This window comes from Ambystoma mexicanum, chromosome 1p, assembly GCF_040938575.1.
Source record: "Ambystoma mexicanum isolate Mex_15411 chromosome 1p, UKY_AmexF1_1, whole genome shotgun sequence".
Lineage (NCBI taxonomy): Eukaryota > Metazoa > Chordata > Amphibia > Caudata > Ambystomatidae > Ambystoma > Ambystoma mexicanum.
In genome coordinates this window covers 689938292-690010380 of record NC_090921.1, presented here as the reverse complement: position 1 = coordinate 690010380, position 72089 = coordinate 689938292, and positions in this window count along the sequence as shown.

Sequence of the window (72089 nt, the reverse complement as noted above, 5' to 3'; positions counted from 1 at the left end):
TATGTTTTTACTGCCTTTGTTGCACAATCCCCCCACACACCTGCCAAATCATCTCTCCTTCTCAGGTGCTGTGGCGCCCAGGGACAGGGATGGTATTTTGATTGTGTGCATGGGTTAGGTGCTGTGAAGCCCAGGGGACAGGGATGATATGTTTTTCTGGGCATCTATCATAGATGTCCAGTAAAAATTAACACTCCCCAGTGCAAATTGCAAACTGTTTGTCTTTTTACCTATTTTTGCTGCTCCAAAATGCAACATTTTAACCCATTATTTTAAAAAATGTCCTTGGGGGACAACCCTCCCCCCGAGCCCTTTTTGATTGGCTCAGACTCCCTCACTACACTCGGATGCTGTGGCATCTCAGGGAGAAAAAATGATGCCCCTCCACTTAAAAAATTCACCAGCTGCCACTGACCCTGGGACTGTGCTGGGAGCAGGGTGGGGCGAACCCAAGGGACTGTGGTGAGGGCAGGATGGGGGAGTCATGTCGAAGTGTTGAGAACAGGGGGGAGAGCACTCGGCCATAAAAGAGATGACGTAATTCAAAAATTAGTATGAAAAATGCAATGTCGCTTAGGAGACATAATGATTCCAATGATGCTACGAGAACAAGCACATAACAAAGGAGACAACCAAAGTAGCACCCGCGGGGGGACAGTGACTGAACATTGTATGATGGAGAAATAAAGGGAAATGCATTTGCAAATGTGTTGTTGGTTGAAGAGCAGGTGTTCCGCCGCTTAACAGGCAATTAGTACCATCACTCAGAATCACGATGGCACGATTAGGAGAAATGCTGCTCGAACACAGCCATTATTGAAAGTATATGCCAAAGTGCAGAAGATATTAATGTTTTATGATCCAAATATATTGCCAAGTTTACAATGACAAATGATTAGAATGTGTTTCAAAATGGATTCAATTTAGTTCACACATTAAACTAATAGGTATATTTTCTTTTCTACTCTCTTCCTATTCTCTTTTCCCTTCAGGGGAAATTAATGTGTTCATCGTTAACATCCAGCCTAGTGTAGGTGCGAAACACGTGTCAGCTGAACTTCTACAACAACCGATGTGTTTTTCAAACACAATTTAAACATTTGACATGCATGATTGAGAAAAAAGCGTATTTTTAGAACACCCTTTATAATTACCCCGGGGGCATTTTCGATTGACTGGAATGCAACATCAAAGTGCAAATGCTCCCTTTATTTTGCACGCCATCTCATTTTTGTGCCCCTTCCAAAGCATAGGAGAGCTGCAGACTTTGCATCTCTGCTTTGCTTTTTATGTCCCATTTTACGGTTTTCGTCTGCACAAAGGATTCATGCAAGCATAATACCACCAGCTTCCTATGGAATACGCCATGCATTTACACCTGGTAAATAGCAGGTGGAGTCCATTGGAATCCATTATGAAGTGCAATTTGCAGGCAGCGTTTTATTTCTCACAAAGCTGAGAGTTAATGTGAAGAGTCAACAGACACACTAAAGTACAATTGTTGGTGGGCTCCTGTTTTTAAGTTGCCATACTCTTTAAAATGGCACCCTAAATATTGCCAAAGCACTGAGGTTAGGAGCAGTAGAAGACCTAAAAACTCCAGAGCCATACAATAAAGGAATGCATTGACTGAGACCATAAGGCATCACAATCTGGGTTCCATTATTTATTTATTTGTTTACTCATAATGCGCCGAAGCCAGTAGGCATCAGGGCGCAGAGAGGAAGAGGAAAGGACAGCAGAAATGAAGATTGGGCAAGAGCAAAGAGGACAGGGTGCGAAGTACTGACTATTCAAAGGTAATCGTTTTAAGCTGTTTTCTAAAGCTCAGCAAATGTCTTTTTCCACCCGCAGTTACACACGAGGGCGGTCGGTAGTACACAAGCTGCGAATCCACACGGACAGTTATCATAACTCAACATTGACGATCCAAGGGGTGTTGGACGCAGCCATGTACATCTGGGGGGTGCATAATGCCCAACCATCTTTTACTACAGACTCGGCACTGGGGGCGCTTGAAAGCGTTGGTAGGAGGCGTTCGTGTTCCTGTGTCTCTTACTTTTTTTTTACCACAAAACTGGTGACTGTGAGGTTGTCTCATTTCTAATTGGTGAAATCAAAGCCTCCAGCACAGCTGCCAGGTGAGGTTGAAGCGACCTGATGCACCTAACACCGTATTGCCACCCCCCCCCAGGAAGCAGAAAACATCAGGAGCACACCAAAAAGCAGCTCACAGGGTAGACCACAAAAATGCACGGGAATGCACAGGAACGAAGCGACTCCACACGCATAGCGCCCATCAATTTGGAAATGCAAACTAAAGCCCCCATCATGAGATGATGAGGATAATTAAATGGGCCTCATATATTTAATTCACATAAAGCAGCAGGGAACACACCGTGTCTTTCTGCATGAGGCTTTCTCATAGGCTGCTGTAGTTTCCGACTATGAATGGTACATACCAATATCTGATAGCCAGAGTGCCTGAGAGTTACCCAGAAGTGATCACGCAATGCCATCCCTCGTCACATGGTTGAGCAGCTATGGCTCTTGAATGATTCAGATCCCCCCTTCTTCCCCTTCTCGCGCTCGCTTTTGTTTTGGTCGCAGTCAACATGGCACGGCCAACTCTCGGGTCTGGCATTTCTATCAGGTAGCTTTGCACCCCCAGATTATCTTGCTGGTTTTTCGGGAGGGACGCTTAAAAAATGTGTCGTTTGAAGAAGCCTTCACACTTCGAGGGCACACTTGAGTACATCTCTAGTCCATCACACAACCATGCACTGACTAATCCTAATAACACGAAACTGCCCCAGTGGGACATTGCTCTGTACCTAGGTTGGGCCACTGCAATCAGCACCGACCCTTTCACCTCAATCCATTTGTCATTTTTAAAGTGGTTTGTTCATTTCTATCCCAATTTGTATTGTATCCCTCACCTTTTCTCTTTTGCTTTCCCACACAGATCCCAGTGTGTTTCATCCCATGCCACTCTCTGGACAAGCCACCGCTTTTTAAAACCCCTACAGTATAGTACAAAAGTGTGTTGACATACCATAACATATGGATGAACTTCTCCGTTGTAATGCAGTGATTTGAAGGAGCATTAATGATCCATACCCGATGTTACATTCTTTGAAAGCAGAATGATGAGTCCTAAAGGAGAAAGCTGCAAAGGTAGCTCAGCAGGTTGACCACTTGTTGCTGAGATGTTATAGGTTCGGAGCTGCTGGCTCTTTTCTGTTTGTTTTTTGGAAAATGAGCTGTAAAATGCATTGTTTGCGTCCGACTCACTTCATTTCCCTGGGGCGCCTGCTGCTGTTGAAGGCAGAAGTCGGGGAATGCGGGACTCCATAGTGAAAATCAAAAGTTGGCACCCATGATCAGTGCAGTTAATCTGGGGGAAGGGGCGTATGAAAAGGGCAGGAGGGTTTGTACAGCTGTTCATTCATTTGTCAGCGCATCAAAGACACTTCTCTCACTCACATGGCAATGTTACAGGGCACTGCTTCCTTATTATAATATAAAAAGATGGAGGGAACTCGCTTTCAAGTACATTCTTTCAGAAAGATGCTCCAGAGAGGTCCCAGCTGGGAGAGTCGGGGCGGGGATCATGAATACACATGAGTGATGCAGAGGCAGCGGCCAGATGTTTGCCCACGTTTATTCTCATTAGCAGAGTCAATAAGTCTGTGCTATTCTGTCCCCCGCCCCGCCTGGCGCCTTCTGAAGGGGGTGCATACGTGGGGGTGTGAGCAGATTAGCTCTCGCCAGCCTGCCAACATTAAAGCGAGGGCGTATTTCCTCTGCCTGTGCAGGCCGTCTTTTTATTAATCTTTCTTGTGTTACGTTCTGGAACTGCTGCTAGAAGCCCCTGTGCTTCCAAAAAATCGAACCGGTTTACCGATGTGAGTATTCGATATATAATTTGCCTTTCATTCTTTTAAAATAAATATTTATCACCTGGTGTTCTGATTATTGCCTTGAAGGGGTGCTCTCCTCTGTGTGCCTACTATGAATGACATCTGTCCAGGGGTGATTGCCTATCACACCTTATTGGGAGACAGGTGTAGGCGGGTACACAATAGACAACTTGACCCACCTCTTACCTGTCTCCAAACCCCGCTCTCCTGGGTTCAAGATCACCCTGGTGTACCTCTATAGGAAGGTGCTAAGGGTAGGGAAGATCAAGAGGTTAGGGCAGGCAAGTTCCCCCAAACCCCCAAGGAGAAAACACAAGGTTAGAGTAATTGGAGCACAAAAGGAAAGGTGGACAAAAAGAGTGATGGTGTACAGTTCTTTTTAGTTGGTAAAAGCTTACTTCTATACTTTGCTGGTACACCAGCAGGGTTTTGTGAGTTTTTGTATAAAAAGGCACAAACACAAGACGCTATATACAACTTAAGTTGCTCCTAATCAGCTGTATTACTAAAGGTAAAACACAAAAATATAAAACAGAGTCCCTCAAATATTAAAAACATAAAAAAGTCACAAATATATATAAGTCCATACAGTACACTGCATTTAAAACTATTTATAAAATACCTTACTTGCAGGACAACCTGTCCAGGGCTGTCTCAAGGTCTCTGGATGCTGCTCTCTTGATCTTCTTTCTTGCTGCACTCTTCTGTGATTGCTTTATGGCAGCAGCAACGGCAGCAAGGGGTGTATGGGGACCCCTAAAGTCTTTAAAGGGCTGACAGTAGGTGGTGCCAGGCAGCAGCGCCAACAGCAACAGTGCGTGGTGGGCCCCAAAATCTTTCATGGGCAAGGCTGCGTATGTCAGATGCAGCCCAGCACTCAGAAGCAACGTGGGGAGCGCCCACGCAACTCACTCCGTCTGGGCCACGTCTGCTAGGTGAGGCCCAGGGAGGTCCGATGGACCACCTGACAGGGGGTGGCCCTTAATTTAAATTTAGCCCTCTGGAGGGCTAAAAGCACATTGGGCATTCCCCTGCGAAGGGGAGCGCTGAAGTTCAGATGTTGCCTGCTGGTCAGGGAGGTGCCAGAATAAGGCCCCAGGCGGTGGCAGTGACAAGGTACAGCGCGGAGCGCCTGCAACCCCATTGAAGAGTTTCCCAACTGTCAAACTCCCAAGGGACAGATGAAAGCTGTCTTCTCAAGATCAACTGGATGCATCGGGATCTGGCAGTAGCCACTCTGCCAGTCCAGGACCAAAAACCCAGTCAGGCAGTCCAGTGCCTTGTCCACCCAGGGTGTGGTCTATTGGTCAAGAATAGTGCGGGTGTTCAATCGATGGAAGTGGACACACATCTGGACATCCCTGTTCTTCTTCCGGCTGACGACAATGGGAGAAGAAGGGAAGGGGCTCCTGGACTCCTGGATAATCCCTGCCTGCAGAAGAACATCCAGATGGCGGAGTACATCCTACAAGTCTCCTAGAGCCAGGCATCGCAAGTGCTCCCTGTAGGGAGTGTCATCAGACACTCAGATCTGATGTTCAACTCGATGGGCCTTGTCAATGTCCAGGGGGCTTGTGTAGAATGCCTCTGTATGCAGGGCGAGCTGCTTCCTCATGTGGTCTTTTTCCCTCCCTGAGATTGGGGAGTGTCCAAAGTCCAAGGTCTTCAGATCCAACACAGTCTCGGATGAGCTGGTGGTGACACCTGCTGGGGCTACAAATGCTGTCAAGTGGAACTGAGCAATTATGGTCAGGCCATGAATGGTCCTATTGGTCACATTAATTACCTGTACCTTGATTGTCTTCAGGTCCATTCCATCCATTGTCACCAGGGTCCGCTGTACCAGTAAATCCCCTGGGAGCTCTCCATGTTGTGGTGCCTCCATCACCAGACGTCTTGGTCACTGCTCCCTGCTGAGTCACACAGTGGTGTGTGCCGGGATTCTGATCTGCCGGAACTGAGTTCTGCAAACATCTCCAATGGGTCAATCAGGTGGAACTCTGGACCGGATCTTTCTCTACAAGTACGACTGTTGGTACATGGGGTGCATGGACAATGTGCTGGCATATCGTGATGCAGTCATCTCCCAACATAATGCTGCCAGTGCCTCGAACATCAAGGAATTGGTTCCAATCACCACCTGTGTCGTGGGATCTTCACTCGGACTGCTGCAGACCAGAGCCATGGTGTCAGTAGGTGTGCTGACTCCAGCTACATTGCATGGAAACTGCAGTCTGACCTGGATGTACCCCATACATTTGCAAGGGTTGTCCCCACACTGAGAAGATTCAGCCCACCCAAGAGCTCCAATGGGATATGCGCCAGGTGTTTTCTGTAGAACGGCTCATAGACGATGGTCACATATGAGCCGCTATCCAGAAGCGCTTGTGCCTGTTGACCAGCGATGGCTATTGTCATGGTGGCTGCTGGTCAGGCATTGCACATGATGTTTGGGTGCTGCGCTTGCTGATAGTTTGACTACAGGTGATCTCACTCTCGGGTGGACTAGCCTGTCTGGGTAACTGCTGGTTCCCAGATGACATGCCCACCTGTGGTGTCACTGCAACCCTAGGCCCGTCTGGTGGTGCAGACTTGTTGGTTGTCTCTACATGGTCGGTCCATAGTAGTATTGATGATTCTGGTGCTCTGCTTCCTAGTCTTCGTTGGCATTTCCCACCATCTCGTGTGTTGAAGTGTTCAAGGCCTGGAAACTTTCTGCAACTTGTGTGTAATCCGGTGGGTTTGTGCACATACGGAATGTGTGGCCTGCCTGTCCACACTTATAGCAGAACTGCCAGTGCCAAGGCTGGAGCAGTGCGCTACGCTGTTGGTTCACTTGGGGCTGCCACAGCTCCTGAGCATGCCAGAAGAGCTGATGTTCTCTCTCTCAGGATGGTGGTGTAGCACCTCTTCTGCGCTTTGGTTATCTGGATGTCATTACAGGCGATGGCTTGGCTGGCACCCTCTGCATCTGCACCACCTGGATGGTTTGGCGAAGGTCCTCCACTTGATGACTCAGATCATACTCTGGGGCAGCGTATAGAGCCACCAGTTGACTTGGTAAACTGTACAATGTGTCCTCCATCGCGCCCTCCTGAGTACGCACCTTTCTGACAAGTTCATCAAAGTGTGATGGATTCTGGGTCTGTTCTCGGAGTCGTAGATGCAGAAGTAACAGCAGTAACGATTTTGGTTCTGCGCATGACCTGTTGCAGCCTGACCAAGTTCAGGCTGTTCGGTTCAATCCCCTTCCGTTGCAACGCCAGCTGAAGAATCGGCTTGGTCATGGCCAGATATTCAGAGAAACGTTCACCCTGTTTGAGGCGGGTGGCTCAGTACTTCACCATCTGCTCTGCACTGGACTTGGTGGCTTCAAACACCCCATCCACCATGTACATTATGTCCTTCGATGTGGGGTCTGGGTGTGTGGCACGGAGCACCTGGATGACTCTCAAAGCAGGAACGCACAGACTCCCAATGACACAACGCCTCTTCTACCGGTCGGTAGATCTCCAGTCGTGTATCATCTGGTTGGTCTGCTCTGCCCACAGTTGGTATTCCTCTTCACCCCTCAGGGTTGGTTTTTCCCCTGAGAAGAGGATCAGGCGGACATAGGGGCCATGCTCAGATGGTGTCACAATGGCCTCGTGAAACACATCCTTGAAAGCATCGCCATGGAGCAAGTGATCAGTTTGATAACTCTATCCTCTGGAGTAGCACTGGCATGTGCTCTAAACCCTGGTAAGATAGGGGTGCTTATGGGCACAGCCATGATGGCATCTACACTGGGCACTGCAGAATGGCGGGGTGCAGCACTGGGCAAGACAGCATTTGGGCTAGGCATAGGTGGTGTGACTGGTTGACTAATCTGCAACACTGTCCATGTGTTCAATGCCTAGAAAGGATAGGACACTATTGGGTCACCCCCATGGATGGTAAGGGGCAATGGGCCTCATTACAAGTTTGGCGGTAGCCTTGCCAGTAAAACGGGCAGGCTGCCGCCAAACTTGCAAATTATTCCGGCACCCGTGAATGGGCAATTACCAGATCATTAAGGCCCCGCTGGACCTGGTAATTGCCCATTCGTGGGCACCGGAATAAAATGCTCCACAGCCTGTAGGGCTAAATGGGAATGGGGAGGTTGGATGCACCGGCACCATTCTGAATTGTGTCGGTGCATATGACATGCTCTGCTCGCGGGTGCTGGTCCACCCGGCAGGCAAGTCCTGGCTGGCGGGAAGGCCCCCACGAACTTGTAGTTTGCCAGTCTGTTAACAACGGTAATGGCAAGCTTACCGGTACCGTTGTTACCAGACCGGCAAACTTGTAATGATGTCCAATGTCTCCGGACCGACTTCCTTAGGCCCATAGCAGACCAGGATACTGGTTCCTACTAGGCCAGGGACTTTACCCAGGCATTTAACTTGGCCAGTGAGGGACTCTAGGGCTCTAGGGACTCTGTCAACCTGAGCACCTGGTGTAGAGGTTTGCTCCAAGGGGCGCCACCTATGACAAAGCAATGTTTGTGCTTAATCCCCTCACCCTCAGCCCAGCTGGCAACCTGAAGCCGATCCATGAGGATGGTGCCTGTCTGTCAGATAAGGTGGCCAATCTGGTAAAATCAAAACAGTGATTATAATGTTATATACAAATCCCTATACGAAAGTTGCACAAAACAACAAATTACAAAAAACGGAAACTTGCAATAGCAAACTCTACACTACCCCAGGACGAAAAAAAGGTTGGTATAAGGTAATTAGGTAGGGCAGGGAGGGTATAGGCACACCAAAGTGATCTCAGAAGTGCTTCAAAAAATGAAACAAGGTGATCGTCTATCACACCTTATGGGGAGACAGGTGTAGGCGGGTACACAATAAATAGCTTAACCCTTCACTTATAACTTGCCCTGCATCTTACCTGTCTCCAAACCCCGCTCTCCTGGGTTCAAGATCACCCCGGTGTACCTCTATAGGAAGGTGCTAAGGGTAGGGAAGATCAAGAGGTTAGGGCAGGCAGGTTCCCCAAATACCCATAAGGAGAAAACACAAGGTTAGAGTAACTGGAGCACAGAAGGAAAGGCAATGCTGGTGTACAGTTCTGCTTAGTTGGTAAAAGCTTACTCATATACTTTTCTGGTACACCAGCAGGGTTTTGTGAGTTTTGAATAAAAGGGTCAAACACAAGACACTATATACAACTTAAGTTACTCCTAAGCAGCTGTGTTACTGAAAAGTAAAACATAAAGATATAAAAGAGTGTCCTTCAAATATTAAAAATATAAGAGTCTTTAAAAAGTATATGCAAGTCTATACAGTGCACTGTTTTAAAAACGATTTACAAAATACCTTACTTGCAAGACAACCTGGCCAGGGCTGTCTCAAGGTCTCTGGATGCTGCTCTGTTGCTCTTGGATGTTCCTGTGCTCTTCTGTGATGGCTTTAATGGCAGCAGCAGCAAGGGGTGAGTTGGGATCCCTAAAGTCTTTAAAGGGCTGACAGTAGGTGTTGGCAGGCAGCAGCGGCAACAGTGCGTGGGGGCCCCAAAAGTCTTTACATGGGCTGGGCTGCATATGTCAGATGCAGCCCAGCACTCAGAGGCAACGTGGGGAGCCCCCACACAACTCACTCCACCTGGGCCATGTCTGCTAGGTGTGGCCCAGGTAGTTCCTGTCGCCCACCTGACAGGAGGTGGCACTTAATTTAATTTCAGCTCCCAGGAGGGCTAAAAACACATTTGGCGCTCCCCTTTCTATGGTGCGCGCCAATACTGGGATGTGCCCTTATAGACCACGGGAGGTGGCAGTGATGTTTTGGGTACTTCCCTGCAGGTGGGGGAGTGCCAGATTAAGGCCGCAGGTGTTGGCTGTGGAAGGGTTTCCCAACTGTCTCCGGCGCTCCACTTGTGCCGGTGACAGTTTCTTTATTTTTCTTATAGAGTAATGGGACCCTCACGTGCCCAAGTGTGAGGGTCCCTTACTCTAACCCTTTTTCTTTTTTCCGGGTATCTGGCGCAACTCTCGTGCCAGGGATCCGATTCTCTTTTTTTTTTCCATGTCTGGGATACCTGGTACAGTTTAACGCGCCGGGGTTCCTTCCTTTCATTCCTCCGACTGAGGGTTACAGATCAATTTTATCTTTGAAGACATTAGTCATGGGGCTGGCATAAGATTCCACTTTTTCTCATGCCTTCTTTGCCTAGGAAAGCAGGCAGCTCATGGCCTAACTCATGGTGAAACACTGGCTGCTTTGCTGCCTTAACAATATTTTTTCACCTGGTTTTACGTCTGTTTGAGAGCAGAGACTACTCTGGCAAGAGAATCACTTCCACGTTCGGCAGCATATATGGAGGGTGGCAGCTCACCAGCCTGACCCTAACATAGGCCGGAGCAAAGTGAGGGTCTTTGCAAGTCTGGACGACCCTTACCAGTCCCGTACACCCACCGGTAATCGCTATTGATACCCAGTGCTTCCTCCAGGGGGCCAATACTGGGAAAGTATTTTTTTAATGGGAAATGGGCAGTGGAATCCGCTTCCACCTGATCCATGAAATCAGCATTATGGTTCCGCCACCACTGAAATTTCGCATGGCTTTGTGTGGTTTTCGCGTGGAGGGCAGTGTTTCGTTTCCATGTTTGTTTCGTGCAGCATGACAAGAAACTTCTCACAGGTCGATTAGTGACCAGTTTTGTGCATTGACACAAGAAACTTAATGTAGGTCTTTTATCAATCTGTGCTCGGTTTGCGACATGAGAATCTTTGTGCGGGTCTTTTTCAATTCGTACTAGTTTCATGCAGTGGCATGAGAAACTTTGGACGGGTCTTATTCAGACCGCGGTAGTTTCGTGCTGCGGCACGAGAAACTTTGCGTGTCTTTCCATAGTCTGTGCTAGTTTCGCGCAGCAACATGAGAAAACTTGCATGGGCTTATTACTATTTTGCGTGGCTCATTTCAGGTCATGAGACGGCAAAAGAAACTTCATGCTGCTCTATTTAATATGTAGGGGTGGCGGAACGGCGGATTCCGGCATTTAATCTTTCAGATTTCGCTTCCGCAGCTGGCTGAAAGGCGATTGAGCAGGTTCGCCCAGCCCTATCCACCTGCATAAAGCATCCTCACTTTCCCATAAACAAAGGAACAGATATGGCTGTCACCATGGAAACAGAAAAGAAAGGGAATGTCCATTGCACTGATGGCCAGGGAGCAGAGATGGAGGATGGGGCGCGAAGTGGAAACTGATAGTGATCATTAATTTATACACACATTCACAGCCTCCTGATTGGATGATACCTCTTTCCAGGTGCGACTGGACTGCTGCATAGTGTCCCTCATCTAAGAGAGTAGAGTTTTCCCCACACTGGCTAATCACTCAGTACATCCGACACAATTGCTGATTACGTGTTAGCAAATGTCACGTGGCCTAGGCTGGTGAAATCCAAGCACCGGCATAGCACCAGAGCCGGTGCCCGGTCCCAGTCTTCTGTGCAATGTCATGCAATGTGGAACCCTTTAATAAGAGCTGATTTGGAGTTTGAGTCTTCAATTAAGCAAAACTTCACTTGTGAAAGGTTGAGGGATTGTACATAAATTCATAAGTAAATACATTTGAATGCCATTCACCCCTTCCCCAATTCAGCAAACGAGGATTCTAATCCCAGATGGTGTCCAGTCATTTTTTCGAATACAAAAGTTTCGAAAGGCAAACTTTCGAATCTTTTTTTCGAAATACAAAAGTTTCGAATGAAAATGTATTTGAAAAAATGCGAAAGTTTGCCTTTCCAATCTTGGGTTAGGGTTAGGGTTGGGCTTGGGTTAGGGTTGGGAGTGGGAGGGTGGCGTGGGAGTTAGGGGGGCTCAGGGTGGAACCCCCCCAATATACACTAAAACCTTAAAATGTTAGATGGAGCTGTCCAGTGCTGAAATTACAGCTCTGGACAGCTCCATGTAACGTTTCAAAGTAAAAAAAAGGCATTTTAATGCCTATATGCACAAATAACTTTGAAATGTTACATGGAGCTGTCCAGTCCTGTAATTTCAACACTGGACAGCTCCATGTAACGTTTCAACGTTTACAAACAAAACAGCATTGAAATGCTACTTTTAATATGTAAAAGTGCATTTCAATTGAAACCAATCCATGACTATTGTCGACGGATTTGTTTCGAAAGAAATGCACTTTTGCATGTTAAAAATAGTATGTCGAGACTGTTGTTTTCGAAACTTTTGTTTCGAAACTTTTGTTTTTCGAATCTTTTGATTCGAAACTTTGACCATAAACCATCTAAGATGGTTTCCGGCCAGCATGACAGACGAATGGACACTGAAGGCACACATGCCTCCAATTGTCTTTCTCTGGGGCACAGGCTTGTAAACTCTCTGCATGTAGATGTCCTTGATAGACAAGGGGTGGTGTTTAGGTGAATCACTACAGCTCGGTGCCTCAGGCCAGACTGTTCCCAGTTCTATGTTGCTGATGCCTTATGGTTGTGACCTTTATTATGTACAGGACTTCCCCTCACGCATTTTCTGTGAGTGGTGAGACTATGTGCGCTGGATCTGTCGTCAAGGTTGGTGTAGGTATCTTCAGTCTGCGTCCCAGTGTACATGAGTGCGCCCCATCAGTTCCTGATTATCCTAAGGGGATAGTATGACAGAACGGGCTGAAGTCAGTTAGAGACTTACAGAAGAGTGGACCAAGTTGCCCATGAAACCGTAAACGTTTTATATAAACGACAATATGCATGCTAGCACAATATCAGCTCCGGCAACATCAAAAAAACCCACCAGCTCTGTATTACAGAAAGATTTGTAGCATAATTCTCTGAAAGAAAATCTGCACAGTGATGTGCAAAGGGCACATCCGGCAATGTGTGCGTGAGTGGTGGATGCAGGCTTCAGACCACGACTCATCTTTGCAGATGCTCTAGCTGAAAAGATGCCTGGTGCTGGCCCAGCGCACACACATCTTCTCTATTTTCAGTGCCTTCGCTGCAAATATCTCTGGTATACCACAAAGACACATGCTTTATTACTGTACCTAGTGGAAGAAAATACTGGGATAAACACGGATATACTATGTAAAATGTGACCCCAGTGCTGTGTTGTCACCCCAAAGAGCGTGCCGCTCCACATGGTTCAGTAGCTCCCACAGCCTGAGTGCATGCACGGTACATAAAATGGAAGACCTCGTTGGTAAGCACAGTGTTCATGTCAACAGCGACCCTCTTTTCGATGCAGGTCTGTGCTTACAGTAATTAGAAACCTAAAAACAGTGGGCCTCATTACGAGGTATGCCGGTAGCCATGCCGCTATTGGCGGCATGGCTGCCGGCAAAACCGCATCCGTGTCCGTGTCCTCGGAATGAGGATTTACCGGACCATTCCGAGTTCGGATGGCCCGGTAATTCCTCACTGGAGGATACGGACACGGTTCATCCCCATTCCCATTTCAGCACCCATATGGCTGAATGGGAATGGGAAAGAGAGTAAACAACGGGCCATTACGAGATGGCCCGTTGTTTGCTCCCTCTTCCCCTCGTGGGACCCGGTATGCATGCCTGGTCTTCCCAGGCGTGCTTAACGTGTCCCGCGAGGGGACCTCGTAATGTGGCGGAACGGGTTGAACGGCGCCGCAGCCTTTTACGGCGCCGTTTAACCCGTTCCGCCAGGGTCGTAATGAGGCCCAGTGTGTGGTCTAGCGGTCCGTGGTCAGGAATAATGGCACAAGAGGATGAGTGGTGTCACTAAAAATCAGTATTGTGGGGGGGCAAACTGCGGACACAAATACAAAAACGGGGTCGGGTGGTGGCACATCGAATAATGTCATCAGGCCAACTTGGTTTAAGTATACCTATATTTTACCAAGCTGATTAGAAAAATGTGGCATTAAGCATGTTCAGAGTAGATTTAAGACAACAAAGGTTTTGGGGGGAAACTAGGCAACTGCAAATGTCAGTCTAGCCACGTAACAACACTTATCATGCTTGCTTTATCAACCCCTCTCTGGCAACTACACAGATGACCTAAACACTAGGCTGGACTATTGCAATGTCCTATTTACAGGAACCTTATCTCAAAACATTCAAAAGCTTCAAATGATTCAAAATAACGCACTCTGAGCAGCTCTAAACATTACAGCGAACGGATAATCTTCAAGACCATGTCCATCACTCGTAAATGCCTGTCGAACACGGCACCCTGCCTATCTCTCTCAGAAAATCACCAAAGCACAATCATCAAGACCCACAAGGTCCATTTATGTAAATAGCCTCCTATAGCCTAAAGTAAGACGCGCTTAAGCAGGAGGCTCCAGCTTCCTGTCCATCGTAGCCAAACAATGGAACTCTCTTCCTCTCAGCCTGCGAGCTGAGCCTTCTTACTGGGATTTCCGGAAATCCCTTAAAACCTGGTTGTTTGCCTAACCCATTTCATCACACACAGCGCTGCTTTGCACTGCCTCACCTTATCAATTGTAGGTTTTTCTCTGTCTCACTTGCAAGTAACTGGTTCACTGTAACAGCGCCTTGATGCCTACGGGTTGCTGCAAGCTTTATAAATGAAATAAATAAATAAAGATGCCCAATACAAAATGGCATATTACAATAAGAAATGCATCGACTGGCTGCAACAAAATGGCAGTCTAGCCACGTAATAACACTTATCGTACTTCCTTCATCAAAGATGCCCAACACAAACTGTCATGCCACAGTAAGAAATGTATAGACTTACTGCATTAAAATGCCAGTCTAGCTACATTATAACATGTATAATGCATGCTTTATCATAGATGCCCTGTAAAAGAATGCCATGTCGTCCCTCTGCCACAACCCCCAGCCTCTCACATACACACAATGTGTGCATGCAAGGCACTGAGTGGGTGGGCAAGGAGCAGACATGGTGTTTTTACTAAGCATTTATTATAGATGGGCAGTAAACAAATGCCATGCCTGGACCTTGGGCACCCCAGCAATTCACACACAGAGCTTATTGTGTCCGGTGTGGAGTGGTGCTGTGCAACAACCTACCTCCTACCAAAATCAGTCCCATAGCCAATCACAAACACGTTTGCACACACATTCACACAACACTCACACGCAACATGAACTCGCTCATTCACACACGCACCCATCATCATACACTCACTCATTACAGACAACACAAGCATACATACAGATTTAAATTGACTTACCTTCTGCCGCTGTCCTTAAGTTTCCTCCCAGTGATCCAGCTCCTGCATAGCATGCATAGGAACCATGAAACAAAGAGCACTTCCTAGTTCCTGCACATTTCCGCAAGCGCCAGAGCACTCATGACAAAGTGCCCTGCTCTGTTTGCATGTGCGGGCAGGTGCAGGAGCGCCCCCTATCACATAGAAACATGCACTTCCCCAGCTAGCATCCTCAATGGGCCATGCAAGGTTGGGGAAGCACAACGCCCCCTGCTTTTCATGGCCCATTGAACATGCACGGCTGGGGAACAGAACTGTCAAATGGAAACCACATTTATTTTTAAAATTTAATTTGTATTAACTCATTACAAAACATTTGTAAAATTACCATCTCCTCCTGGTGACATGTGCATGAAAACAGAAAAAACAAGAGAAAAAAGAGAAAGGAGTGGGAGGGTGGGCACATCCCCTAAAGAGCCCACCGATTAATAGCGATATTCTGTCCAGGAGATGGAGTTGGCCCAGAGCTATTCCCACACCCACTATGACAATATCTCATTCATAAATGCTACTGCAGTTAGTACCACTGACACCTTTCCCCCACTCAAAAGAAAGGGCCACCATCCAATCAAGGTCAAAGTGGATGCATCTTTTAGATGCTGATTAAAATGTTTTGTTCTTTTTTCGGTTAGCCCTGTGCAAAACAACAGCAGATATTTAAGTGTTTCCGCACGACCCCTTTGCGAGCAAAAAAATGGCATTTGTTGTCTTTCGGGGCTTTAGCTGGCATCCTTGACCCAATTATTTCATTTGTCAGCAGCAGGTTAAATGTGAGCCACAGAAAGTGGTCCCTGTGATATCTGAATGGAAATGTAATCAGATATTTGGGTAATTCGCCCAATGCCCTTGCCTCGTGAGCCAAGTGAATTATAGGCAGAGGCCTCATTTCGGGTCACAATCAAGTCCTGTTCCGCAAGTTTAATTTCCAACTTAGATGGATTTGTTTTCATCTCTTCTTCAGTTGACCCAAGGTCCCTCAGTTTGGCCAGGTTTCCTTCGACTCATGCTTTCAGTGCCCCATTTGTCCCTTTTGCAATTTCTTTGCGAATACGTTCAATAATTGGTGTGTAAAAGCCCAGGAGACACTTCCTAAATAAGGCCAATATCTTCCATTCCACTGTGCCTTTAGAAATTGAGCAATCACCCAAAATACATAACAAACTCCCGATGAGAGTCAGTAACAGACACACCCCAGTAGAGAATGAGGCCATATCAAGTGCTGGTGAATTTATCTAGATAAGATAGGGCATGCAGGTAACTCTGCATACTCCGAGAGCGCCCTGCTAAATAATACACTTTCATTGCATTAAAAAGGGTTACAGCGTCATTGGTGACAAAATCATATATAGTACAAAGGTTACATTTCAATTGGTGGAGCCGCAGATCCAGTATATCTTCATACGGGCCACTTCCATGCGATTGGATGGCTGCTTGGCGGGAAGGTGGACATCACGTGCATCAGCTGGGCTGGTCAGTGCGAGGTGAAGGTCATGTGGTTCTGGATAAGGTGATTGATACTAACTCTGTAATCTAAACACTACTTCAAAGAGCACAATAAAAAGACAATCATTTGCATTCTGACAGGAGGGGAGAAAACCATATATTTCACATGTTGCTTTTATTTACATTTGTCCTGAATCACTGGTCAGGTGAAAGGTATGGGGGTCATCTCTGTCAGGGGGCATGGGGGTGAACGCTCCGTGAGGGCCCAGTGGAAGGATGAGAGGATACATTTGTTACACTGAGACATTGGTGAGAAATGGGCCTTTGGCAGCACTATCATGAGGAGGGAAAAAGGTGGGGGCATGTGTGCTCGCTGTGCGCGGCATTGCCGGGGAGGGAGAGAAGGCCCTGTGGCTGCTAAAGTGTGGCCTATTTCAAATAATTAAGTTAGACATATACAATAAATAGAGTTTGAGCAAGTTTTTCATGGCCTCTTCTGCAAAGGGCAGGGTAGGGCTTTTTGGTTATGACTTGGACCTATCTTCATATGTAGAGTACACAGGTGTAATAATATCCACTCTGCTACAGCCATGCTCTATTTATGTCGGTTCCGTGGCCACATATTTTACACCATGACACATAATTCTTCTAGCATCTAACATCTTTGCATGTGTATACATTACGTGAAGGCAATTGACCTATATCGTAAACCAAAAATACATGGGCCCAAATATCTTTTTTATTACATTCAGTTAGCTAACACATTCGTCAAACATCCTTTTAGATTTCATGGAAACAGTTTTTATTACACATGAGTACAGAGTACAGAGGAACATAAATTGTCAGAGGCGGGATTAGTATCATGGGTGAATTTAGTTGCACACACTTGTGGGGTGTGCATCTGGTACATCAAAAAAGTGGAAAGGGGTTGTGTAGGTTGTATGTCTTATGGGCAGGGTCTGTGACTATAGTACAGAGGAAAATATATTTTCAGAGGCAGGATTAGTATCATGGGTGAATCTAGGTGCACAGGGTCTTTGACTATAGAGGCAGGTTTGTGGAGATGAATGGTTTTTACCAGTACCAGGCACTAGCCTGGTCATTCACAGGGCAGTGATGTAAGGATGAAGGCGAGAGATACAGTGTTTAGTTTGTAGCCTTTCACGCCCAGTCTTCCGTGAGAACAGGACATTCGCAGGGACAACAGAGGGTTGGTGCTGGGGGGAGTAGTTAACAGTGCACGGCCCCAGTGGAGAGAGGTGCAGGCCTGCAGGCTTGGTATTTCTGTGAGGCATACTAGGGCAGATACAAAATGGAGTCGGTGCTCCTACAAAATGGAGTCAGTAATCAGACCTCTGACAGATGTTGCACCTGTATGTGTCATCCCGAGGCTGCCCGGCACCTTTGGCCAGAGGCAGATGAACAGCCGGGGAATGAGCATAGTGTGTGTGCAGGGATGGGAATGGATGGGAGGGGCCCAATGACCTTTCCTCCCACACATTCCCCCCTTTCGGTACTTAAGTAACGAATATTGTAATTCTCTGAACCTTTGGCGCTCATTTTCTTCCAGTATTGCTTTATCCCATGCAGGTGTTCCCTTTTGTGGCATCCAGGCCCTGCATACTGCCCTCAGGCTTCCCCCTGTCCTGGCATACTCATCAGGGGTGCAAGTCATGTAGATGCAACCCCCAACCCCCTCCAGGTCCACCCAAACTTCATCATACCATTGTAATTCACGGGGCTCCTTGATTGTTGTATGATACAATCTATCTACAATATACTCTGTGTTGTATATAGCTGTCATTCTGTATTTTGGCTCCCAGTCATCCCCCGTTTGTACTTGTGCCTCGTGTGTTATCTGTACCACCCCTTTTGCGCGGCCTATTATCACCATCCTCATCGCAATGTTAGGCACTGCATTTGCGCAACACCTAAGGCCTAATTGGCACACACAAAAAATGAAAAGGAGAAAAACGATGGTAGGTATCAATAGCTTGACAGTAATTCCGAGCCAGGACAGAACCCACGAAAACATGTTGTCGAACCAAGTGCTGGGATGCACCCCTCCTTCGTCTTTCATACGCTTGCCAAGGTTGTGCACGGCTGCTATAACATGAGATAATGTCCCATTGTCCGCATCTGCAGAAGGTACGAACGTGCAACATGTGCTCCCGATTTTTCGGCAAACACCTCCATCCATTGCTGTCAACAGGTCCAGGACATACCTGTTCTGCATCGTCATCAACCGCAGGGCCCTTAGCTCCACCTTTATCATGTTGAATTGCTCTTCTGTGTCGTTGGCCAGTTGGATCAGCTCCCAGCGCGTGATCTGGAGCCATTTTGAGTTGGCTCATGCTTGGATACTTGGGACGAGGCTCGAGAGGAACATCTCAGCGGATATGAACAGCCGAAATCGATCTGGAATGTGTGCCAATAGTTCAGAGGATGCCTTGGAAATTTAATTTGAGGATCTTCTTTTCTGCGAGATCGTGTTCTGCAACTGTTATTCAGAAAGTACATATGTGGAGGTTCTTCAGCTGTTGACAGGGGCTCAGGATATTTGGTTGTGGACAGCCCCCTCGTCCCTTGAATGTGACTTTCAGGTATCACCATTAGAGCGGAATGCAGCGTTGCCAAAGCGCATGTGCCCCTCCAAGACTGGGGGAGGTGCAAGTACGCATGTTTGCCGCAAACCCAGTAAGTGTCCATCAATGCAGCCGTGCCTTTTTTCATGTCTAGGATGATCAGAGTTTTGCTACAGTTCTTGTTTGTACCAAGATATGTTCTTCCTTCTCCATGGAAGCACAGCTCACATGATATCACCTTCTGCAGTTTGAATGGCTTTTCAAGAGCTGTCACCCACGTGAGCTTTGTGATATGTTGTGTCCATATCGGGGCTCACGTTCTCTGGATCCATTGTAGTTGCTCATCTGACAGTCCTCGCAGTGCTTCTGCTTTCCCTGCTAGTTGCTCTTCTTGCCACTTGTTCTCTGAATATAATGTTCCTTTAATTATGAGAAAAGGCTCATTCAGGCAGATCACTCCTTGTAGTTTGTTGTAGCATGTCTTCTCATTCTGCAGCATTTCAAACGAGACAGTGTGCGCTTGAAAAGTATTTTTTATTCTGCATAGTGCGAGATGAAGGAGACACTGTGCCTCTGCAATTGGCGACTCTTGTGGTAGCAGCACTTTAGGAGTACCTGAGGCGTGGGGTATTAAGGAGCATACATAGCAGCTCTCATTTGTGGTTTGTTTTGCCGTTGTACTCATGTCTGCATACCATTTGTTAGACTGGTGTGGGTGCTGTGGGTCTTCTATTGTATCCATCCCCAATCCATGATATTCATCATATTTCTTCCGTGCCGCCCCCCTTTTCCTTTTTTATTTACTCTCGGGCCTTCTAATGTTTTTCTTTCTCCCCCATATTGGATCGGAAATTTCCCACCTTCCCTCCCCTTTTCCCACTCATTATACATTTCAACATATTTTTCAACAATTCTTTCATTTGCCTTTTTTTCTATTCTTTGTGTTTGAGGTAGATTGCGCAGTTGTACAGAGTTTATCATTCAACCAGGGTAATTCGGAAGGGTCTGGGTTGTTCATGACATAAATACTGAACTCAGATTCATTATAGCTGGCCATGGGGTTTGTTGATACAGGAGTACTGGTTGTATTACTGTCATTATGCGCACCATTTTTATGGGTCCCGTGTGCCCAAATCAATTTAAATCTTTCCAATATAAGATGGGTTCCCCGTTTCACCAATTTTACCCCCCCCCCCCCAATGATATGGCCCAATATAACACAAGGCCAAACATCATTGAAAAGAAAATTATCACACAACAAAAAGTCCACATTCATATGAATAATTTCTTAAGCTAAATTCTCTATTTCTATCTGTCTCTATGCTATTACTGTTGACATTGGGGGCCCCCGTCGTTGCCATGGATGGTCCTACAGAATGAGACATAAAAGGGGGTTAAGCACACATTCCTATAAATATTATTTTCACCATTCTATTTTCACATATAACCCTTTATTTTTCTAGATACATTATACATATCTTATTTTATTTAATATCTTATTTTAATCGCACATAAAACTGTATTTTTCTGGCCTGTTGTTTTTCAATGAGACAGAGAGAGAGAGAGAGAAAGAGAGAGAGAGAGAGAGAGAGCGAGAGAGAGAGAGTATAGTGGAAGAGAAAGAAGGAAAGAGACATATTTAACCAATATCATTATCCTAATATGTCATTTTCTGCTTCTTGCTCATGTATCTATAGTGCATTGCTTACATGTCTTTTTTTCTTTACTCAAGGCATATTCACTTTTGATCATCTGTCATCTCCTCCTATTCTAACAGCTACATTTACCTGTATTTTACCTTTTTTGTATATTTTTATTACATCTGTGTTGCTTCTTCTGCTCTGTCATCTACTTCATTTTGACTTACGCTATCATATGCTTTGCACACGTCAGACAAATGAATCCAATACTTCATGCCCTTCACTTTTACTGCAGTAGGTGTGCAATACACTACCTCATATGGGCCATGAATTCTGGGTGCATTCCACTGACGTACAAAGCTTTGCACATATATCATCTCCCCTGGCATCAACCGGCAGCTATGGCTATCTCTGGCAGGTGGCATTGTGTCACTCGCATTTTCTTATGTGAAGGGGGAGCTAGTTGCCTTGCAATCATGAGTGCTGCTCTCGTCAGTTTTCTCAAATAGTCTTGGAATTCCTCCCCTAACATTGTTGCGCTTCTGTGTGCATCTGACTGTCTCCATAAAGGGGAAAGTGCTGTTTGCATGCATCTACCTGTCACTATTTCATGCAGGGACAAGTGGTGGTCTTTGCTAGGCTGGTTTCTCAATTCAAATAGTGCCAACGGCAAGCAATACATCCAATTTTTCTTTAGTGTGTGACACAATTTGGACAGTCTAGTTTCAAAAGTCAGTTTGTTTTTTCCACAATGCCATTCGACTGTGGGTGGTAAATCGTACACAACTTGTGGGTAATGCCCAACATTATTACCACTGCTTTGAACAGGTCATTGATGAAATGCGTTCCGTTGTCAGAGCGTATTAGATCACATATTCCCCAGCGGGAAAAAACCTCCATTAGCAGAAACTTTGCTGCGCATTTCGTGTCTGGGTGTGTGCAGGGACCTGTTTCCACCCTCCTTGAAAAGGGGCAGACCACCACTATTAGGAATCGTGATCCATTGCACCTCTCTTCCATGTCTCTATAATCAATACGCAGTTCACGGAATGGTCCAATGGGCATGGGCAGTGTTCCTCGCAATGTTCTTAGGGTCATTCCTGAATTATATGTCTGGCATGTGGTACATTCTATTACCATTTTTGATAACTGCTCTTGCAGCCCTGGCACAATCCAATGTTCCTGGATATCTGTGGCGATATTTTGTTTTGTGTTGTGGGCTGGAAAGTGGAGTTGCTGAAATGCTATCTCTAGAAATTTGGCTGGCATTACTACTTTACCTGTATTGTTCTGTCACCAGAGAATATCAGTGGATGATTGGCTACAACCTCTCTTTCCCCATAGTTTTTTTCCTCTTCTGGTGCGTCCTGCTGTAATTATAGTATCTGGGAAACTGGCATGGAATTATATCCCTCCCCCTGTTCTTCCTCCACATGTTTTTGTAATATGTACTCACATGTTACTTTTTTTGTTAGATAGGATGCTTCTTTCGCGGCAGCATCCGCTGCCACATTACCTAATGAGATGACGTCATTCTTATTTTATTTGTGTGGGTCTGGAATTTTACCAGTGCTACAACTGTTGGCTCTTTTAATGCCTCAATCAATTCTGCAAGTAGTTCAGCGTGCTGCACAGGGGACCTGTCCTCTCCTTCCCCCTCATGCTAGTCCCCCATGCACTGTGGTAGTTATGTATGCTGAGTCAGTGTATATTGTTACTGGGCTTCCCTTGGCTGTATGTAGGGCTTCAATTAATGCCACCAATTTGACTGCTTTTGCCATGAAGTGGGCAGGCAATCTCTTTTGTACAATCACTTCATACTCTCCCTCTTCCAATCGTACCACTGCTGCCCCTACATGTTTCTCTCCTGTTTCACAATGTATTGATGCGGATCCATCTAAAAAATATACCTCCCCTTCTGTTAGCGCATCTTCATTTGCTGTGGGTGTATTGTCATCTTCCCCCCTACATGTGGCACAATCGTGATTATGCATATACTCCAATGTGTATGCTTCTGTGAGGAACGTGGCTGGGTTCACTGTTTTGCATCACACTATGTGTATGTTGGCACTTGATAATAATATTTCATATGCTGTGGCTCTCTGGGTTGTCAATTTGCTCTTTGATCTTTCAAGTATAGCAAACAATGAGTGCTCCACATACAGATTTATGGAGCATCCCATCACAATCGTTGCATATTTTTCAATGGAGAATGCTGCGGTTGCGAGAGTTTGTTCGCAAGCGAAGTGTCCCTGAATTACTGCGTCTGGTGTACCACTGTAATACGCTAGCGGCTTATGCGCATTTACGTCTTTTGTGTCAGTACTGCTGTCATGAGTGTCCCATTACAGTGTGAGAATAAATAAGATTTGTGTTCTTAGTCTGGTGTCATATCTTTTAGTGTGTTGAAGGCTGTGTGCATTTCCTGTGTCCATTGTACTGCAGTGTTCTCCCTTTGTGCTTCCTTCAGTGCTTGCAGGAGGGGTTTGTTTAAGCTGCATAATCTAATATCCAGTCACGGCAATAATTGCACATGCCAAGAAATTTCTGCATTTCTTTCACTAATCTTGGCTCGCTGACTGCTCCCAACAGCGGCTGCCCTGTCTGGGATTATTTGTTTGCCATCTTTTGATATCAGTTGGCCCAAGTATAATACTTCTGTCAAACAGTATTGCAATTTCTGTTTGTCCACCTTATAGCCCTTGTGTGCTAGTAATGTCAATAGTGCTACTGAATCCTTTCTGCACTCTTCTTCATTTTCTCCACAGATCAATAGATCATCCACGTACTTCGTGTAATATTCTGTTAAAGATACTCAGACTTTTACAGTATCCTTGGAGCAGTCTGCAGTTTTAATACCTTTTCCCCACTAGGGTAAATGCTGACAAATATCAGGATTCGGGATTCAGTGGTACTGAGAAAAATGCATTTTTCAAGTACACCACTGTGAAACATGTTGCGTTTTTTGGGATGCTACATAAAATTGATGCATGGTTCGGGACAAGCGGGAATTCCTTTTGTATGATGTCATTGAGGGGGCATAAATCCTGTATCATCCTCCAAGCACCTCCCTTTGCTTTTTTGATTTGGTAGATATAATTATTGCATGGAGAATTTGAGGGTACTATGATCCCTTGCTTTAGTAAGGCATGTATTGTTTCTTTTATCCCTTCTTCCGCCTCTCGTGACAGGGGTACTGTTTTACCCATGGCAGCAATGCCCCTGGTTTGAGTTTTATTTTCATAGGTGTTAGCTCGTGCAACAGCCCCACGTCATGTTGACCAGTCGTCCACAATTCTGATGGTACGTGTCGCATATCTTCACTGAAAGATTCTGGTGGTGCACTTACCATTGCCATGAGGGGGAGCGGCACCTGTCAGTTCTGAATCATTATATCACAGGGAATCGCTATCCCCATTATTATTTCCGCATCAATGTCGGCATCCGTGAACAGATCTTTGTCAGACAGATTTCGTAATGTTGTGTTGGCATTTATGCACAGCACTGTTCGCTATTCACACCCATGTATGTCCAATCCAATCACTGCTATTCTTTGTGATGATACTTGCACCCCGTGTATGTCTAGAGACACAACTGATCCTGCTACTATCCCTGGAGGCGCTATGGGGCGAAACACAAACTCAGATGGTACTCGCCATTCTTGGCGCTTTAATTCGGGCACAACTCGTGCCAGAGCTTTTAATCCTTGGATGAACATGTCAGGGTCTACTGGTACTCCACACACTTGTTGTGCTGTGGCTTGTGTGTGTATAACTAGCATAGCGCGCATAGTGCATATTCCAGGCACTGAACACACTATCCCTCTGTCTGTGAATGAAATGGTCATGTTAAGCTTGCTAAGGAGATCCCTCCCTAGTAGATTTATGGGCGAGTCTTCATGATACAGTAGAGGTGCTCGCACTGTTTTTCCCCCCACCGTTACATCTAGCTCTTCTGTGTACGGAACCTCAACCACCGCCCCAGAAAACCCCTGTGTCTCCATTTTATGATTTGACAACGGAAACCTGCCTTCTCTTAGACACGATTTTTCTGCTCCCGAGTCTACCATAAAAATGAACTGTTTGTTGCCTATCACAGCCCCGACCAATGGCTCCTCGCTGCATTGAGGGTTGTTGATAGTGTTGGACACGTAAGTGCTCTCTGTGGGCTGTCCTATGGAGAATACCTTTGGTTCTCACCATTGTCAAAAACATTACCTCCTACCTCCTACCACTGCTGTTCCTCTGAAAGGTGCTGGTGCACCGTTTGCTGTGGTAACAAAGGGATTTCCGATGGGCCGGGGCATGTGTTCCCATGATTGTGGGTGGTGTTGTACGTTTTTTGCGTGTGCCCTGTGTTTGTCTGTGTACCTTGGATCAGGTTGCTCTTCTCTCCTATAACCACCCATAGGCAATCCATACGGGCTGCCTGGTTGGGCCATACTGCTGTTCATTCTTATAGGGGCCCATGGGACGGCTCTGACACTCTCTCGAAAAATGTTCCCACATCCCGCAGTTCCAGCATGTCCTTGTCCTCCTCCATACCTGTACCCTCCCCCTCAGGACCGTCTATACCCACCTCTTCCTCCACTGGTGCTCCTCCCCTGCCATTGTGGTCCTCCATATTGCTCCTCACTGTTCCACTGTTCCTGTCCATTTCCTGCCCAGTTCGCTGCCATCCTTGCCTGTATGGCTATTTGCCCTTCCTCCTCCTCCCTTTCTCTCTCTGTGGTGAGGGCAGCTACTGCAGCTGTGACCTTCACTCGTTTTGTCTGTATTAATTTAGCCTCATCTGCCAGTCTCCTTTGGGCTATCTCCTTTTCTCTTTCTTTGATCCTTTTACAATGGTGCACTATAATGCTCTGTATCTCTGCCCAGCCGTTGGCTTCTATCCCAGCTATTTTATCAAGAGTCTTCTGCACCTCCTCCGGGAGCCCCCTTTTAACTATAAAATAAAACTGGGAGGTGGATTGATCCCAGGCCGTGCCTGTCTCTGCTCTTCACATCTCTTGCACTCAAAGAATGTAAGCCATTGCATATTCCTCCTCCCCCATTGTGCATTGCATCACGGACTGTACTGTAAATCTGGTGTGTCTGGAAAAGTCTCTCTCAATGCATCCCATACTCTCACTCTAACTGTATTGAATGATGCCCCGTCATGGCGATCACAACCTAGTGTTATTCTAGGGAAGCCTGCCTTTGCCCACACCCTATTAGCTTGGTCACCCACCGCAGACACCAATAGGCTTTTGACATTGCCAATTTCTAGGGGAACCCCTGCAGTGTTTTTTTCGAATGCATATATCCATTTACTTGCTCCTCCAGAAAGCAGGGGTAACATTTTTAGGAGATTTGCTTTGTCCATTTTGGCCCAAGGAACGTAATTGGGCCTTCCGCCCCTCTGTGTATCAATGGTAGTTGTAATTTGCTCCTCGTACTCCCTGTACTTACCTTTGCTCCCTTTTTACCTAACACTGCCATCCTTCCGGTTCTATTCTTTAACCTTCCATGCCACTCTTCTTCCATCACCCTTTCCAAGGGGGACTGTTCTATTCCTGCTGACCCTCCACCCATTGCACTCCTCAGTCTCCTTTCTTCTTCTTCTTGCTCTTGTATGTCGCACCACTATTCTTCCTCCCTGTCTGATGCCATGTCCCACCTTCCACACCCATCTCACTAGCCACTTGGTCTATTTCTATTATTCTTGTGGGGGTGTCATTAATTTGGAACAGTATTTCCCCATTTTTTCAACCTTCCTTCATTGACCTATCAGGTGTTTGGAGCATTTGTGTCTGTTCTGCTGTGGTTGTGGGCGAGCAGCTTTGTTCACATATACCTCTTAATCGTGACAATTCTGTTTGGGCCATTGTTAATCTTGTGTCTAGGTCTTGAGTGAACTGCTCTATGTCCATAGCTGGGGTACTCACCTGCCAACCTGCTCCTCGAAGTTCATATGGGGACGGTGCTGGGGCTGTTGGGGCAGTTGGTAGGGGTGCAGGGGATGATATGGGCTTTGACACATACACTGGATCACAATATCCCTCAGCTGGCGCTGGCTTCGACAGGAGCGGGTACAGTCTTACTACCTCTGCCCCATTCTCCTGGTTTTCCCCTTCTCCTTCACCACTACTTGTTGCCAGGGGAGATGTGCCGTGTCCTTTATTTTTGTTTGGGGGTATTTCTTCAAACAGCCTCCACAAGTCCAATATTTCTCTCCTGTTTTGGAGCTGTTTTCCTTTGTATTTTACAAACAAGCATGTTGCTACCATATCCAAAACACTCTTGTCAAACGACCCCCCTTCGGGCCACACCTGGGGCAAACCTTCCCCCTTTAATTCTGTGATCCACTGATCATGATACTTATTAATTTGGTCTGCATAACCTGGCAAACGTTTACTAATGTGTGAGAGTGGCGTTTCTGCGCCCATATTTATTCCAGCAACACTTGCCTCTCTTTGTGTGTCAACTTCAAAACAATCAATCAATAAACTACAATACTTCACCACCTTCTTATGTCACCGTCTGTGACAATACCTTTGATTAAACACAGTCTGTCACACTATCTCTAGCAAAGCATGTTTCAAATCACCTTTATAATTACACTTTTCTTTTTCATTACTTAGTCACAAAACGTAGCACGCTGCAAACATAAACAACATATGTTGTACACCACAGAATTTAGACATACCACATTTAACATTTTAACACAAATCCTCCCTTTTTGTCCCTCTCCCACCTTTTAATATTCTCCCCTGACACGCTGCCTATCTTGGTCCCTTATGGACCCACCCCCCTGTCTATGAGTGTCCCCTTGCCAAAAGAAAGAAGAAAAAGCATTTCTAAATACTATTCCGAGTCTTCTCCTTATATAAGACTCCTACTGTTTCCTCTTATTTTCCTCGTTATATACTGTACTAGTCGAGATAGTACTATGCAGCCACCTTCCACCCACTCGCGGGGCTTGGTTCCTGTACCCCTTTTCACCTCGTACTCTCCTTAGCTGTCCCAATGGCCATATGCAGAAAGAAAAGAATAGGATTAAACCAAGAGTTCCCCCTATATTTGACAAACCTTCTCCCCTCTATGTTCCCTCCGTTCAATCCCAAATGTCCTTTTATCTTACTCCTTGGAATCACTGGTCTGGTGAAAGGTATGGGGGTCATCTCTGTCAGGGGGCATGGGGTGAATGCTCCGTGAGGGCCGGTGGAAGGATGAGAGGATACATTTGTTGCACTGAGACATCTGTGAGAAATGGGCCTTTGGCAGCACTATCATGAGGAGGGAAAAAGGTGGGGGCCTGTGTGCTCGCTGTGCGCGGCACTGCCAGGGAGAGAGAGAAGGCCCTGTGCCTGCTAAAGTGTGGTCTACTTCAAATAATGAAGTTAGAAATATACAATAATTGGAGTTAGAGCAGGTTTTTCATGGCCTCTTCTGCAAAGGGTAGAGGAGGGCTTTTTGGTTATGACTCGGACCGTATCTTCATATATGTAGAGTAGGTGGGTGTAATAATATCCACTCTGCTACAGGATTGCGCTATTTATGTCGGTCCCGTGGGCCACATATTTTACACCATGACACATAATTCTTCTAACATCTAACATCTTTGCATGTGCATACATTACGTGAAGGCAATTGACCTATATCGTAAACCAAAAATACCTGGGCCCAAATATCTTATCTACTACATTCAGTTAGCTAACACATTCGTCAAACATCCTTTTAGATTTCATGGAAACAGTTTTTATCACACATGGGTACAGAGTACAGAGGAAAATATATGGTCAGAGGCGGGATTAGTATCATCGGTGAATCTTGGTGCAAACAGTCGTGGGGTGTGCATCTGTTACATCAAAAAAGGTGTGAGGTCAGGGGTTGTGTAGGTTGTATGTCTTATGGGCAGGGTCTGCTACTATATAAGCAGGTTTGTGGAGATTAATTGTTTTTACCAGGACCAGGCTCTAACTTGGTCATTGACAGGGCAGTGATGTAAGGAGGAAGGTGAGAGATACAGTGTTTAGTATGTAGCCTTTTGCACCCAGTCTTCTGTGAGAACAGGACAGTCGCAGGGACAACAGAGGGGAGGTGGTGGGGGGAGTAGCCGGCTAACTGTGCGCGGCCCCAGCTGAGAGGTGCAGGCCTGCAGGCTTGGTATTTCTGTGTGGCCTGCTAGGGCAGATACAAAATGGAGTCGGTGCTCCTACAAAATGGAGTCAGTAATCAGATCTCTGACAGATGTTAAACCTGTATGAGTCGTCCCGAGGCTTCCCGGCACCTTTGGCCAGAGGCGCATTACCAGCCCGGGAACGTGCATAGTGTGCGTGCGGGGACGGGAATGGAGGGGAGGGGCCCAAACGACCTTTCTTCCCAAACATTTTTGAGGATTGGAGACCTAGTTCTCTATGCAGAATCTGAATAGGAACTGACGTTGGAACTCTCAAAACACTCTTCCAAAATATACCATCCAAGATTAGCTATATCCTGTTTGTCATCCTCATCTTATAAAAATCAATGAAAGGAACCATTGAAAATCGACAACGTTTCTTGTTTAATATGATTGCCTGACTTGCCAGAGATTTAGCTTTCTGCCGCAGGGAATCAGTGACCAGAGTTTCTATGTAGCTATTGTTAATCAATATTCCCAGGTATTTAAACATGCCAGGGCACATTCCCGACCTATTTGGCCTCTCCATGCCCGCTGGACGCACCGTTGGAGTGGCAGGAGAATAGAGTTGTTTGTGGCTATGGGCGTCCAACGGGGGGGGGGCAGTCGTCCTGTGTGCGGATAAGCAGTCATTCAAGCCCTAAATGTGCATGGATCCATTACCTCTGCATTAATCCAGTATTGTTGCACACCATGCTGCTGTATTTGGTGCCTGTTGCATTGACAGTGGGGCGGTCTCTATGTTGGGGAGCAGGTGCTCACTGGCAGTCCTTCACTCGGCTATCAGCTGCAAAGTCAGGGACTACATTGTCCTAACCCTGCCCAATTCTGATATATCCTCTCCTCTTCAGCAGTATTCAACTACGGTCTGGGGTCTCTGCAGAGTATTATAGGGAGCAGTGGGTTGGGGAGGGTGTACTTCATCGGGTCCCGCGTGTTGTCATCTTTATCCCGTGTGAAGGGATTGTGGCACAGCATCTTCCCGTCCCTCGGGTCGGGGCTGTGGGTTTGCTTCCTATAGCCCAGTCAGTGAGGCTGATGGCATTTCCAGGCAGTCACTTGCGCTTCCCCTCCATGCTGTCGCCTTCTGTGGCCGTGTCCCTGCCTCCCTCCACCCGTCGCGTGTCCGCGCCCAAAGAGCCGCTATGGTTGGGTGGGGGTTGCACGTACTGTGTGTCACAGGAGTGTGCAGTCTCTGCAGTCAGCACAATCCTTTGGTGTTAGAAGGCGTTGGGCATCCGCCGTCCCTCCTGTGGATCCGGTGTTGCTATCTCAGACTCGGGTGATACTGCAGGTGATCCGTTCTTCATGGAGGTTTTTTTGTGTTCCATCAATGGGCATTTTGGAGTTTGTTGTGGGCTGAGCTCCGGCACTCGGTCTCAACACCTGTTTTCTCGTCCAAGCGATGGAGTTTATGAGGCAAACTTTATCTGTTAGCTCTCCGTATGTTGCTGTATCCACCAGTGCATTTTCTGCACAGTCCGCCATGGAGAACAGGATGGATGAGCAGGATTATAAAGACATTCATGGGAGCTCTCAGGACCTCACGTCCACATCGCTCTCCAGCAGGCCATGCCCCCTGATTTGGGCTTTTTCAATTCTTCCAACACTAGGATTTTCGTCTTTGCTGTGTTTATCTGGAGATCATTTTCCTCCACGTATTTGCTACGTTCATTCAGTTGACTCTGCAGAAAACTACTTGCATAATCCAGTGTTAGATTAAGATCCACCAAAAAGGGGTTAAAGAGGGTCCGGGCCAATGGACAGCCTCTACATGTTATTATTTCCTGAGACAGTAGTCCACTTTTGTTGAGTCGTTTTCTCATGCTGGTGTTTGAATGCAAGGAAACCAGAGAGTCTAGGATCAACCTTGTGTAATTTCAAATCCTTAGTTTGTTCCACAATCTAGGCTGACCCACCTCGTCAAAAGCTTGGACAAAGTCAACAAAGGCCAAATAGATCCTTGGTTTGTCCTCCCAAACCAACCCCTTCAAGATGCTTAGGATCAAGATGTTACCCCGGACAAATCCGTTTGGAAGGGATCATTCGTCCTTCCAATTCAGACCATTCATTTCGCCTTGTCAGAAGCACTGAGCCGAAGATTTTGCCAATCACTTCAAGAAGGGCGATGTGACGGTAGTTCTTAGGGTCTTACCTCTTGCCCTTCTTGAATATCGGGACTACAATTGCACTCTTACAAGAAAAAGGGAGGCCGCGGTTTTGCAGAATTGACCTGAACAGGAGATGAATAAATAGGGCCCAGTATGCCGGGTTTTGTTTTAGCTTCATACGTTTTCCTGATTTGTCAATTTCAGGCAGAACCTCCTACAAAGATGTCTTCTTGCTTACTTCGAGGGGGCACGGTCCCTCTTCTCTGCATAGAGTTCCTGGAAATGAGCAACCCATGCTTCCTCCGAGACAATATTTATCTTGGGTAAATCACATTCCCTGAGCAGCTTTTTACCAGGGACCAGAATTCCCCTGCCATTCTCCCACAGATTGTTTTCAGAGTATTGTTGATACATTTCCAACCTGTGGGCTCGCACCCAGTTTTTATATGATATGATATGGCATTTATGACGCGCCTGTACACAAGTGTTTTACGGCGCGACAAGACAAAGAGGGGGAAACAGAGGGAGGACAAAGCAACAATCTTATTAGGTCTTGTGTCATTCAGATTGTGCAAGTGCAGGGAAGGTATAGGGAGAAGTGCCCAAAAGGCAGGGGATGGAGAAGTGCAGGCAATGAAAAAGTGCAGCCAGCGGATGGCTCAGTGCAGGTAATAGAAAGTGGAGCCAATGGGTGGCTCATAAGTGCAGAGACAGGGGACTGTACGGTTACAGATACAGACCACAAGTGCTGGGGGAGCCAAGAGGCAGTGTGAGGTGCAACTGCACAAGCAGGGACCTGGGCCCAAGTTCAGAGAGTGGGCAGGTGACCAGGTGACCAGTGAGTGGATAAGGTGGGGCATCAGCATGGGAGATGTAGAGAGAAAGCGGAAGTTAAGAGGAAGGTCTTGAGTTGCTTCCGGAACCGGAGGTGGTTCTGCACAAGTTTGATAGAGGCAGGGAGGCTGTTCCAGAAGGAGGCCCCAGCCGAAGAAAGAGATCTGCCCCCAACTCTCTGCTTGGAAAAGCAACTGACACTCAGAGAGTTGGAGGTGGATGAGCAGAGAGCTCGAGAAGGGAGATGTTAAGGAAGAGAGAGTTGGAGGTAGTGCAGTCCCAGGCCCCAGAAGGCCTTATGGACAATGCAGAGGGTCTTGAACTTGATCCTTGCCACCACTGGATACGTTGTTGAGGACGGAGAGTAGAGGCAGGAAGATATAGAAAGATATTGCCCAGATGCAATTTTTGCTTGTAGTAGATCATCGGGGTGGCTGGAGTTCTTTGATCTTCATATTAGTTTTCTAATTTCTTTCCTTTTCGTCACCAGGGTTGTCGTAGGAATGCAACGTAGTTCTACCCGCGCCAGCTTTTCAATTGTTTCTTACATGCAAACATTTGAGGAGGGGGGTGTAATCTACAGAGCCACCCACTTTCATTTTCCCCTGAGAAACAATGCCCTGAGCAAATCGGGTAGATAAACTGTCGATCGAATCCTTTGACATTCTTAGTCGAGTTCCACCATTGCATTCAGTGAGAAGAGCCACCACTCTGTATCTTACAGTTTTTACTTCTGATGCCCAGGCCAATGTTAGCAGATGGTGATCGCTATGAGTAGTCCTCACTACTTTAAATGATGTTACATGGGAGAGGAGACTCCTGGAAACAAATATATAGTCTATAAGCATCTCTTGGCCATCCTTTGCCCAAGTTGCTTGTGGCGCCTTGTTATCTGACGTTTGGCCATTTAACATATGCAAATCCCTCGAGGACATGAGTAGTTGCCAGGCCATTCCTCTCCTCAGTGCATGGATTTGCTGTAGGGAGTTTTTTGAGATACCGTCTCTAGACAGGCACCTGGCGTTCAAATCGCCACACAAAATGATGTGTGCGTCATCTATCAGTGAGGCTAACAGGTCTACTGCCTTCAGTCGACATTCCCTCAGGTTCCTTTATAAGTTTATAGGGTGATTCTTGTACCCCTTGGTGATCTCTGACTGGTGGGAACCACCCCACTATGGTCACCTGGGCAAATAGGTTGTCAAATTGCACCTCAATCAATTTGAGCCCACTCCCTGACTTAATTGTAGTCAAAAAGCTGGATGTTGGTCTTCCTTTAAGGCCCTTTCTGGAGGGGATAAGAATTCCAATGAATCCATCGAAACATGGCTTCGTCCGTAGCCAAGTCTCCTGGAGACACACTATATCAACGTCAGCTAAATCTACATCACTGTTGGCAGTGAGGTGTTTGAATCCCCTTGTGTTATACGTTGCCAACCTTATATGTGGAAGATGTCCCCTCTTAGGCAGCTATGGTCTACTGTTGCGAGCCAAACGACCCGAGAGCCAGGACCAGGAGGTGTTGTCTGAAGCTCTGGGCTTATTCTCCAAATGCATCTCAATCTTTCTTGTGAGACAGTTGTTGTCAGTGTGTAATGTGATACCTAGGTTGGTTTTGAGAATCCTTGGATTTCACACCACGATAACATTTCTGCCCTTGTTGGCTTGTCAACAATTGTTCCTTAGAGTTCTTCTTCTTGCTTTTTTGGCTAAAAATAGGGAATTCCTTATTTATGCTGGTGTCTTTTAACTTAGTTTATGGCTGGATGTGAACATCCAGTTTTTGTTTAAAGAAGTCGCCAGTTGGCGAAGTCCCTCACTGCCGGGCCTCAGCATCTGCAGAGATTCGTAGGTCGACATTTAAAGTTGACAATGGGACCATCTCTTGTGAGTCCTGATCATTCAAGGTAGAGCCCGTCAAGAGGGTTTGGCTTTTCTGGTCTCATGTAGCTGGGTTCACCTTTATTCTCAAAACGGTTCAGAGTCACAGGTAGGGATAGACTTCTTGCTCTGTGAGCATACACTTTTTTTATACAAAAAGAAAGTCCAGTATTTCAAACGGTGTCACTAAACACTCTTACCCCATCAAAAGTGGCGTCAATTATCACAAAACTTTATTTAAATCTAATGCATTTCATAAAAACAATCATAAAAATGATCATAATACATAAAACATATACAATATGTTAAAACCACACAAGTAAGCACACCATAAGTGAATAATGTTGTAGTCATTTCTTTAGGATCATACACTCTGATTCCTATGCCACACTACTGATGGCCTATTTCCTATTGGTGTAATGTAAACAACCCGACTTGTACAAGTTTCTGTCCTTAAGATACAATAATGTAGGACATTCTTCAGGGGAAATTGTCTTGTGCCGGGATTAATAATTCTTCTTTAGGGGAGAACCCTGTTAATCAAAAACAATGGACACCCTATTAGTATCTAGTAATCCAGTACTAGTCTTACTTTACATAAAATTAAACCCTCATCCCTAAGAGGGTGAACAGACGGTATGAATCTGACTACATACCTCTCTTCCCATTAATTAATCTTGGGCCTGTTCTATAATTCGCTGCAGATTCCCAATTTCTTCAGGAATTCTTGCGTTTCCTTATTCTCTCTTTTCTATGGTAATGTGTGATACGGGCAAAATTAGTATGCGGGGACTTTACACAATCCCATTTCTATTCACTAACAATCAACAATATTGTAGTCAATCTTACCTATCTCAATGATGGTCTGTAATGCAGTAAGGTAAGCACTCTCAGTCCTGTGTCAAATATTCCACAAAGGACTCTCCCATGTCAGTGGTAAGTGGAAACTTTCGACCACCCTTTATGGGTCAATAATCTGAAAAGAGACAGAACCCCTATTTAGTGACCTCTCATCTCCCCATATATCATGGCATTATCTCCCCCAAACATCCAAAAAGATATCAAAAAGATAGAGACCCTTTTCCTTACTTACTTTCAAATTTCACTTATTCCTGCCTCAATATTCCTGTGTCATCATCAGCATCTGGAGGTTCGCATGTAGATTTGCGGGTAAAAAAGCCTCTCTTTAAGTACCCACCAGCACTAGTGAACTCACGCAAGATTCGCAGGTCAAGAGGTGACGTTGTGACGTCATCGTGCACTCGCGGCATGCAATGACGTCACAGCGCCGCAAGCGTACACATCCCGGTGGAAAATCCCATATATTTAGGCACCACGTGTGAATTACGTGACACATCGCCAAAACAGTGATAATCATCAGGGCGTGTCCATTGCTCTGAGGGAATAATGGGTAAAGACATCAAACTTCAGTGCGTGTTTTTCCTTTTGGTTAGTATGCATCCATTACTGCATTAATGCCAGAAATCCATATGTCAAAATCACCAGAAGACCACCTCACATACGTTCTTTCAAAAAGATACAATTGACACCATTTGACAATTGGTGGCCACAGTCTCCCCATAAAACATCCGGTTGACATTTCGATATTTTTGCTTATGAATTCCATAGCTCTGCAGCTGTTATAAAGATCTCCACGAATAGGTGTTTGGAGTGGACCATGGCCATCACGGTGGCTTGGTCCTTCAAGGTGTCATTTAAGGGCTCGTATAGCTTACTAAACAGAGCCAATGCAATAGTTATTGATGGCATAATAGTTAGTAGGTCTGGCTTCCTTGCATGACCTAAGGGACGGGCTGAGGAGGATCTATCTCTTTCGATGGCTCTGCCACTGGTTGAGGACTCCTGAAGGAATCTGAGCTGTAAGAGGAGTTCAGGGAATCCTGAAAAGATTGGGCCAGGAAGATTGTATTATTTGTTTTACTTCTGTTTTTGTCCATGGTCTGAACAGATGATCCCGATAACTTAGTTGTGCTCTGAGCAGGCTCTTTTATTCCTTTTCCCATGCTGCTTCCTTTCCCTGTCCTTTCCACTGCCAGTGGACAGTCGGAGTCAGGGCTTGTTGCACTCTTCGACCCATGCCCATTGCTTGTTCGGCCCATGGCTAACACAATGAAAATGTTCCTACTTGTGGTAGCCTAAGCCCCATTCCCCTCCTGCGGGATAGCGCTCGGGGGGGGGGCAGAGGCTGTAGATTCAGTCAACCCCAGGTTTTTGTCCAATTGCAGGGCCCTCTGAGTCAAATGGAACTCGGATTTGTTTCGTAAGGAGAGGCCCGTCCCCATGGAGTTACTACTTCCTGACGCAGCCCTGCAGGCCAGGGCACCACACAGGACACCTCCCTCGTTCATTAGCTTAGCCAACTTTGGAGTGCAGGTAGAAGTGAATATGTCCCCTACACCTTCTAACATCTCTGCGTTCGATAATTCACCTGTTACGTTATGAAAGTTGGTCCGTGTTGCTTTCAAATTAGGATGAAAGAATGCTGTTAATTTAGCGCTGGGCGGGCCTCCCTTCTCAGGACCAGTTTTGTTTGATCTTTGAGGGGTAGTTGGTGACACCCCTGTGTTAAGGACTGTCTTTACAAGGGCATCTGATGCTAGAGCAATTTTGCCAAGAGCTTTGGCCGCGCCACTCCAAGCTGCCTTGCACACTTTCGAAGTTGCTTCTAGTATGTCATGTTGAACCTCTGCTTCATGAGGTTGGTTGTCGCTAAGACCAATGGAATCACAGGTAGATTCACAAAACGAGTTTCCAGGGCCCCCAGCATCCATGGCTCATCAATTCCAGTGGTAGCAGGGGGTTCTTCAGTGGAGATGACGCTTTATCAAAGTCCTGGCCCAAAAGGAAAAACAGGTAAATGCTCACTGTTATATACCTGAGCAACGACTTGTCTCCACTGTACACCAGGATGAGCTTGGTCAGTGGCAGTTGTAACCTGGGTACCTGTGTCAGCGGCACCCATTTCCGTAGTAGGCAGTCTGGATTTGCCTGGGAAAATCCAAAGTCTTTTGCCAGCGTCTCTTCATTCATGTTACAGACACGCTGGATTGGGTCTGTTGTCGGATGTGGAAGTCGCAAGGATGATGGCAGGCATGTTGTTGATGGCGTGTCGTGATTGAAGTCATTAAAAGCCTTTGTGTTCCCTCCTCTTGTGGTTTTCCAGTGACCGCAGGCACTTCCGACTCCTCAGCTCCAAAACTGCTAAGCCTGGGGGTTGCTTTGCTCAAGAATGGAGCAACGAGAGCCACGGGTGCCCCCAGGGATAAATATATGCAACATGTCTCTGGGGCTCTGACTGGGGGCCCAGTTGGGTCGGCGTGCTATGATTATCGTTAACAGCATTGGTGATTTGTAGTGGTGGGGGAGATGTAAGGCATTGGGGCTTTGAGAGTGTGTTTCCATTAGTCTGTTGTGGGGAGTCAGGCACGCAGACATGAGTAGGTGTCAGAGATGTTAATGACTGCTGACTTCACATTTGACTTACCGGCAACTACCAACTCCATCTTCGCTCCTGTGAGTAGCGTTGCAGAATTGGAGTCTCCGATCCCCTTCGCCTTAGTACTTCGAAGGCTCTGACCTTCCTCCATCCCAGACGCCTTCTCCCCACCTTCCTGCCGGCCGATTGATGAGCGACTAAACTCGTTGCCGGACTCTGCGCCAGCACCCCCTGCCACTGGAAGAGTTTTATAATCTTCAATGCAACAGTAGCACACACAGCAATCTCCTTTCCTCCAACTAAGTACATAAAGTAAAAGAAGCGACTTTCATTTATAGAGGCACTCGATACTCAACGCGTCGCTGAACTCCACGCTGGTGCTCCGCACCACAGGAAGGGTTTTATAATTCTTAAAGCGGCAGTAGCACACACAGTAATCGTGAGCTTAGGGCCCTTTAGGAACGTGCATATGTAATGGATGGGATCACACAGAATAACACCAAATCCAAATAACCGAACCAACTCAGCAAGATGGCAAACTACAGTTTTATTAACAATTATCTAAAACAGGGGGTTTACAATGAACAGCAATGGACGTCTCGGGTTCTCTCAGTGATCTTCACCCAAATCATAGATTCTTTTATCAAAAATACATCAGATGTGATGTCATACTATGTGGCAATAATGAAAAACCTACCAAGGGTTGGGTTTGGCTAAAGGGGAACATCAATAGGAACTAGGATTGTGATTGGCTGCCCAGTGTCAGGTGGACAACATATGCCTACCTTTAAAACATGTCATCTTCAGAAACATTAGATACAGAGTTTCTCATTGGTTTTCAAACTATAAGGTCCTTTGTTATACAGACCACTACAATTGATTGGTACACTCGGGCCAGGTCTGGAACATTCGGTTCACTTAGCAGCATGTAAGCCCAGACCCAGGTGCAAGGAGATGGGTCATGGCAATACCTCACCACCCATTTAGCCCAGCATCTCTCATCACCCATGCCTTCTGCCATGAAGATTGTCTTTCAACTTGGCCTTGCAAAAGTATCCTTGTCTTTCAGAATACATGGGAGTGAGAGCACTCACTACCGTGTTCTGGGACTCCTAGTTCGAACTCTATTTTCATCCTTGGTTCACGTGACAGGAGACCACAATTTGGTCAGTTTTGCAGGTTTTAAATGCTCTAAATGAATTAAGCTTGGCACTCATGGTGTTCTTTCTTTGCAAGGGATGATTCATTCTTCGCACGTTCGCTTCTTTCCAGAATACAAAGCTGACCATGGCTTCTTCAGTCTTGCCTCCAGGCCAGCAACCTCACCATGCAGCTCAACGATTCAGCTTATTCTTGCTGCAACACAGTGCTCCTTCCCGCTTCATGGGTCCTTACTAAATTCATACCAGCTTCTATACAATGGTGGCTTTGCCTGCGCTCTATTCACTACATATAGCCAGATTCCATGATGACTTAGTCTACCTTGCGATTCAGCATCTGTACATTTATTGAACAGTTAATTTTCTGCAGCACTTTGTGTACATGTGATCTCCTTTTTTCGTATTTGAAAGTTCACTTGATTCTTTACCTCGTCATTAGTCTCTTCAGGATCTATACATCTTCTTCAGCCAGTATCTTGGAGCGTTGTACATACTCTTTTGTGACATCATTGGCCTCTTTTCTCTGCTCCTTCTCATATTCCTTCAGGGAGTTCCTCCCTTAAGTTGTCAACCTTTTGGGGATACACTTGGTAGGATTGTCTCAATGGGTATCTTTTCGCGAACACACACTGCTGTATTGGCACAACTGCAGGCATCAAATACAGCACGTTCTCAGGTCTCTAACATATGGGAGATAGGGGGTAGGGTTTCCTGCAGAGGCATGCAGCTCCTCCTCTACATTCTCCCCTCTGGTCGAGTTCTCGACCACCTCCTCAATCATTTCCACATCTTGGTATTTCTCTTGTCCATATATTCCTCACTCCCCTCAGGGTGCCTGCTGATTTGACATATTCATCTACACTCCAGGTCATGTAGTTACATTGTCCATTCGGGGTACAATAGACCCATATTTCCACATACTTCTTTTGATTCTTTGGATACAGAAACTTGGTTCCTTCAGGTGCTACGATGCTAGCCTATAAGTATTTTCTAACAACACCATCAGTCAACTCCCTGGCGTTTGGTTCAGTTTTGACATCGATCATGATCTTCATCCCTACCGCCTTCTTTGCCGTTTTCTTACATTGGGCATTCACCATCCTGACCATACAGAATCCAAATATTACTAGCACCAGTATTATTCTAAGAACCTTGAATATATTCACCAACCACTGTGGAATCCATGAAAACAAAGAGTCAAACCAGCTGTCATCTTTAATGTCATCTGTCTTGCCTTCCATCTTGGCATGCGGGTCTGTCAACAATGTTATGGCGTCTGTCAAGGTTCCATTCTGGTCATCGTGAGTAGGTATAAATGTGCAACATGATGTACTGATTTTTGGGCAAACTCCTCCTTCCATAGCTGTGATCATATCAAGGACATATCTATTCTGGAGGGTCATCTGTCGTATGGCCCTCAGCTCTTCTTTAATGCGTTGAATTAATTAATGGTAGCATTGATTGTCTTCCAAAGCTCCCATCTGGTCATTTGGTACCACTTGGCACTCACCACTGTTTGGATTCCACGCATGAATATAGCTGTCATTATCATAGCAGTCTTGGTGAACAACTTGTGCTCCTCAGGAATGGTATCATACGCTGTTATGGACTTGGCTAAGAAATAATGTTCTCTTTTTGTCCGTCTGAGGAGTTCAAGCAATCTTCTTTTTCTCAAATGGTCATCCACTTTTGGAAATTCACCAATGTTAAGATTGCTCTGAGGAATCACTAATGCTGGAACATGGATGAGCACCAGGGAACACACTCCGTACCAATCCTTGGGCAACTTCATATAGGCTCTAAATCCACAAGCCCAATATCGATCCATAAGGATGGCTGTCCCTTCTCTCATCCCAGTAACATTGATTGTGTTCTTTGTTATATTCCACGTGATTCTTCCCATGGTTTCGGGAAAACATAGTGTTGCATTAACCAATCGAACTATAACTTGTGGGCCCGATTTGTCTTCTACCCATGTCAACAATTTAAAGTGCATGGGCCACGACTTTCTGTACTTCTTGTATATAGTCCGTCTTCAGCAGATGAGCTGCACAGGGCACCATTCCTTCTTGGTATGCACTCGTCCATATATCAACATTTGAGTTTGTTCCCAAAATCCATGTGATCCTGCTATTTCTGTCACATCAGGACAACTCATTCTCTTCATTTCTTCAATGATCACCTCATCCTGACCTGCAGCCGGATATACGAGCATTTTCCTTTTGCATCCAGGCTCCTTCTCCATTTGTGTGGATTTGTATAGACATCCTAGTATGGAAATTACCATTTTGATCTCCATCGCAAGGTCACCCAATTTCCTTGAAACTGTCCTCGAGTAGTACATGCTGAAACCTCCTTTGAAATGAAAGTCCTTACTGTATTCATTGCATGGCGGATGTGAGAGCAGACATAGCAACTCTCATCAGATGCTCTTTCCACAACCGTTTTCATGTGTTGATACCACATATTCCCTAGGTGAGCTGTATAATCTTGATATGTACTTATCCCTTCATTATCTTCCTCTGCAGCTTTTATGTCTCCCAATATAGTTATAGAGATCAAGGAACTTGTCATTATTTGTTTTCATGCTGGGGAGAATAATAGGCGCTCTTTATTCAGTAGAAACATTAAGATGATAGAGACTGTGAAAAATAAGGAACAAAAAGACAACAAGAACAATCATGCAAATATATATTATGCATAGAAATCTGGGTTAGCCATTTTTAGTGCCATCCTACTGCTTGCTGAACTTGTGCTCTTTCTATGATCGTAGTGTCTTCTTCATTAATCATTTCTAATACAATCATCAAGTTTCTTTTATGTCTGTAACTCTACAATTTGTTCAGTTATAGCAATACAGAGTCTTCGTATCACTGGACCGTTTTTAGGATCATGTACAAGGTGTGAATATTAACATCTCTTCTAACAAGAGCAGGGTAAGATTGAAGTATGAACACAAAGACAGAAATCACAAGCCTTTGAACATCACTGTCAGCAGGTATCATGGGTTTTTCTAACCTAAAACAAATGTTCTCCACAAAATTAATCTGGATATTGATCTTTTTTCCAATTTCTGATCAAGAATTAACATTGAGGCATAATTCTGATGCATTATTCTCTGCTTCAATATTTTTCTAAAAGTTAATTTAAAAACTCCTGTAATTCTCTTAAGTCCCCACACTCTCTGCTAAAATATATGTATAAGAAGTTTCTATTGAATTCCAGTCCAAACAAAGTACGCGTTAATCACTCGTCGTTTTATCGTCCTTCTTCTTAGTCATCGATCGGGTCTGCACACATGGAAATTCTTCTTCTTGTCTTGCTTCTGGATTGGCAACAGTGAGAGGGAGGGCCTCGCCTTTATAAATCTTCACATTGTTTTGGTGCGACCAAGCTCTTCTTCCCTGAACCTTAACATCTCTAGGGGACACTTCTTTGACACAGAATGGGCCATTAAAGCGAGGCTCATGCCACTTCCACGTAAAGTTCTTGATCAGGATCAGGTCCCCAACATAGAAATATGGTGTGGTAATAGTTCACTTGGATTGGCTGCTGAATTATCTTCTTCTGTGTTCCTAGACCATTTCCCCGATGCTTGACTTGATCTGAAATTGAAGAAATACTGCTAGTCATACATGTCAAATAATCATGCATTTCATCACCTAAACTTTTTGCTACACTCTGGGTATCACTCCTAATCCTAGACGGAGGTGTAAGGGGCGTTCTCATTCAACACCCTGTGACTAGCTCATGCGGGGTGAGATGGTGGTCCGGCCCTGGCTGATTCTGGGGGATATAAGAGGTCAGGGGTAGGCATCACAACCATCCCTTTTTCACAGTCAATTTAATATTGGTAATACTTTCTTTGAGGAGGCAATTGAGTCTCTCAAATATATTCCGTTTGCTTATGGGTGATAAACAGAAGACAACTTGTGCTTTATACTTTACTTAATAAAAGCTCTATTTGTTCGAATAGCTCATTGACAAAATGTGACCCATTATCGGATCTTAGCACTTCACATACACCCCAACTCCAAAATAATTTACACGCTAAAAACCTTGCTGCACAAGTGGCATCAGGGTGTGTACACGGACCTGCTACGATCCACCTGGAAAACGGTCAGACCACCACTAATAGATACCTATATCCATTACATGTCTGCAACATATTAACAGAGTCGATATATAAATACTGAAATGGACCATTCGGTCAAGGTATTACTCCTCTAATCGTTCTCAGTGTATGCCCAGCAGTAAACATTTGACACACGAGGCAATTCACCATAAACAGTGCAATGTGTTCCAGTAAATTAAGAATGATCCAGTCTTCTGCAATATTGGCAGCAAGATTTTGTCTAGTTACATGCGCAGGGTAATGCAGCTGTTCAAGCGTGATCTTCAATAACGTTACTGGCATCATTGGCTTTCCAGTGCTGTCCTGAAGCCATAAAGCTTCCATGGGGGATAAAGAACATCCCCTTCATTTTCACAGTTCTTGCTCTTCCTTTGGTGAGCTTTCTTGAAGCTCTATTAATTGGGTTATCAACAGCATTAAGCCCGTCCTGTACCAACATGGTTGTGGCTGAATTTTCTTCAATATCTTCAGTATCAAAACTTGATATTTCTGGCGAATATGCAACCCTTTTGACTTCTACATCTGCAGCTTTGTTCCCGGAAGAAATAAAGTCTATTTGTTTAGTATGTGCTGCACATTTTACAACTGCTTTGGCTACTGGAAGTTGTAGTGCCTTAATTAGTCTCTCCAATAAGGACGCATGCTGCACTGGAGGGCCGTCTGCACGGAGGTAGCTCTCCTTTGCCAACGTGCCAACCCTGTGTGTATGGTTGACGTCGCATAAGTGGAGTCACTGTACACCTTCACTTCCAGTCCTTCATGTTTTTCAAGTGCGACAATAAGCGCTATTAATTCTTCTGCTTTAGCTGAAAAGTGAGACGTAGTCTTGCACTTGCTGCTACCTCGAATTCTGGCGAAGACATCCACCGTCTTGTTTCTCTCTGCCTTTCACTTTCCTTCCTGTCCCCTGTGCTTCCTCTGGAGCACAGCGCTTTCTGTGTGATGTCAGAAGGGCAAAGTTCACTTCTTTAAAGAACAGGGATTGGACCACTAAGGCACCCTAGCTTTAGTCCAATCACTTGTGGGATTTTACTTTTAAAAGAAGGGGCCTCACACCACTTCTTTGATTCATTCAGGAACAGCACTGGCGAAGGATTCACTGGACCTCTTTTGGGAGAGTTTTACTTTCCAAAGCCCTCAACCACTGGGGTAAAGAAGGAGGAGCAGTCCATGGCAGAGAAAAGCTCTGTCCTTTACTCACTCCTACGGCACATTGGGGGTGACCCTTGCTGTGGACCAGGAACTGCCACTCTACAACAAAATTCCTGAAGCTGGGAGAGCAGGGCCTGAATGGCTCATCCTGCCCTCAAGCCGCTGAAGTAGGTCTCACAGCTTCTGGAGGACCAGATCAGATTAGCTTCCCTGTTCTGCTGCATCAAAGCCACTTGACCTGCCATTGACGGTAAGCTTGGCACTATTGATGCAAATGGCTCCCGCTGGTGCTACTTTCTGGAACTCCTCTGAAACTTCAAACTACCGTGCTTTCATCCCAAGTCCGCTCAACACTGCATCATGCCCTTGCTGAGCCCATCACTTGCTAGGCTCTAATCAATCTCTCGAAATTAAGACCCAACTTAAATCGCTGAAGAATCGCTTGCTGGCTAAACCAAGGGTTATGCCACGACTCGACCCAACGTGCCCTCCAATCGCCACTTCGTTGAACCGCACATCAGAGCAACAGGATCACTGGTTCGACATTGCTGCTCACTGACTGAAACCGCAGGAGCGTCACTCATCAACCCTCCCTGGTGGTCACAGCCTGACTCGACCTGGCCCCTGGTCAGCGCCCCAACCTGCTTCACCAAAAGCCGCTGTTGAATAGCAAAGAGCTAGCACATCCGAACCTGCTAAATGCCTCCTTGCCGCTTGGGCCCACACAATAAAATGTACCTAGACTGAGCTCAATCCACTCACATCACTGACCGAGCTTGGTTATCCGCCGTCGACCCGCCAAAGACACAAAACAAGGTACTATCAACCAATAACTGCCCCCATGGTCCATTTTGGGTCCTAGAGCCTGATTAGTACAGTTTTGCAACTTTTTCATCCAAAGACATATCCTTTTTGTGATTTATAAATCACCTGTGTATTCAAACACAGAGTGCTATATACTTCTATCCGTTGCATCTTCTCTGTTCATTCCACAGGGGTGGGTTTTGTACAGTGTTTTCTAGTTTGTTTCCTTGCAGATGGTGTGTCTGATTAAAGTATATATATTTTCTATAGCACTTTGATTGGACATTTCCTGTATTTTGACCATGTTACTGTTTTCTTTGGGTCACTACTGGTTAACCTTCACACCCCTCTTAAGAGCATTGCCTACCCTTGGCCTATGTTACCACAAAAGGCAAAGGAGGTATATCTCTTAACTGCGCCTGTTTTGCCTTTATGGTTGAGTTGGCTCTTGGTTTGTAGAAGTGTGAGGGCAGAGTGGACATTTTCACCCCTACTCACCCTTGTATTCCGGCAGAGCAGAATCAAATATGTCACATACGTGACCCAGCAGGCAGAGGACAGCAGGATGGGAGAATCAGCCTTGAAGTGAGAAACCTATGCGCAGCTCTTCCTCCTGCCCTCATCCCGCATTTCCTGGTAGAACGAGCCCAACAGCCTTTTGAGATGACCAACAGCGATCGGCTGCCTATGGGCGTCAAGTTCCTTTCTTTCCCTGACCGTTTCTGTTGTGTCAGTTTGGTGTAATCTGGTACCTGTCATGGATGTCCTTTTGGTGTCCAGTGAACAGTCTTCTTTTTGGGTTTACCTCCCTTTTAGCTTAGGAAACCGTGTCCTACGGCAGGTCGGGCAGATTCTAAACCAGAAATAACGTTGGCACAGGGAACCCACCAAGGTGCCTTTCCAGGTGAGTGGCTGCTCCCTCTTTCACTGGAGTGCACGAGATCTACTTGTATGTGCTTCATCAGCCATGTGCAGTGGCTAAGTAGTGTGGTATGGTTATAAGCGAGGCCTTCAAATGAGACAACCCTCCATGACCTCAGAGATGACTACTTGCTTGTGCCCCTGGTTGTCATGGCTGCTCCTTCCTAGTCCTGGGGAGGCACATAATTGTCATGGCCCATTTAACGGCCCGGCTTTTCTTGGTGGCTTCTATTTAATGGACATCCAAACATGGCATGTTATTTTGGCGATGGATGCCTCTTGAAGTGACCAGGGGAGCAGTAGTGGGATGTTCACCTACTTCCTATGCAAGCTCAGAAAAGCATGACCTGCCGTTGTAGAGACCGTGAGCTGCAGCAAGCAATGTGTCCTTGTGGCTTCAGAAGACCGTTAGGTCACATGTGGAATAGCTTGGGTGGCCCCAGTGGTATCTGTCCCCACTGTTGTGTCTGAGTAGAATGTGGAATCTATTGTGAGAACTTGGGAAGTAATGGAATGGGGGGAGTTCAGTTAAGATATAGAATAAAGGACTGAAGGCTGTCTCCTGGCATTATTTAATGGAAACACAGTGACTGTAATGATGTAATAAGGTACACCCACCTGCTCTGTGTGGCTCTCCCAGCTCAACTAGCATTTCATAATATTACAGCAGTCTGGGTGACAGGGATGAGAGGCCTCACCAACACCCATCCCAGTCCGAGAGGAATATGGATGGTTACCGGCCGCTGGGGGAGTCAGTACATCTGTGATGGGTGCCCTCTTCAGGTAGGAGGAGAAGGGCCTCATCTGCCATGCCCGGGCACCAGCGGTGAATCCTAGGATGGTGGATTTGGCGGTCGAAAGAGAATAGGGCTGGCCCCACCATGAAGGTATTCCCCTTTCTGAGTAATATATTTAGGAGACCCCAAACGTCATGCTAGACTTCGACCCCTGCTTAGTCCATTCCTCTGATCAAAGGAGTCGGTCAGAGAGTTTCATTATGGGTCCTCCGAGCGGGAAATGCAGTCTCCTTTGAAAGTCTACTGTTGCTGTTTGCTGGGGAGCAGGTGGAGCACCGCCTTGCAGGGTTTGTTCGGTCGCCTCATTGGCTTCACAGACCTCTCCCTCGACCATCCCCTTAGAGCGATAGGATCGCCTCTTGACCATTCTTCGAGAAGCGACCATTGTTCCTTGTGTGGATGGGAGATCTGTCTTCTTATAAGAGGAATCAAGCATCGACAGAGTTCATGGGCGCGCCTATTTCTTATAGGTGAAAGGTTCCATTGTGTAGTGATGTGCACCGGTGTGTGTGATTGTATAGACAGGCAGGTGGGTGTATGGATGGCTGGGCTTAGATTTGAAGAGATGGATGCCTAGATGAACAAGTGGGCAGATGGGTGGATGTGTGCATGGGTTTCTGGTGTAGGCCAAGGCAGGCACAGTGATCAGAACATTCTCTCTGGCGTACTTATAAAGAAGAAGTTGCAGCGTTTCATGGGTCTCCGTCACCACTGGCCCATCACTTCCTCACCAAGCACTTTGCAGAAACCCTGCAAGAATGTGTTCCATGGCCTAACTAGACCTACTCCATGTGCTGCTCACAGAGGTCGTCTGCTTCTGACTGGTAAAGTTCACCTGTGCCGGATTAAAAGGCAGACGCGAGTTACAGCTTTCATCAGCAGAGCCCGGGGCAATGGACAGTTCATAAAACCCCAAAACTCTCAATCCAAGGGTTTCAGGCATATATCACCACATCAAAGATTTTGCCGTTTTTTGAACAGTTACGGTACTAGCTAATGTTTGTAATAGTCTATCACTCCCTGCACCCCCTTCTCCCTCCTCCCATCCCGCCCAGCACCTTCCATTGGCCCGTAGGCCATGTATTTCCACCTGCACAGGACTGAGACCCCCATTGCTGGCCCAGTTTCCGGTGTGCTCGCAGCACACACAGTGATTGCAGTGCATTTTCGACCTCCTTGGAGCCTCTCAGATGAAATGGATGAAAAGGATGGAAAGGATGAAATGGATGGAACGGATGAAGCGGATGGAACGGATGAAGCGGATGGAACGGATGAAACCGATGGAACGGATGAAGCGGATGGAACTGGTAACCACCATATTACACTACCACGCTTACTCTCTCCTATACACCAACACGCAACTAGAACACAGCGATACTATGACACATTCGGTATAGCTGTTCTCATACTAACACCCGCCACATACTCCTCATCATCCTAAACATCAGCTAAGCACACCGCTAGCTTAAGCGTCTCCCCGGGCCTAGCGCAGCCACAAATCAGTCTGGGCGTCATCCCTCCAGAATGAAGACATATACCTGACCTCCCAACCGCTACACCTACTGCTAAGAAGCAGCTAGCATGCAACTACCTCACCGGCTGCACACATATCCGGTACACACACGCACCTTATGACTCTTTCTCTCTCTACTGACTTTAACTACGGTTCCCGAGGGCGTTCAACCTACCAGCGCTTTGAGATCATACCAATGACACATAAGGCGCTATATAAATGCCAAGTAACATAACATAACATAACATTGTAGTTATAAGACTAGCTAGGATGAAAAGTGTAAGCTACGTAAATAACTGAAAGAAGAAAGATTTTAAGTTTGTATTATTATTTAAATGTTATGTTTTATTTTACCATTTAAGTTCTAAATTGAACTAAATCCCATGAATATATATATTTATTTAAAGAACTGTTAACTATGGGTTGCAGTGTATTCATATGGGGTCCTGTCTTGGCAGAGGGTAGCATCATGGCACATAGGAGAGCCTCTCTGCCAGTCCCAGTTGCCCTTTCTGTATATGCCCATCTCCAATGAGGCCGTGAATACTTCCATAACCCGCCTGCCCATTTTTGGTGCATGGTAATGCCACTCCACCTCGGCGGCTTCTTCTACCGTGTTCTATTTATGCGAATCAATGCAATCTCAGGCCCCCCGCGAGCAGCAGTCCTCCCTGCTGCAGTCACACTTATTATCGGCCGCCCCTAGCATACTTTTGAGAATTTCACAGCCCGGTGCTCGCCGCGGTTAACCCTACCGAAGTCTCCCCGCAGAGAGCCAGGTAATGAGGGTCTTGCTCCGATGCCGCGGTCCCACACTGTATCTAACCCGCGCCGCGCGCGCCCCACGCTGCTCTATAAAGAATGTTTTTGCAAAGTCGCACCTCCTAATTGGTTTCCGCGGCGCGCCGAGGCCCCAGGAATTGCCTGATGAAACGAGGTTTCACTCGGGTTTGCTCTTCTCGCGGAGTCCGAAGAAACTCCGATGTCACAGAAAGAACTATACTTCTGCCTGACCTTTCTTATTATAGATTGTTTTAAGGGGGGACAGAGTGGCAGGGACCTCCGTGGACACCTCTCTATGGGGTCGCGATTGACATGATGTTGGATTCTCGTAATGGGGATGTCTAGGGAGTAAGCATCACAGAAGACTTCACATGAGGTCACTCTACTGGCTCATCCCCTACACCACAGCACCCCCCCCTCCCAAAAACATTATACCCAGTGCTTTAAGTGGGATTAGAAATCGAGGGGGCGCTCGTTAGGGAGTGTGGCCTAATTACAGGTGTATGGGCGATGCCTTCTTTCTAACCGGAAGTGCTTACACCTGCAGGCAGACGTTTAACCGTGCAGTGATTCGGCTACATTGGCTCAGGGTAGGATTGGGCCATACAATTTGTTTCTGGCACCTATGAAAAAGCGGCCGACAGTTGCAAATGGGTATTCATTCCTTTTGTGACACTGTTTGAATAGTACCCAAAGTGGAATTTCGTGATAACACGTGATGTAAATTAATGTTAAGGAATATTTATTGAGTAACACTTTAAAAACTAGTAGCTGCATAATGAAGAAAACCATCAGGCTGGCCCACGTTGGCCATAAAAGTGGCCCACGTTGACGCAAAAAACGGAGCCTCACCAGCATTTTGTGTTTTTGGTTCCCCCATGGGCCTATTGCCCTACAGGCCTGTCCGAACCTGCTGTGTCTGCCTGCGGTGTCAGCATGGCTAGGGCAGATCGGGGTGGGCTAGCCCCATCCCACTTAAAGCTTCCTGCTTTCACTTAAGACTTCAGGTCCAGCATTTAGCTTATTGACTTCAGCTGTGCAGACTCCCAGCTGCACCGACACGAGTGACAGTGACATCCGGGTGGCAATGGGAACAAAGGCTAAGGTATCACGAGCTAGACCAGACTCCTGAAATGCAGGAGAACATATGCCCACTCACACGCATGCAGTGAAGAATGCTCTCCAGGCACTCTCATGTTCCATGGCCTCGTCAGGGGGCCCGTGTCTGCGGCAGCGACCGGAACAAGATTGTGATGACACTGAGGGACTGCAGATCGGGAGAGTTTCACTGACTTCCAAAGGGACAGGCTTCTCCATTTGTATTGGTTTCTCCTGCAGCGGAAGTGTCATGCTCTTGGAGTCAGTCCCATAACCTGGGCATTTGTCCAATAGCTATGCCGTTTGTATCCAACCTCACACATTCTGTCAGCCCCTTCGTTTCCCCTCCAGTAAGGTGCTGCATGAGACATTTCCTTTGGTTTGGCATAACTAGGCCGCAGATTTATTTTTTAACATATACATGACCACTGCAAACAGGTAAAAATTTAGTTCCAACAGGTGTGGCGACTGCTCCTCGTCCTGCTTCCCCCTTTTTCCTCCATATTGATTGCAGGCACAACTCCCCCAAGGCCCTCGAGTCTGAGAAACCGCCTGCCCATGCAGGTCTTTGCGGACTGGGGGAGCGCCGTTTGTTGGGGGGAAGTTGAGCCCCAATTGCTACCGCCAGACACCCCCGCCGTTTAGGCTCCCAGGAGGCGCTGTCTAGAATGGGCGAAGCCCCTTCCGGTTTAGCAATGGCTCATTCGGAGTCTTTGTCTTATATTAGGTTGCCACAACCCGCCTGTCCATCCTGCGACAACGACGTCCAGGCTCCGCCATAGCTGTAGGGTGGGAGGGTGGGAAAAAGAAGTCCTCCACTCTTGGCGGGCGCCCGGCTGCTGGGAGAGCTGCAAGTGATCCTGTGCCGGGCGCCCGCCGTCTTTATGCCCCAAGCCCCGCCCCCTTCCTTTGTTGCCCTTCGCGGGCTTTCCTGGGCTTTTGGCGCCCTTTTCTCTGGCTCCTTTGCCGCCCTCTCCCCTGCCCCTGTGGGGGAGGGGGAAGAGAGCGTAAAGGAGGAAGGCCCCTGCCCCGGTTATCGGGGTGCCTCCTCCATTCGCCGTGCTCTCCCCTCGTCACCTTCATAACCTGGGCATTTGTCCAATAGCTATGCCGTTTGTATCCAACCTCACACATTCTGTCAGCCCCTTCGTTTCCCCTCCAGTAAGGTGCTGCATGAGACATTTCCTTTGGTTTGGCATAACAAGGCCGCAGATTTATTTTTTAACATATACATGACCACTGCAAACAGGTAAAAATTTAGTTCCAACAGGTGTGGCGACTGCTCCTCGTCCTGCTTCCCCCTTTTTCCTCCATATTGATTGCAGGCACAACTCCCCCCAGGCCCTCGAGTCTGAGAAACCGCCTGCCCATGCAGGTCTTTGCGGATTGGGGGAGCGCCGTTTGTTGGGGGGAAGTTGAGCCCCAATTGCTACCGCCAGACACCCCCGCCGTTTAGGCTCCCAGGAGGCGCTGTCTAGAATGGGCGAAGCCCCTTCCGGTTTAGCAATGGCTCATTCGGAGTCTTTGTCTTATATTAGGTTGCCACAACCCGCCACGCCAAAGGTGGGTTACCGCCCACCGTGGCTCCCCCCTTTCCTAGCTTATAACTCCAGTAGTTCCGTGCAGATGTTCCAGAAAAACAGATCCATTCCCTGCTCCGACAAATGCACCCCGTCCTTCAAGTAATACTCTTTGTTTTTCCGATTGATCAAACCATGTCTGATATGTTGAAGGCCTCTCCCTTTGCAAAACTTAGCCATGGCCCAGTTCAACTTCCTCCTTGAGTTTTCAACGGCTGCCTGACTCTCGGCGCCCCTCCATTCGCACCTCGAGATGATTTCAGACCACACAATTTCCGTGTCCCCCAATTCAGCCGCTAGATCCTGCAATGAAGACATCATTTCCCTGAGTAAGATCCCCCTCCCCAACTCGGCCAAATCATTGCCGCCGAGATGAACCACCAATACATCAGGCCTCCGGTGGCCCCTCAGGAGACTGCGTATGTGCCCTTGTAACTGTGCCCATTTCATGCCCGGCACTCAGTGCCACTGCACCCGATATTCCCCGGCAGTCAGCACCTCCTGCTTGGCTGACCAGCTTCCCTTGGCCCTCGACACAAACGAATGGCCCACCACCCAGGCAGACCGCCGCCTTCCCCGCCTTGGTGCTACTGCGAGGAAACAGGAGGGAGGAATTGTTAGTCTTACATTTTATCAGGCCTGATATACCGCTTAAAACAACCGGACCTCCAGCCCCCAATCTGTTTGATTGTCTCCGCTCCCAGGCCCATCCCAGCCGCAGTTGTGGCGGCCCCTATCCTGAAGGAATGTGTCCCAAAAACCCCTGTTGAGAACCCCGCCTCCCCCAGTGTCCTGTCCAACACCCTTTTAAACTGAAACAGGCTTAGTGCTGACCCGTCGTTGTGTACCAGAAACGGGGCCTCGTCTCCTGTGTGGCACCTATGACTCACATACCTGCTCACGCATCCTACTGGACAGACCGGACTGTCTTGGATACTCCCTAACGTGATCATTCTGCCTTTCCCCGTCTGATCGTACTTAGACCTCCTCAGAAATATGCATAACCATTCCCCTTGTACCCTTATGTCACAGCTCCTCAGGAAACTCAAACCTTTACCCTTCTTGTTGGCTGGCACCAGCTCGCTTACCCTTAAAGCCCCAAAAAATGCCAGAGAGAAGGCTGCTACGAACAATCCTTTTTCATACTCGTCCCTGCACACCACCCCCAAACTCCTGATCAATTTGTGCAACTTCCCCACATCTATGGGCCGTCTCTCGTCGGGTTTCGCCACCACCTGCTTGGCCCAACCCTTCATAGCCATGACAATATAATGCTCCCTGGTGGGGTCAGGCATGCCCCTTAATTTGTAGCATTGCGCAATCGCCGCCAGGTGGTAAGCCACCCACGCCCTGGACCTTCCTTGGCTCCAAGACCATCCCACAAAGGCACGCACAGGCCTGCCCTTTTCGCTCTCGGGCAGGATATTGTTTTGAAAGGCGACGAACCGTTCCCAGCACACCTTGTATCTTCGCATAGTGCCTGGTGCGAGAGCCGTGTCGATCAGTGCGCTCAGATCTCCCCAACCAATCCCCACCACTGTGTCTGGAAGGGTGTCATCCTTGCGCTCGCCTCTGGATGGTTTTCCCGGAACCTTCCCCACTGCAAACGAGAAAGAGAATCAGCGGCCACATTCTTAACCCCAGGTATATGACGTACCCTGACCTCTGCATTCAACTGCAGCAAGCACTTTGTCAGTTCCCTGAGCAGCCCCAATGCCCTACCATTCTTGCTAGTTCCCTGATTGATAATCTGCACCACCGCTAGGTTGTCCGACCAAACTAGCACTTTTTTGTCTTGCATCTGTTCCGGCCAGAGCTTGAATGCCACCACTATCGGGAACAACTCCAGCACCGTAATGTCCCTGGAGATCCCCTCGGACTGCCATTCGGCCGGCCAGGCCTGCCCGCACCACCTCTTGCCCAGGATGGCCCCAAAACCTAGGGCCCCTGACGAGTCGGTAACCAGATTGGGTCCATCTCCCTTCCCCAGGGGTTCCTTCCACACCAATACCCCGTTAAAATGGTCTAAAAAGGTATTCCACATTTCCAGGTCCTTCTTAACCTCCTTTCCTAGGCGCACGTGTTGACCCGCGTGCTTCAAGCCCACTATTTTCAACTCTATGCTTCTAGCAAATGCTTTACCTGAAGGGATCACTTTGCCTGCAAAATTCAGGCTGCCCGCTAGGGACTGAAGCTCTTTCAAAGTGGCTTTCTCTTTGCCTAACAATCCTGCAATTACCTCCTTCAACTTTAGTACTTTGTCTCCCGGAAGCCTGCACACCCCTGCCACAGAGTCAATTTCAATCCCTAAAAACACCAGTGACGTGACCGGACCCATAGTTTTTTCTTTAGCCAGAGGTACCCCAAACTCTTCCATCAACTCATGAAATACCGTCATAAGGTTCTTGCAATCATGCGTCCCTTTGCTCCCAATAAACATGAAATCATCGAGGTAATGCACCATCCCCCCGACCTTGCTTCTTTGCCTTACTGCAAACTCGAGGAATCTGCTAAACCTCTCAAAATACGCACATGAAATTGCACACCCCATCGGCAAACATTTGTTGTAGAAGTAATCCTGTAACACCTTGAACCCCAGTAAATGGTGGCTGTCCTTGTGAATTGGTAGCAACCGGAAAGCTGACTCAATGTCCGCCTTCCCCATGAGGGCCCCCACCCCCGCCGCCTTCACCAAATCCACTGCATCTTCAAATGCTGCGTAGTGAACCCTGCATTCCTCCCCCGAGAAGCCATCGTTCACTGACTCCCCTTCGGGGAAGGACAAGTGCTGTATAAGTCTGTACTGCCCTTTCTCCTTTTTAGGTACCAAGCCCAACGGGGACACTACCAGGTTTTCCAGTGGAGGTGTGCGAAAGGGGCCAGCCACCCTCCCCAACTGTACCTCTTTCCCCACTTTCTGTGTCAAGACTTCAGGCATTGCTAGCGCAGATTTCAAATTACATGCCTCCTTAAGTCCTATCTGTCCCTGGAAAGGAATCTTAAAACCCCACCTGAAACCCTCCCATAACAATTTTGCATCACCCTTGTCACTATATGTATTCAGGAAAGGCATCATGGCCTGTAAACGTATTGGCGTTGGCAGCTGTGTTTCAATCATGCTTGCTTTTCTCCTTGCCTTTTGCGTTGCCCCTTGCCTTACCCTCTCGGCTGGCGGGGCTGTGCCTCCCTGTGCTTGCAGCCTTTGAGTGTTTGAACCTGCACGCATTACCATAGGAGCACCTCCCTTCTGCAAACAACCAACATTCTGGCAACTCCCCTTGGTAATTGGGCCGGCTGTTCCAAGAGGAGTTCCCACGAAAGGACCCCCTCCCCTTTGAGTAGGACCCCCTGCCCCTGCCCTGGGCTGGTCTTTCGCTTGCCGCGCTCTCATCTACCGGCCTGTCTGGGACCGTTTTCGTGTCTATGCGCCCCCCCACATCCACTTCATCCCAGGTCATTGCTGGCCATACCTGCATTTTGAGTCTAAAACCTCTATCGTAGTTGCTCCATGTATCCCCCCCATGCTTCAGGTATTGCTCGTGAATATACTGCTCATACGCCATCAATGCCACGCCATCTTGTGGGAATTTTTCTAACATAATAGTGGCATAAACCCTGAACGCCCTTAACCAGGTATGTATATTGAGCTCTATTTTTGGCCTCTCCCTCTCCTTCTTCTCCCTTTCCCTCTCAGTGGGCTCGCTGAAGCCTTGTCCCGAGGGGACCATCCACAACAACTCCATAATATCCATGAACTCCTTCCTCCATACCCGTTCTTTGTAAGCCAGCGGGATGTGCCATGCCAATGCATTAATCGCCACTCTGGCCGGTGCAAAAACCGGCATTGGCCTCCCGTATATTGTGTTATTGCTGGCCAGCTCCTGCCCGTGCACCTGTGAAGGAGCCTGTGCCCCCCACCAAGGAGTCCCCCCAATTTGTGGCGTGTAGGTGGTATTTGCCCCTTGCGTCGCCATCTGCCCCGGGTTCACTCCCGTTACTGGCTGACCTACGCCTACCACGGGCTGACTCGCCCCCAAGCCAAGCTGCTCCGTGGCCCCACTACCCCCTTGCATTCCCTTACCCACCATGTTCAAAGCATTATTATTAACAGGCAACTGACAATTTGCACCCTTCGCCCAAGCTTCCATACATTCCCTGAACATACCTTTCACCATCTCCAAGGTGGTTGGCACCTCAGCTGCTACCGCCGGTGTGGCTACAGGTGTGCTGCGAGGACCTCCCACAGGTCTTGGAGCCTCAGCAGGGACAGGTGCCCGAGTGGCCTCAACCTCCTGCGCCCTCCCCTTTCCCTTGGGGTTGGCTTTCCGCCTTTGTGCTGCCGCCGCTTGCTGCTGGCTGTCCCTCGCTTTCTTGGTCATCACTCTTTTTCTTTTGGCGACTGGCACTTCCTCTTCCTCGAGCACCTCGATGTCCAGCTCTTTCCCTTCCTGCGAGTGCACTTCCACCCATGCCTCCTCGACGGGTGTAGACGGAAACAAGAGCGGTGACTCGGGCCTCTGGTTGCGCCCCGCAACCTCAGCTCCCACCTGTGCTGCCATCAACTGCATCCAGCTGGTGCCGTATTTGTCCCCAGCCCTTGCCATCATCAAAAATGCCTCCAAGTCATCCTTCTGCTGCTCCTCCTGGTTTTTTCCTTGCATCTGCATGATTCTCTTTAGGCACTGTCCTCCCAATCAATGTCTTATGTGTCTCCTACTTTCATGTACAGCACATGCAGCCAAAAAGAAAATTCTGCTTAAATTGCTGACCTTTCTTTTGTTATAGCCTTGCAATAGTTCAGTAATCACGCCCGGCACTTTTTCGTCCACCCCTCCAATTCAATCGCGCTCTGCAGGCTTCAGCCTTAGGACCGCCCTTTGTCTGTCCTTTGCGCCCGCAGCCGTTCCGCCGCCCGTGCGTCTTACTTTGAAAAATATCTCCTCCCGAAACCCAACCAAGGACCTTTAGATCTTCAGTCTAAAGCTCTCCCAACTGAGCTATTTCAGGCTGTTCCCAACCTGGGGTAATGGCCGCCTCTCACCTCTGCTTCCTTTGTAGTTAGGCGCCGCCGCGAGCCTGCCGGACCCCGCTGCCTCGCCGACCAGCTGACTGGCGCCTCTTGCGGAAAAACTTTGCCTTCGCCCCTTGCTGGCTGCGAGCGTGTAGCTCCCTGCTGCCTCGACGCTCTGCTAGATGGCCTCGCCTCCTTCCGGACCTTCTTTCCCCGTCGCCTGCGACTCCGGTTGCCGACCGCTCGTCACGCCGCAAGAGCCGCCGCTTCCTCAAAAGGAACAAAGTCCCGGATAGAAACTCCTTCGCCGTCGCCGGTGCCTCGCGGATGCGACCGCTCGCCACGCCGCCAGAGCCGCCGCTTCCTCACACTGAAACGAAGTCCTGGGTAAAAAAAAAAAAAAAAAAAAAAAAAGAAGTCCTCCACTCTTGGCGGGCGCCTGGCTGCTGGGAGAGCTGCAAGTGATCCTGTGCCGGGCGCCCGCCGTTTTTATGCCCCAAGCCCCGCCCCCTTACTTTGTTGCCCTTCGCGGGCTTTCCTGGGCTCTTGGCGCCCTTTTCTCTGGCTCCTTTGCCGCCCTCTCCCTGCCCCTGTGGGGGAGGGGGAAGAGAGCGTAAAGGAGGAAGGCCCCTGCCCCGGTTATCGGGGTGCCTCCTCCATTCGCCGTGCTCTCCCCTCGTCACCTTCATTCCAAAGAGGGCTTGGCAATGGATTGGTCAAAAATGGAGAGGTCTGTGGAGCATCCTCTTCTGAGACTGACAGCAAAAACACAGGGGTACTCGTGATGTGTCCCGGGGAGCTGATCCTAAAAGTGGACAGCATTATCCATGTCCATAAATGAATCGCAAAATCGTTAATTCAGTTTAAGCTTCTATATCTCCCTGGATTTTAGCTTAGAAAGAAAGGTGAGTTCTGGATGTCCATTGCACGCCCTTGTCAAACTCAGGGTAGCTCTGTATATCAGCGGGAACTCTGACGTCACAACAACTCGGCCAATGGAAGAAGCCACCAAGTCCCGCTTTGCCCACCCAGGTTGCTATAGCTGGCCTTTCATTGATTCTAGACTGCCGAGTGGACCTTTGCTGAGATCTCTAAGCGAGCCAACCGGACTCTTCGCTCTGCATTTCTTTCTCGTCTCTATGTAATCTCCCAAGATGTCTGTAGCAGGGATCTTTTCCGAGGATCCATGTGGTCAGGCTGAAGGCACAGGTTCTCTCCCATTCATTCCGTGCCCCGCCAGTTCCGGCACTTTGAAGAGTGAGGCAGGATCTTTTATACTGAAGGAAACAGGCCCAGGCAGAGCCGGCAGTTGTATTGGATGTAAGCAGGCCGAGCCCCCATGTCCTAGGCACACCAACCTAAAACTGAGAGCATGCTGTGCTCAAATAAATGAAGGTACACCTGCATGCCTTGAGCTCACACACTTTTCTCAGCTGAGTACAGTTGCTAAGACCATACTGACCTTTTGTTTGTGTCTTATATGTTAAAAAATAAAAATAAACTGGGTGAAACTAGAGGGTTCTGCGGCTGAGGTTGCTCCCAAACCACAACACAACCCTCAAGTCTTAGTGTCTCTGAGTGGATTGAAGTGGCAATTTGACTAAAGCGGCATATTTCTCTGACCGAGGCCAGCCCTGAGGTTTTACATACCATTAAGGCCATGGTCCTGAGCAGAGCTTTAAGTTGCCTAGTTCTGAGACGGGGGCCGGCAGGAGCTCCCTAAGGCCCCCCGACAGCCACAGCCAATGAGGCCACTAGAGGCCAAGGCTTTTTTTGTAAAGTCTTGAAACTCTCGCTCATGTGTGAGAGCTTCACATTTTAGACATAATGGTGTTGCCAGCACCTGCCAGAGACCTTTTTTCTAAAGCCTAAAGCCTGAAGCTCTTGTTCATTCGGGAGGAGCTTCAGCCTTTAGGAAAAAAGGCCTTGGCTTCCAGCACCATCGCCTTTTCATCCTTAATGATTGGGTCGGACCCTGCCAGGCGATCAGATTGCTCCATCTCTTAGTTGAAGAGATGCCTGGCAAGGAGCATTGCCACCAATAAGGATGAAAACATGTGGTGCTGTCCCCCACCAGGCCTCTCTTTATATAGAAGTTGCAGGGATCATCACCCTCGCATCCTGTGGTGCGAGGGTGATAATCCCTGTAAAGGGATGCCTGCAGGGGTTGGCACCAACATTAAGGAAGAAACAGGATGGTGTTGACCCCTGTTAGGCATCCCTTTAGTTAAGAGATGCAGGGATCACCACCCTTTCCCCATAGTGGGAGAGGATGATAATCGCTGCAAAGGGTAGCCTGGTGGCCATTAAGTGGAGCTCATTAAGGGGGCGTAGCCTAAAGGGCTCCAGACGACCCCTGTCATTATGCCACGCCCCCTTGACAATCAGGGGCTGGTTTTCCCATGCCACTTAGAGCACTGGTTATAGCACAGCACTGAATCCATAGTTTCCTAACCAAAACATATCTTCCCTTGACACAGAGCCCTTAGCTTTGAAACCCATCTCCGACACTTTAGTGGCAGCCCGAAGAGCTGCACCCCTTTCACGGCATTGTGTTGGCTGCTGATCCAATGCAGCTCTCCCCCGTGGGCTCTTCCCCTGACCCTGCACTCTGGATGTCCTCTTTTTGGCTGCCCTCTCTTGGCCCGCTTCCTGTTCCGGTTGCCAAAGTTAAGAATTTGGGAATGGTCATCTCCTCTACTCTTGCTATGGATGCTCAAGTGTCAGCTGTATGCTCAGCTGGTCATTATCATCTCAAAGTATTGCAAAAGGTACTTCCCTTTCTACCCCTGAAGCTTAGGCCACCGGTGGTAGCAGCTCTGGTTGTAAGCCGTCTGGACTACTGTAATTCAGTATACCTGGCCCAGCCCAAGGGCCTAGTCCAGCAGCTACAGCGCCTACACAATCTGGCTGCCCGATTGTCAACAGAATCCCCCTTTGGGGCACATATCTCACCAGTCCTGCGTTCCCTCCACTGGTTGCCTGTGGCCCAGCGCATTAAGTTCAAGGCACTTTGTCTGGTCCACTGTGCCGTACACGATTTAGGAGCAGAATATCTGCAGGCCGAATTCACCCGTCATTGCCCTAATCGTACATTACAATCGGCTTCTGCTGGCCTGCTCCGAGTGCCGACCTTTCGTCGCTCCCGCATTGGAGGCCGGGCTTTTTCTGTGGCTGCGGCCCAGCTGTGGAACGACCTACCGCTCCCATTAAAAATCTACCTAATCATCTCGCGTTTAGAATATCTCTGAAGACCTACCTATTCTACATGGAATAAGCCAGTCTGCTCTTCCTCCCTCTCAGCGCCATGATACCTTCGGGGGACTATGCGCTTTATAAGCTTTTCCTATCATAACATAACTGCCCAAATCTTGTAACCCAGGGAGACCTGATGATCTAGGTTCTCAGAGTGGTGTCCGGATTCTGATGTGTTTCCACCTGCCATGGCGAAGAACATACACCACCGAGCGGGAACCTGCGAAGAGCCAAAGCGCACACCAAGGCCATCCATTAATTCTTCACTAATAAGGACAGTGGTTTGGCGTTCGAGAGTCTACTGTACACTAGGGAATATTGATAAACCCACACAGACAAAACGGATCAGGACAAAGTGAAACAACATGGCAATAACAATCCCTCTGGGGAGGGGTGGGGCGGGGCTCCATCTACTCTGCATAATTCCGTCTTGGACACCACCTTTGATACAGGCTATCCGTTCCAAAGCACTGTACACCACGCTGTAAATACAAGGCAGGATAAAGGACTCAGGCCAAATTAATCGATTTTCTCAGGTCTGGTTATCCAGGGACAATAGGCCATTTTCCATAAAGGCCTGGTACCCGTAGATCAGGAGGCTGGTGGAGATGGGTGCACTTTAAAGGTTCCTTAGCACAATAGGTAATCTGTGATGGAAGCTTGTGCCTTTTCACAGTGCAAAGGTGTGCATGTGTCTGTGTGTGTAAATGAGAAATAGAGAGACACATGCATTGTTTGTGGAAACGTTGCACTGCTGCTGCCCACCTTGTACCTTTTCTGTCTGCGATGAAAGCTTGTTTTGTTTATGAGGAGAGGTTGCACCTGAGGGATGCTTGAGCAGCTGCTGTCTGTGCTGTACATGTTCTGCTCTCTGTGAGGCAAGCTTGCACTGCTGCACCTGCTCTGTGTATAAAGGAAGCATGCACTTCTGCTCTCTGTACTGTACCTGCTGTATAGGCGTGTTGGAGGCTTGCACTGCTGTCACCCACAATGTCTGAGGGATGCTTGAGCAGCTGCTGTCTGTGCTGTACATTTTCTGCTCTCTCTCTGTGAGGCAAGCTTGCACTGCTGCACCTGCTCTGTGTATAAAGGAAGCATGCACTTCTGCTCTCTGTACTGCACCTGCTGTATAGGCGTGTTGGAGGCTTGCACTGCTGTCACCCACACTGTCTGAGGGATTCTTGAGCAGCTGCTGTCTGTGCTGTACATTTTCTGCCTGTGAGGCAAGCTTGCACTGCTGCACCTGCTCTGTGTATAAAGGAAGCATGCTCTTCTGCTCTCTGTACTGTACCTGCTGTATAGGCGTTTTGGAGGCTTGCACTGCTGTCACACACAATGTCTGATGGATACTTGAGCAGCTGCTGTCTGTGCTGTACATTTACTGCTCTCTGTGAGGCAAGCTTGCACTGCTGCACCTGCTCTGTGTATAAAGGAAGCATGCACTTCTGCTCTCTGTACTGCACCTGCTGTATAGGCGTGTTGGAGGCTTGCACTGCTGTCACCCACACTGTCTGAGGGATGCTTGAGCAGCTGCTGTCTGTGCAGTACATTTTCTGCCTGTGAGGCAAGCTTGCACTGCTGCACCTGCTCTGTGTATAAAGGAAGCATGCACTTCTGCTCTCTGTACTGCACCTGCTGTATAGGCGTGTTGGAGGCTTGCACTGCTGTCACCCACAATGTCGGAGGGATGCTTGAGCAGCTGCTGTCTGTGCTGTACATTTTCTGCTCTCTGTGAGGCAAGCTTGCACTGCTGCACCTGCTCTGTGTATAAAGCAAGCATGCACTTCTGCTCTCTGTACTGTACCTGCTGTATAGGCGTGTTGGAGGCTTGCACTGCTGTCACCCACACTGTCTGAGGGATTCTTGAGCAGCTGCTGTCTGTGCTGTACATTTTCTGCCTGTGAGGCAAGCTTGCACTGCTGCACCTGCTCTGTGTATAAAGGAAGCATGCTCTTCTGCTCTCTGTACTGTACCTGCTGTATAGGCGTTTTGGAGGCTTGCACTGCTGTCACACACAATGTCTGATGGATACTTGAGCAGCTGCTGTCTGTGCTGTACATTTACTGCTCTCTGTGAGGCAAGCTTGCACTGCTGCACCTGCTCTGTGTATAAAGGAAGCATGCACTTCTGCTCTCTGTACTGCACCTGCTGTATAGGCGTGTTGGAGGCTTGCACTGCTGTCACCCACACTGTCTGAGGGATGCTTGAGCAGCTGCTGTCTGTGCAGTACATTTTCTGCCTGTGAGGCAAGCTTGCACTGCTGCACCTGCTCTGTGTATAAAGGAAGCATGCACTTCTGCTCTCTGTACTGCACCTGCTGTATAGGCGTGTTGGAGGCTTGCACTGCTGTCACCCACAATGTCGGAGGGATGCTTGAGCAGCTGCTGTCTGTGCTGTACATTTTCTGCTCTCTGTGAGGCAAGCTTGCACTGCTGCACCTGCTCTGTGTATAAAGCAAGCATGCACTTCTGCTCTCTGTACTGTACCTGCTGTATAGGCGTGTTGGAGGCTTGCACTGCTGTCACCCACAATGTCTGAGGGATGCTTGAGCAGCTGCTGTCTGTGCTGTACATTTTCTGCCTGTGAGGCAAGCTTGCACTGCTGCACCTGCTCTGTGTATAAAGGAAGCATGCACTTCTGCTCTCTGTACTGCACCTGCTGTATAGGCGTGTTGGAGGCTTGCACTGCTGTCACCCACAATGTCGGAGGGATGCTTGAGCAGCTGCTGTCTGTGCTGTACATTTACTTCTCTCTGTGAGGCAAGCTTGCACTGCTGCACCTGCTCTGTGTATAAAGGAAGCATGCACTTCTGCTCTCTGTACTGTACCTGCTCTATAGGCGTGTTGGAGGCTTGCACTGCTGTCATCCACAATGTCTGAGGGATACTTGAGCAGCTGCTGTCTGTGCTGTATATTTTCTGCCTGTGAGGCAAGCTTTCACTGCTGCACCTGCTCTGTGTATAAAGGAAGCATGCACTTCTGCTCTCTGTACTGTACCTGCTCTATAGGCGTGTTGGAGGCTTGCACTGCTGTCACCCACAATGTCTGAGGGATGCTTGAGCAGCTGCTGTCTGCGCTGTACATTTCTGCCTGTGAGGCAAGCTTGCACTGCTGCACCTGCTCTGTGTATAAAGGAAGCATGCACTTCTGCTCTCTGTACTGCACCTGCTGTATAGGCGTGTTGGAGGCTTGCACTGCTGTCACCCACAATGTCAGAGGGATGCTTGAGCAGCTGCTGTCTGTGCTGTACATTTTCTGCTCTCTGTGAGGCAAGCTTGCACTGCTGCACCTGCTCTGTGTATAAAGGAAGCATGCACTTCTGCTCTCTGTACTGTACCTGCTGTATAGGCGTGTTGGAGGCTTGCACTGCTGTCACCCACAATGTCTGAGGGATGCTTGAGCAGCTGCTGTCTGTGCTGTACATTTTCTGCCTGTGAGGCAAGCTTGCACTGCTGCACCTGCTCTGTGTATAAAGGAAGCATGCACTTCTGCTCTCTGTACTGCACCTGCTGTATAGGCGTGTTGGAGGCTTGCACTGCTGTCACCCACAATGTCGGAGGGATGCTTGAGCAGCTGCTGTCTGTGCTGTACATTTACTGCTCTCTGTGAGGCAAGCTTGCACTGCTGCACCTGCTCTGTGTATAAAGGAAGCATGCACTTCTGCTCTCTGTACTGTACCTGCTCTATAGGCGTGTTGGAGGCTTGCACTGCTGTCATCCACAATGTCTGAGGGATACTTGAGCAGCTGCTGTCTGTGCTGTATATTTTCTGCCTTTGAGGCAAGCTTGCACTGCTGCACCTGCTCTGTGTATAAAGGAAGCATGCACTTCTGCTCTCTGTACTGTACCTGCTCTATAGGCGTGTTGGAGGCTTGCACTGCTGTCACCCACAATGTCTGAGGGATGCTTGAGCAGCTGCTGTCTGCGCTGTACATTTCTGCCTGTGAGGCAAGCTTGCACTGCTGCACCTGCTCTGTGTATAAAGGAAGCATGCACTTCTGCTCTCTGTACTGCACCTGCTGTATAGGCGTGTTGGAGGCTTGGACTGCTGTCACCCACAATGTCTGAGGGATGCTTGTGCTCGGGCTTGTGCTACTGCTGTACATGCTGTACTTGCTTTGTGTTTGAGGGGCACTTGATCTGCTGCCTGTGCTGTACCTGTTCACGTATACAGTCCGTTGGGCACGTCAGAGGTTGGCCCAGTATGAAGTATGTAACCTAATTCGTATGAGATTCACAAAATGGCCGCATTCCCGCCAGTAATGAAAAAGATTGAAAACTCCCTGGAGGGTCTGAAATATTTTTGACTCAGACACGCAAAAGGTATGTTAGGCGAATGTCCCATTCTCGGAGCGATACATCAGCATACCATGGGTATGAAATTCCCAACAGAGCTTCTCGAAGGAGTTGTTGTTGAATGAGCTAAGATTGAAGATTGGAAACGAGCAACTGCTCTTGAAAGCTCCCATTTGGTATGCAGGGCCAAGCAATAATTTCAGAACCAGGAACACATACAGTATGAAAACCCACCACATACTTACGTAAGAAGTTACTTGTGTTATCTGCCTTTGCATGGATGAAGGTAGAATTTTGAGAGTGTGAGTAGTGTGCAGAATGTATGAGTCGGTGAATACTGCATCAGTGGCAGTGGGAGGAAGAGTTGCTGGAGACAAGATGCTGTCAGCGGCAGTTGGAGGAAGAGATGCTGGGAACAGGATACTGTCAACGGCAGTCAGGGTTAAGGATGCTGGAGACAGGATATTATGTGCGGCAGTTGGAGGAAGAGATACTGGAGACAAGATGCTGTCAGCAGCAGATGGATGACGAGATGCTGGGGACAGGATGCTTTCATCGGCAGTTGGAGGAAGAGATACTGGGTGTGATGTGGTCACGTGGTGCGGCAGCAACGTTCTGCCGACGCGCGTGTTGAGTAGTAAAGGGGTCGGTCCCACACCACGGCAGTGCATGCCGAGATCCTGATACGGCAGGTCCTGTGTCTGTATGTTCCTTTCAGGCATGGGTGGGGCAAGGCCTGCAAGCAGGGTTCCTTGGGCAATACAGCTTACAATATTCGAGACAAGGATGTAGCTGGGCAGGGTGGAAGGTATTCCGATGTTGATTTTTATCTCCGGCAACCTGATACGATGCCTGTCAGATGCATCGATCATTGCGGTAAGGCAAACATTGCCACATGTGGGGTGCTCATGTGCCGCGTGGGTAATTTCTGGAACCCACAAGGGCCAAAGGCCACAAAACAGGACCACAAGGGCCCTTTAATAAAATAAAATCCTTTTTTTTCTTTTCTCCATTGGGATTTCTCTCGGTCCCACTGAATCATTGTCCGGATTGGCTGTCATGCCTCACACCAGGGTGTGGTCATCGGATAGGTGCATAGCTTGACTGCCACAGCACTGGAAGTCCCGGAAGTGCGCCAGGAGGTGCAAATTGCGGCCTTCTTTTACAAAGGGGGTTCCTGTGCGATCTACAGCCATGAGCAATGAAGACAACCTCCAGGGAGCCGGACAAGGCGCTGCAAGGCCCCCTCAGGCGTGAAGGGCACCACGCCAACAGGAGGCATTGGCCGCAATGCCAGAATTTGACACTTCAGTCAATCCCTTGAAGCTGGGACCGAAATGGTTGCTCTGGACAAAGAAATTGGACATGTATTTTAGAGCAACCAGAAAGACAGATGATGAGGTAAAAATTGCAACCCTCATATACTCCGCTGGGTCGGAGGTTCACAAGATTTTCAAGTCCCTCACTCCCATCAACAACTCCTATCAGGCAGAAAAAGACAGCCTCAAAGAACACTTCTTGCCATGGAAAGGTTTGTTATGTGCAGCGAGAAGCAGAAGGAGAAGGACTCCTTAGACGAGTTCTATGGCAGGCTCCGTCATCTGGCAAGTACGTGTGCATGGGAGAAGGAGGACAGCATGGTGAGAAACCAACTAATACAAGGGTGCACTTCAGGGAAGCTGCGCCGCCAAGTGCTGTGCGAGCCTTTGTTTGTCATTAGCCCGCATTCTGGAAATGGGCAGATCTTACGAACTGGAGCAAAGCCGCTCAATCAAGATGGACGCTGCGATTCGTTAGCTGAAAGTGGAGGACGCATGCGCTATAGAGCGCCCACAAAATGCTGGTCAGGCAAGACCCAGATGGAACACGAAGAGAACTGATACACTGCTGCCCTGCCCCAAGTGTGGCTTTGACCTTCAGCACATGGGCGAATTACCAGCGAAGGGGAGAGTATGCGGATGCTGTGGAACAGTGGGTCATTTCATGCGTAAAGCCCCCACACACGCGTTACTATTCCTAGAGGACCCAGTAGGACACCCAGTAACACTGCACAGCGGCAGAGGCAGATAGCAGTCATCAAACAGGTGGCACCAAGTCAAGAACTGGCAGAAGAGGAAGAAGAGGAGGAGGAAATCTTTTTCATCTCAAGCATTGACTCCATAAAGAAAAAGTGGAGACAACCCATGTGAACAGTATCTGTAGAAGGAGCAAAGATGCCAGTACTTGTAGAGACCAGTGCGTTGGTGTGCGTGATGGTGACCTGTCACTACGAAGCCCTCCCAGGGCCTCCAGTGCTGTCAAAAGCTCAGGTGAAGATCTTCACATTTGGCGGCACCCAACCAATACCTCTCAAAGGCATGTTTGTTACCAAGGTGGCCCATGAAGGGAAGGAGATAAGGGCCATATTTATTGTCACTGACATAAGCACTCATTCACTACCGAGCTGTGCAGCAGCAGTGGCCCTTGGGATCATACACTTTGCTTTTAGCTTGTATGCTGAAGACATAAATGAGGTCCCTGAGAAGTTCAAGACGGTGTTTGAGGGCATGGACAAACTACATTATGAGCCCATCAAGATGCACATCGATGAAACGATGTGTCCGACTGCGCTGAAGCACTGTCAAATCCCTTTTGATCTCAGACAACAGGTCGAACTGGAGTTGCAGAACTTGGAGAAAGCGGACATTATAGAAAATGTAGACGGGCCACCCCATGGGTATGCCCCATCGTCGTGGCGAGGAAGCCAAAGCAATCAGGGTTGGTACGTATTTATGTCGACATGAGACTTCCTAATCAGCCTATTAAACAAAATGACACATCACCCTGACTCTTGATGATGTGGTGGGAGAACTACAGGGTGCAAGAGTGTTTTCAAAGCTAGATCTGCGGTCTGAGTACCATCAGCTGGAGATCCACCCAGACTCGCTTTACATTACCACCTTCATAACCGACCAAGGCCTGCACTAAAACAAGCACTTGAGCTTCGGGATCTCTTCCGCAGCATAGGTTTTTCAAAATGTTATATGTGAAGCTTTGGCAGGTCTTGAGGGGGTCATCAATCTCAGCTATGACATTCTGGTCTACGCTACATCAGTGGTTGAAGATATGGCCCACCTAGAGAAGACTCTAGAGAGGATTCAGCTCCTTGGGGTATGTCTACATTGCGAGAAGGTCGATTCCTGAAAGATATTATAGAATTCTTCTCATTCTTATTTCACGAGAGTGGCACCTCCCCGGAGCCGCAGAAGATTCGAGACATCTAGGAAGCGAGCCCACCAGGGAACGTGTCGGAAATCAGGAGCTTCTTGGGGATGGTGACGTATTGTGGTCATGTTATACCTAACCTGGTGACTCTCTCCGAGCCCCTCAGGATACTGACGAGAAAGGACAAAGTATTGGAGTGGACTGCCAAAGAGCAGGATGCCATCGAGATGATCAAATGGGCACTAATGGGAAAGCAGTCTATGGCGTTTTTTGATCCGAGGAAGGAGTCAGAGATCATTGTCGACGCCAGCCCAGTTGCACTGGTAGGAGTTCTGTCACAATAGGATGCAAAGGGTCAGATGAGACCAATTGCGTATGCCAGCAAGGCGCTAACCAACACAGAGAAACGCTACTCCCAGATGGGGATGCTGACACTTTTGTATTTACATACTGGACAAACCTGTTACGGTAGTGACTAACCACAAACCGTTGCTCCCCATCATGGCGGGGCCCTTGGCCAAGCTGCCCCCGAGGATCGAACGATGGATGCTGGCCCTGATGGAATACGGGGTGGTGCTGACATACAGACCTGTAGCCCACAATCCGGCAGACTAGCTCTCGCACCATTCGAGGAACGGAAGGGTCAGGAAGATGCGTCACAGGTAGCTGTCAAAGAACATGTTCATTTGGCGTTCGAAGCCGCCAAACCAGTTGCACTCACCATTCAGGAGGTAGCAGATGCCACGGACAGTGATGAGTGTTTTCAGCTGGTCAGAGCGGCTATAACCAGTGGCGATTGGAAGACAGTCCTGTCCAATCCCAACCGCAGGAGTCGAGAGACGCAGTAGGACCTGAAGGAGCTGTGGCGGGTAAGACACAAAGTGTCAGCAACTGAAGAAGGACTGGTTTTAAGAGGGCACCAGTTAGTAATCCCGCAGGCACTAGTGGGAAGAGCGATGGAGCTGGCACACTGTGGCCATCAGGTAACAACCAAAATGAAGTCAAGGCTAAGGCTGAAAGTTTTGTTCCCGGGCTTGGAGGCGAAAGTGAACCAGTATATCACCAACTACATCTGGTGTCAAGCTACTGCCCCAATCAACAAAGAGCCGAGGATAGAGTCCATGCCTCGCAGCTACCAGTTGTGGGACATTGTCCGTGCAGACTTTGGGTCCACAGCAGGGTGATGCACTTCCTGGTGATGATTGACAAATGGTCTCAATATCGCGAGGTTGAGCTAGTCATGTGACCAAGTTATGCAGGTACTGGAGAAGATGTTTGCAACACATGGCTTCCCCAGGATAATATACTCGGGCAACGGGCCGACGTTTCAAGGGGAGGGCTTTGCTGAATTCCTGGCTGAATGTGGGATCACACACTGGAGAGTCATGCCAGCCTGGGTCAGGGCCAATGGGGAGGCAGAACATTTTATGAGAACATTGAACAAAGTGTTCCACATAGCGCAGGGTCAAGGCAATGAACAAAGGAGGACTCTGTACCAATTCCTGAGGGAATACAGATCAATGTGCCACCAGTCCACTGGTGCGACCCCAGCAGAGGCGCTTTTCCGGAGATGCCCTCGAGGGGTCTACCCAGAGATAGAAGGCGGACCCGCAGCAACTTTTGATAATGAGAGGACATCAGAGGATCGGGTGAATATATAATATCGAGGAAAACCTGTGACGGCATCTCAGGCCACCAGACATAGCCGGTGCAGAAACTGTACTGGTGCGTAATCATCACCTAGAAGGGAAATTATCCCTCACCTATGAGCCCTCCCCCATGGGGGTAGTTCAAGTTAAAGGCTCCATGGTGACTGCTGCAAAGCGAAGGGGAAAAGTGACTCAGAACTGTTTTTTTCGAAGATTTGGTGAGAAAGAGGGACTAGGAAAACGAGAGAACAAAATTCCCCTGACTGGAGCCTCTGGTGTGGAGTCAACACCAGAAGGGAGAGCGGAAGACGAGATGCCAACATCAGGCAGGACAGACGACTCTGCCACTGAGGAGGCAGGTGGGAAAAGATATCACAGCCACGAAAGTCGAAGGTGACCTGCAAGATTCCAGGACTATATTATGGTACTAGGCTCGAAAGGACACGGCCAAAAGTACGCCCTCGATGTGGCCCATGTTGGGCCAAATCCAGTTTCATATGTTACCATGTTATGCCATGTTGAAGACTGTCATGTTTATACTGACTACATTCAGGAAATGTTTGTTTATTTCATTGTTAAGAAAAAGGAGGAATGTGATGTGGTCAAATGGCGCAACGGCAATGTTCTGCCATCGTGAGTGTTAAGTAATAAAGGGGGAGGTCCCGCACCACTTCAGTGCATGCCGGGAGCCCGATACGGCAGGACCTGTGTCCGTGTGTTCCTTTCAGGGTCGGGTGGGGCAAGGCCTGCATGCACAGGTCCTGGGGCAATACAGGTTACAACACAGGACAGGCTGCTGTCAGCAGCTATTGTAGGAAGGGATGCTGGAGAAAGAATGCTGTCAGCAGCAGTGGCAAGAAGAGATACTGGAGACAGGATTTTGTCAGGAGCAGTTGTAGGAACAGATGCTGGGGACAGGATGCTGTCCGCAGTAGTTGGAGGAAGTGATCCTGGAGACAGGATGCTGTCAGCAGCAGTGGGTGGAAGAGATTCTGGATAAAGGATGCTGTCAGGGGTAATAGGAGGAAGCGATGCTGGAGACAGGATGCTGTCAGGGGCAGTTGGAGGAAGATATTCTGGGGACAGTACGGTGTCAGTGGCAGTTGGAGGAAGGGATGCTGGAGACAGGATGCTGTCAGCGGTAGTTGGAGGAAGGGATTCTGGAGACAGGATGCTGTTAGGGGTAATAGGAGGAAGTGATGCTGGAGACAGGATGCTGTCAACGGGAGTTGGCGAAAAGATGCCGGAGACAGGAGGCTGTGTGCAGCAGTTGTAGGAAGGAATACTGGAGAAAGGAGTCTGTCAGCGGCAATAGGAGCAGACATGCTGCAGACAGGATGCTGTCAGCGGCAGTAAGAGAAAGGGATGCTGGATACAGACTGCACTCTGAAACACTTGTGTACGAGCGCAATAGAAATACAATATCAAAATCAATATCAAAGACTGCTGTGGCAGTTGGAGGAAGAGATGCTAGGGACAGGATGCTGTCAGCGGCAGCCAGAGGAAGGGATACTGGAGACAGGATGCTGTCAGGGGCAATAGGGGGAAATTATGCTGGTGATAGGATACTGTCAACGGCAGTTGGGGGAAAGGATGCTGGAGACAGGATTCTGTGTGCGTCAATTGGAGGAAGGAATTCTGCTGACAGGATGCTGTCGGACAATAGGAGTAGGGATGCTGGAGACAGAATGCTGACAGCAGCAGTTGGAGAAAGATGCTGGAGACAGGATGCTGTCAGCGGCAGTTGGAGGAAGGGATGCTGGGGATCGGATGCTGTTAGCAGCAGTTGGATAAAGAGATGATGAAGACAGGATGCTGTCAGTGGCAGTTGGAGGAAGAAATGCTGGGGACAGGATGCTGTCAGCAGCAATAGGAGGAAGTGATGCTGGAGACAGGATGCTGTCAGTGGCTTTTGTAGGGAGAGATGCTGGGGATAGGGTGCTGTCAGGGGTTGTAGGAAAGGAAGCTAGCGACAGTTTGGATGCTGTCTGCAGAAGTTTGAGGAAGCGATGGTGGGGACAGAAAGCTGTGAGCGGCAGTTGGAGGAAGAGTTGCTGGAGACAGGATGCTGTCAGCGGCAGTTGGAGGAAGAGATGCTGGGGATAGGATGCTGTTGGCGGCAGTTTGAGGAAGGGATGCTGGAGACAGAATGCTGTCAGTGGCTTTTGTAGGAAGAGATGCTGGGGATAGGGTGCTGTCAGGGGTTGTAGGAAAGGAAGCTAGCGACAGTTTGGATGCTGTCTGCAGAAGTTTGAGGAAGCGATGGTGGGGACAGAAAGCTGTGAGCGGCAGTTGGAGGAAGAGTTGCTGGAGACAGGATGCTGTCAGCGGCAGTTGGAGGAAGAGATGCTGGGGATAGGATGCTGTTGGCGGCAGTTTGAGGAAGGGATGCTGGAGACAGGATGCAGGCAGTGGCAGATGGAGGAAAAGAGGCTGGCAAGAGGTAGCTGCATGTGGGTGCTGTCGTGAGTGCATCTTATAACTGTGCCTGTAACTGCAGCAAAGGTGAGGAAAAGAGATGCTTCTTTTTCTAACTTCCTGCACGCTGACTGCTTATTTACCACAATGTTACTTTGCAACGTCAACCCCACTAAAATATAGAAACTATAACTGGGTTAAAAGTACTACCAAGCCCGTCCCAGCTCGTACGCCACCACGTCTTGATGTTTCTTTGGAGGAAATCATGGGTTATCTGCATGATCTCTGAAATTCCCAAAATGAAAGTGTCTAGTACAAGAGGCCAGGGCAAGAATAGGTGAAGTAGGTTTAACCCATCTGGTAAGTGCTGAAAATCGCTGTATTGGCATGCACAATGTAGTATATGGGTATAGGGTGTTTGACCTAAAAGACTTGACCTACTGCCGATGTGCCATATTTTTTTGGTAACATTTATTTTGACCTACTGCGGAAGGAGACCCTTGCATCCCCCCTAATGTGGTGGTAGACCCCTGCGCCACCCCTAACTCCCCCACTTCAATCTAATCTCTTACCCCACCTCACAACTATTTCTTTATTAAAATATACCATTTGACCTACTGAATTCGAGCAAAAAGATGCGGTCAAATTGGAGTAAGTCAAGTTAGCATCAGGTCAACTATGCCAATACCTAGTATGCGAGCAATGGGCATTACATAAGGAGAGGTGTTTTATGTCTAATAACCCCCGCAACAGATATCAAACAACTCTGGACTCCACTCTGGACTCAAATGCCGCAACACTATGGAGCTCAGGGCACTTCAGGTCTGCATGCATCAATGGAACTGCAAAGGTGTCTTGCAGGTTCCCTGTCTGTCCACTACCCTAACCCACCACCTTCTCTGTCAGATCCGGCAGAACGCCTGGAGACCATGCAAATGGCAGTGGAACCCAGAACAAATTCCAAAAACATAACATTAAAACATCTCACTCCAGTGGGGCAGCCTGCTAGAGCGAGGGCTGGATTGTCCACTATTAGGGGAGGACTCGGAATTCACTGA